The sequence below is a fragment of the Aegilops tauschii genome, chromosome 6 (genome assembly GCF_002575655.3).
Source record: "Aegilops tauschii subsp. strangulata cultivar AL8/78 chromosome 6, Aet v6.0, whole genome shotgun sequence".
Lineage (NCBI taxonomy): Eukaryota > Viridiplantae > Streptophyta > Magnoliopsida > Poales > Poaceae > Aegilops > Aegilops tauschii.
In genome coordinates, this window is record NC_053040.3 from 493203727 (window position 1) to 493275815 (window position 72089).

The 72089-nt window shown below is 44.5% G+C and overlaps 2 protein-coding genes across 2 annotated transcripts; one reads left to right on the forward strand and one right to left on the reverse strand.

Moving 5' to 3' along the window:
• The first annotated feature begins 292 nt into the window (after window positions 1–292).
• Window positions 293–2981, forward strand: LOC109767140 (G-type lectin S-receptor-like serine/threonine-protein kinase SD2-5). Its single transcript, XM_020325910.4, has one exon. It carries the CDS (start codon window positions 298–300, stop codon window positions 2788–2790), a length of 2493 nt encoding a protein of 830 aa, XP_020181499.1. The 5' UTR covers window positions 293–297; the 3' UTR covers window positions 2791–2981.
• An 11757-nt stretch (window positions 2982–14738) lies between these two features.
• On the reverse strand, window positions 14739–26400 carry LOC109767136 (uncharacterized). Its single transcript, XM_045230225.2, has 5 exons — window positions 25454–26400; window positions 22866–24907; window positions 20142–20201; window positions 19062–20016; window positions 14739–16971 (listed from the first exon to the last, which is right to left on the reverse strand). The coding sequence occupies exons 1-5, from the start codon at window positions 26395–26397 to the stop codon at window positions 15051–15053; spliced, it is 5922 nt and encodes a 1973-aa protein (XP_045086160.2). The 5' UTR covers window positions 26398–26400; the 3' UTR covers window positions 14739–15050.
• Between the last annotated feature and the right edge of the window lie 45689 nt (window positions 26401–72089).

Here is a 72089-nt window from a genome sequence, read left to right on the forward strand (position 1 = left end):
AAGATCGGTAGTTCGAACTTGTCAAAGTCAAACAAGGGGAGATCGGTAGACCACATGCGCAGCCGCGCGTTGGACGGAGCCAGACTATCCCACCTCCAAAAATCCCAGAGCAACTCCAAGTCCGGCCATCTCTCCTGCAATCACGTCTTCGCTGTCGGCTGTCAGGTGCGATGACCGTATCATCTTGTTTCTACTCGGCAAGCTTGGCTCCAGTTTCTTGCTGCGGCTTCATCCTCATCCTCGTGCTAACCGATTCTTCTTAATCAAATGCAGTTTCCGTTGAAGCGCGTACGTACCATGGGTCCTGCCGTTCTCTTCCTCCTCGTGCTTGCGGCTGTGGCACCGTTGCTCTCCGCGGTGAAGGCCTTGGACTATCATTCCATGGCCAAACGCTCTACGATTTGGATCAACAGCGACGATTTCTTCGACAACCGCAACTACAGCCGCAACATCCTAAGCATAGCACAACTCCAAGCTCACTCCGACTTCGAACTCTACGTTGCCGCAGGGTTCTATTGCGTCTCGTCCATGTTCCCGGGCGACAAGTTCGTCTTTGCGGTATCAATTGGTGATTTCACCAACACCATGGTCGGCATTTACAATCGGCAGATCGTCTGGTTCGCCAACAGGGCCCGCCCTGTCAGGGAGAATGCCACCCTTGAGTTCACCGCAGATGGAAACTTGGTCCTTCTTGATGCTGATGGTACCCACGTCTGGTCAAGCAACATCTCAGGCCGAGGTGTAGATGGCATGAAGATCACAGAGACCGGCAATCTGCTCTTGTTTGATCAGAAGAATTCAACAGTGTGGCAATCATTTGATTATCCTACTGACGCAATACTCGCTGGGCAGTCACTTGTCGAAGGTACGAGGCTCACTACAAATACATCTGCAACAAATATGTATATCATTGTACAACGAGATGGGTTATTTGCTTATGCTGAATCCACGCCACCACAACTCTACTTTCAGTACAACATGCAGATTCCAATAGCAAAGATAGGAAATTATCCAACAAAGGCTACATTAATGAACGGAAGCCTTAGCTTCATTTTGGGACAAGATTTTCTGAATGAAAGTATCAAATTACCAGTGGCTCAATCCACACTACAGTACATGAGATTAGATTCAGATGGACACCTTAGACTGTATGAATGGTCAAGATCTGCTGAGAGCTGGACAATGGTGTATGATATACTAGGGTCCATGGGTATGGATGCTTGTGATTACCCAACAGTTTGCGGGGAGTATGGCGTATGCAGAGGGGGGCAATGCACATGTCCACTTGAGAAAAATTCAAGCTCAAGCTACTTCAAGCTCCTGGATGAAGACAAGCCACACCTTGGTTGCACACCATTAACTCCTATCTCTTGTCAGGAAATACAACACCATCAGCTCTTGACCATTCCCAACATTTATTACAATGATCAAAACTACACAAACTTTCATGCAGTAACGTACAACGAAACAACCATGGATGCCTGTAAGGAAACCTGCTTGAAGAATTGCTCCTGCATGGCCGTTTTGTCCACAGGTCTAAAATGTGTGTGGGTGACGAAGATCTTCTCCTTGCATTCAATAGAACCTCAAAATGCTGGTTACAACTCCTCTGCTTACCTCAAGGTGCAACTTAGCCCCTCTAACGGAAACAGAGAGAAGGCACATCTTAGCCCCTCTAATGAATCCAAAAAGAAGGTGATTTTCGGTGCTACACTTGGAGCTGTTACTACTCTTGTGTTGCTTGTTATTGTTGTTGTTATTTATCTACGAAGGAGGAGAAAGTATGAAGAGAAAGATGAAGAATTTGATTTCGATCAATTGCCTGGAATGCCAACGAGGTTTTCTTTCGAAATGTTGAGAGAATGCACTGAAGGGTTCAGTAGGAAGCTCGGAGAAGGTGGGTTCGGATCGGTTTTTGAAGGCAAATTAGGTGAAGTCAGAGTTGCAGTAAAACGTTTGGAAGGTTCGACACAAGGAAAGAAAGAATTCTTGGCTGAGGTCGAGACCATTGGCACCATTGAACACATCAATCTTGTCAAGCTGATTGGCTTTTGTGCAGAGAAGTCTGAGCGGCTTCTGGTATATGAGTATGTGTCAAGAGGGTCGCTTGATAGGTGGATCTATTACGAACATGAAAATAACCCCCTTGACTGGTACACCCGGTGTAGGATCATTCTAGATATTGCCAAGGGCCTATGCTATCTTCATGAGGACTGTAGGCGGAAAATTGCCCATTTGGACATCAAACCACAAAATATTCTCTTGGATGACAACTTCAATGCCAAAGTGGCTGATTTCGGACTTTGTAAGTTAATAAATAGGGATCAAAGCAAGGTGGTGACCATGATGAGAGGAACACCTGGATATTTGGCACCTGAATGGTTGACATCGTCAATCACCGAAAAAGTCGATGTCTACAGCTTTGGAGTTGTTATAATGGAAATAATAAGTGGAAGAAAAAACATCGACGACTCTCAGCCTGAGGACAGTGTCCATCTCATAAATCTATTGAGAGAAAAAGAACAAACCAATCAGTTGATTGATTTGATCGACAAGCACAGTGATGAAATGGTCTCACACGAGGAGGAAATAATTCGAATGATGAAGCTTGCCGTGTGGTGCTTACAAAGTGATTGCGCCCGAAGGCCTTCCATGTCAACTGTGATCAAGGTATTGGAAGGCACAGAGCGCATAGAAACTTTTGATGCAAATTCAATCATGTTTGTTCAAGATAACCCATCCACATACTCAGCCCCATCCCGAGCATCCATCTTATCTGGCCCAAGGTGAAGGCTAATGGGCAGAAGGAATTTAGCCTGTATATTTCTGCTTTTGTATCATGTGTTATTTGTACTTTGGAAGTGTGTTTGGAATGGCATTCAAGACTCAAGAGAGAGTAGTATTTCTGAATTTTAAAGCTGAAGATACCTGGTGATGGTTTTCTGGATGTACGTACTCTGTAAGTTGCACCTTGCAATTTATTGATATGCAGTTAAGGCATATCTAGTTGTTTAAATAGTTATTCGGCACAAGCTTCATCATTGTTTAATTTCTAAGATAGTGAAAATACAATGTTCAGATCGATTCACAGGAGAGCAAATCAACACTGCCCAGAAACTAACTAAAGTAGTATATTAAGATTGTTTTGCAGAATCACAACTATATATACATCTGATTGTCGTTGAAGTGTTTCATACCTTCAAAGCTGAAAAGCCACTAGTGCCATTATTCTCTTCATGTCATATGTAAGCTGCAACTCGCAACTGTTTTCCAAGCTAGTGAAGAATACACCCCGTGGGGTTCCCATCCGTTGGCTCTGGTAGCTTCATTGTGATTCCAAATCGGCAATATTTTGTAGAGACCTGCCCCCTCCCTCGGTACATTATCCTCCCTGGCCTTACTTTGTTCGAGTCGCCAAGGCACGCGAGCGAACAACCGAATCCGAGCCCTAGTTTCCTCTCTAACGGAGAAGCCATGGGGCGCGACATGCTAATGGTCTTGTATACATACAAGGGGTTTATGTATGTTAAATAGTTAAACATATGTGAAATGTTGGACTAGCGCGAGCATGGGAATTATAGGCAGTTCATTCGTAGATAAAAATGATAAATGACTACATTTTAAAGAAAATAGCAAACTACGGTACTTTATTCATACCCTTACTGCTCGTTGTCGGAGATCAGGATGACCATCTCGTTGGAGCCACCAGTGTCGTGGTTGTTGGCAACCTAAGCCTGTGCCGTGTTGTGTTCCTATGCTGTGTTGCGGACGCGCGCGTGTTTCTCACCGGATTGGCATTGTCTCCTGTTGGTGCGTACGTATACGCATCAAGGCGGCCGGTTAAACGTGAGTTAACTTGGTACGTGGGACTTTGGTGTAATCATCCAGCAGCCTTCTACTATCCGCTCCATCCCATAATATAAGACTTTTTTGACAAGCTATGTTAGCTTGTAAAAGAACATAGGACAAGTCTATGCAGCGGCCGGCTGCTCCCTGACTATTCGGAGCGGCCGGCCTAAAAAAAAAGAATTTAGTCCTCTAATCTAATTTGGTCCCCTAATTAATACTCTTCTATAACAAAATTTCATTTCATATTCCAAAAAGAATCACGTAAACAGAAAAAAGGAAAGTGAATTATAAAACCATCCATGTGAATGCATTAATTCAAAATTCAAAATTTATGAAAAGTCATAACTTTTAAACCGCGCTCGGAATTAAGATCCGTTTTCACTGTTGGAACTCTCGCGGCGTGCTCTTCGAAATTAGATCCCATATGAATATGTTTCGATGAATTTTTTTGTGCAATTTTGACCCCGTTTGAGCAACTGACTAGCCGTCGATGTGCAACTACCTGAGAGGGATGTGCAACTTTTCTCATACACTGTACACGTGCAGTTTTCCTCTATCATACCTCCACCCCCAAACTGCCTCCTTCTAGTGAGATGTGCAACTTCATTTGTTGCCTAGGCCATGCAGTTTTCACTAGTGGCACCACCCCAACTATTCCCTAACAGTGAAATATGCAATTTCGTCTGCTGCCCCGGTGCCCTCGCCAACTGCATGCCTAGTAGTCGTCGCGCGTGTGCACCCCCACAATCGCGTTTGAGTGTTTTCACTGTTTGCTGCATCAGCCAACTATCTACCAGTGGATGTGCAACTTAGGATACTGCCACGGCCAACTGTCTAACAGTGATGTGCAACTTTTTCTTGTATCACATGGATGTGTAGTTTTCCTGCTACCACCTAGGCCAAACCACCCCTGCTAGTGAGATGTACAACTTTAGCGTCTTGTCTATATGCAACTTTTCACTATCCTCATGAATGTGGAGTTTTCACCATCAAACTATCCTGCCTGTGAGATGTGCAACTTCGTATGTTGGCACGGCCAACTGCCTGGCGGACTTGTGCAACTCCGTATATTGCTTTCGCCAACTGAAACTACATATCCACAACAAGGGAGGGGAAGGAGTTGCACATCGACTAATAAGTTGTTGGCGTGAACAACAGACTAAGTTGCACATAGCACTGGTAGGGGGGTGGGCAGGGTGTGCAAAGCATGAAAAACTACACATCCATGAGTAAGGATGAGGGTTGCACATCGACTACTAGGTTGTTGGCCGGGGCAGTAGACTAGTTGCACATTACGTTCTCATGGTTGGTAGGTTGCAACCTCATAGAAAATTGGATCATGCAGCTACAAAAACTAAGTTTGTAAAAAAGTTGCATCATTCAGTACTAAAGTTGCACCATATAGCACCAAAGTTGGCATCAATTTTTTTTCGTCAAAACATACTCACGGGGGATCTAGTTTCAAATATTTCGCCGCTAGGAATCCAGCGGTGAAGACGAATCTGAATTTGGATGCACGGTTTGAAAGATGTGACTTTTCAAAAATTTGAATACCCAAAATAAGCGCACATGCACACCCATCAGACAAGGAATCTCTTGCTCACGTGAATATGTCATTACTATCTACCACGTCATGCATAAAGATAAATTTTAGACCACAACACTGCATGCATGCATGTGTGAGAGCCCGGCCGCTCAGTTTCGCTAATTAGTGCGTATGCACTTCTTAGAATTGGGACGGATGAAGTAGCTTCTAAGTAGTGCTTGGTGTGTACTTTTTTGCTTGACTTTGATCCAAAAGTAACCCCTCTCGACAAAACAAAAGTGCATCATAGACCTCGTCGGAAGGTATATATCTCCAACAGCTTCACCCCCAGTCCTCACTCGTCCAATCGTGGTGCATGGCGGAGCAGGAGATTGCCCAATTTTTCAGCCGCAATGGAGGCCAAGAGCTTGTTGTCATCTCCGATCCCGTTACGGTAACTGCGTACAACAACTCCGTAAATTTCGTTCTTACAAGTTTTATTTCTACTATGTAATCCAGCTACAAGTCTTAGCTGCCATCGCCCACAATTTCATTCATTAGCTCTAATAAATTTGCTTGGTTAATTTGCAGCTGCTGCCCCACAAACTGGATCTTTTCAAATCTACGTCGGCACTGCATCTGCAATAATGGCAGCTTATGCACTGTTGCTTATGATCAGTGCAAGTTACATCCAAATAGTTGTGATCCCGGCTATTATAGTTGTTTTCATCGGTGCCTTCTGGGCCAAATTCCGAGTCAAGAAGGGAAGATCGCATCACCACAGAAACAATCCAACTACTAACAACCTGGGCAGTGGCAGTGGCAGCGGGCAAGCTCAGAGGCTGCTGCCAATGGTACTACTATCATACTGTTTGCAGCTAATCAAGCTCGCCCACGCACACGCGGCCAATGGATAACAAAGTGACAATTTCGTTCTCCCTCCTCTTCTTCAGTTCGGCGCTTGGCTCACTGGCAGTGATGATGGCCGCGCTGTCGATCAGAGCCAGTCGAGGTGTAGCGCAGGCGCGGCAACCGGTTCACAGGACCTTCGCCGTGGTTCTTGTGATAGCGGTGCACACCATGGCAACAGCATGGATAGAGGAAGACATGTTACTGGTTTGCATGTCGGAGCTTATTGCGGCGCTTGCGTGGTACACCATTAACTTTGATCACGCCGGATGTACCGTGCCCGTTGACAAAGTAACTTCACCTAGAGCCACAATCATCGTTCTCGCAGCAGCAGCGAGTCTGGTGGCATACATGTTTGCATATGAGAACGACAAGATGGTACTTGCTAATTACTGGTACACAAGAATCTTGTGCTCAGGTACCTTGTCAGGGTTTTCTATCCTGCTTCAGTGTGTGGATGATCCTTCAGTGGTGGCCGGAAAGCTCTGTTAGTGTGCTCCTTCAGTTGACGAGATTTATCGATAGTGCGATGGTGCCCATTGGGATCCTCGAGTTCTCAGCAGTGATTTCTTCGGTATATCAGCTATGCTTCTCTTCACTGGGTTCCTCTTGGACCAGTCAATATTTTAGATCTTCAAGTTTGCTACGTATTCAGTACTATATATCTTGTTCCCATGCATGTCCATCTTTCTTGTATGGCAGTCTCAAGACCAAGATCCACCATAATTGTACCGTTTTGCACTGTATTGATACTACTAATGATTTTATAACTGTACTACTATTGTATTGTGGTTACTGACCTGGATTGTTGATTCTAGATCAGACGGCTAAGATTTGTCCAAACTTAGAGACTGCAGCTAACAACCCTTTGCTCTGGCAAGTTAAGAGAATCTAATTAAAGGAAGGGAGGTCGACCATTAGAAGAAGTTGTATATGAAATGCTTTATGCTGTTTGGTTCGATGCGCTCCTCTGGTGTTCCTTTTAGTTTCTGTTGTAATTTTTCGCTCTGGTTTATATTTATTTCTTTCCTTTTCTTTTATTGTATATTTTTCTTTTTCATTTTTTTCCTTTTAAAATACACGATGAACAATTTACTTCACTTGTGAACATTTTTCTTATACACTATGAACATTTTTATTAAACATGATGAGCATTTTTTCCTACACGATGAACTTTTTAACATGGCAAACTTTTTCTAATACATGCTGCACAATTTAAAACAAATACAGAAAATATTATAAAAATACATATCTATTTTTTAATATTTTAAAATTCCAAGTATTTCAAAAAAACACACAAATGAAAACGATTAAATCAAAATAATCACTACAAAAGCGTCCATCGATACAGAATCCAGCCTAACATGGTACCGGGCCATCGGAGGTTTCCCGCATACTGACGCAAAAGCAATGTCTCAGGGTGGTCAATTATGGGCCGTAGCCCAGTAGAACATATTGTGCAACATTCCATGCGGTTTGGCAAGGTTCCGTTCGGTTATTTTCCTTTTCTCTGTTTTTCTGTATTTGTTTTTTCGTTTTCTTTTAGAGTTTTTTGGGGTTTTCCTTTTTTTATTTTTTATGTATGTTTCTTTCACTTTTCTTATTTTCCCTTTCTAATTTTTTAATATATGTATATATTTTTACAAATACATGCCAAAGATTTCTTTATGGAAACGTTTGCCTTCAACCGACAGATTTTAGGCTAGCGTCCGCCGCCTACATGTCCATCGGATTGGTTCTTCATCCAACGATAAGGAGTTAACCTCCAATTGCAACTCCACCCATGTTTCAGAAGGCAAGACTGCAATGAGGCCTTTGTTGCAAAACGGGCAGGGAGTTTGATCCTGCAGTGGTTAGCATTGGGGAGAGCTATGACAGCTGGATCTCGCAGTGGCGGCATCGCAGACCTACCGGGATGAGCGGGCGCAGACCCCCTGCGGTGATGGTGATGACCAAAGTCTCCGCTGGCAGTGGCCTCCTCGACTCAACTAGCTACAAATCCAGAAACTATCGCTGACATGGCTGACCTGCACCACCAGATTCTGCCGTCGGTCGAGGACCTCCACTGTGTCGCCGCCAGGAGCTTGCCGCCTCCACGCGCATCCCCTCGGTCCGTAGTCCGGGTGCGCCGCGACCCTGCGCTGACCTCCATTTGGACCGCCTTCAGCCTCATGCGTACAGCGGAATAATCATGTGCCCGCCACACTGTGCGGCCACGGGCCAAAGAGTTTCTGCAACAGCGGCCGAGTTGCAAACGGCGACAACAGTGATGCTGAGACATCATCTTTCATTGCAATCTTTTTTGCAACATCAACCTTATTGCAAAAGGATTCCTGAAACATTATCTATGTTGCAAAAAAGATGAATACGTTTTTTTTGCAACACAATCTCTGTTGCAAATTTTTTTGCAACTTAAGCTCTATTGCAGAGGATTTTATAACATTGTCTCTGTTGCAATGGTAAAAACGGGTTAGACCGTTGGATGACGTTAGATCTAACGGCCGGCGAGGTGACGGATCTTATAAAATGATCCATCGGCCGACGTGTAGCACTCCCTTTTTCTTATACATGTTAATTTTTTGGATTCATCTCAAAATGATTCATTTTTACCTATCGATCTTGTGCAAGCGTCCGTCGCCTACATGTCTGTTGGATGGGCTCCTAATCAGATGGTCGGGAGCCAAGCCCTCTGTGTCTACGTTCTTTAACTGGTCCATTGTTTCAGAAAGGGATTTTGCAACTAGCCCCTTACTGCAAACCGACCAAGGACTAGATCCCGCAACACAACCTATATTACAAAAAAATCCCGCAACATGACCTATGTTGCAAAACAATTCCGCAACACGAACCATGCTGCTAAAAAAACCCGCCAACAATATTAAAAAAATCCCCACAACATAACCTCTATTGGAAATGTCTCGGCAGCAATATATTTGTTGCAAAGAGAGGGGCGTTTGGCTAATGGATTGTGTCAGATCTGATGGCTCGCGAGGCGGCGGATCTTTTAATACAATCCATCGGTTGTGTTGCCTTGTCCGTACTCGCCTGGCACCTCCGCTGGCGACGCGCGTGGTCGACAAGCCAAGAACCTCCACCCACCGGTCGCGCGCCACCTTCGTCCTCCCTCGACCCCCCGCCAGCTTCCTCCTCCCTCGACCCCCGCCGCCAGGCGCGCTGCGGAGTCCTGCCTCTGGCCCCACGGCCACGTTGGCCTTGATCTCCGCCACCGAGCGCGCACAAGTCGGATCGCCTACACGTTGCATCGAAACGTGCACGCCAAGTGTTTGCGGTAATGCCTCTTCATCAGAAATGCAAAATTTCGTTTCGATGCGGCACCGTACCATTTGATTACTACCTCTTCGTCAGGTAGTAAGTGGTTGAAGCACTGTTTTTTCCTAGTGATCAATGGAGTTATTAGTGTCGTCTTGTCCAGTGTCCTAGTGATCCATCCTAGTCATGTTGCTGTATATAGGTAGCGTTCCAAGGATCCCCAGTTTGATTCATATCTCTATCTACTTTTATCAATCTTATTCTTGCTAGCTATCTGTCCGTCTGTATCAACTCTCTTGTGTTGGTTGCAGTCCATTTATGTTATCCATGCTATATTGAACTATCCACCATCCATGTACATATATACTAAGTTATCTGTCTATATGTTAGCCATCATCCATGTATATCTATCTATGCCATCACTACTGCAAAACTAAGTCGCATTTCTGATCAGTTAATTCTTTGTTGGCATGTAAAGTCTCAGTGGGTGTTTGGTCTCCTAATTAGTTTAGTCTGCTTCAGGCCATGTTTCTCTGCTTGCTTTCTGAGTTATAATTGTTTGCAGAATGTTTCGTCAGAGTCCTGGCTCTTTTCTTTTCTTACAAAAGAGCAAACAAATGTTGTTTTCTTGACAAGATTGAGTGCTTGGACTTTGAATTTTCTGGACCATCTTAATAGTTTTTGTAGGATTGTATCTATTTGCTCTACTGAAGTATCATGGTTTTATCAACTGAACCTGTACAGGTTACTAGTAGTTACCATGGTCTTGCATGATTTTTTTTTGTTTGCTACTCCCTCTGTAAAGAAATATAAGAGCATTTACAGAGGGAGTACTATTGAGATGCCGTTGCTGCCCATTCATTAACTGGGGTGATTCCTTTACTCAAATCTTCAATGTGTGTTTGGTATCTAATCAGTCCTTTGGTCTCTAAATAACAATAAAAATTCTCTGTTGAACCTCGCATGACTTTTTAGCCTATCTATACAAGTAACCTCTTGTACCAGTATCCAGGTCAAAATCTTAATTAGCTGTGAATATTGATATCTTTCTTTACGAAAAAGGGTTTCCCCCGCTTTATATTATAAAGCAACCAACAACGCAACATCCGAGAGCACCGATACAAACACACGCCAACACCACACTCAACACACACACCCAAGGCAAGATACAAAGGTGCTGGGCACCGAAACACCACCCCAACGACTACTAAGCACACTACAAATGAGCAAAGTTGAGCCGACGGAGACCACCACAAGTGCGATCCACCGAGGAGGGCGAGACGGCCAATGTCGGAGCGGGGACTCCAAAACGGTGCCTCCAAGAAGGGCACGACTACGGAAGCCGCCACCGTCCGATCCCGCGGATCAAGTTTTCACCCGGAGCAACACGAAGGGAGTAAGAGCACTGCGACGGTGCCTGCAAGGAGGAAACGACGACCGCGGTCGCCGCCGCTGCCGGCCAGTCCAAAGACTGGGTAGGTGATGTACCCCGTTGCTCCGACCCCTTCGATGCAACCCCGCTCCGGCAACCACCTGCATCCATGCCACCCGAGCGGCCATGTCTGCTCGCCCACACCCGAGGCGCGCAGTCTGCCCAGGACCAACACGTCTCCCACCGCCAGGGCCGCCGCCCTGCACCCAGACCACCCCGAGACCATCAAAGGAGATGGCTTTGGACAGCTCCACCAACCCCGACCACCGTCGGAACCGGCCGCGATCGTCCCACCTCAAGCATCGCCAGGAAAGCGACCAGAAAGCACCATGTCGGGGAAGGGGGAAGGGAAGGAGCGGCACACGGCCACGACCAGCACCCCCTGTGCCGGCGACGGGCGGCTCGACCACGTCGGAGCCCCCATACCTCCTACCGGCCTCCCCCCCCCCCCCCCCCCCCCCCCCCGAAGCACCTGCTTCGCCCCAACACGGGTACTAGCGCAAATCGGCGAGAGACCACCAACAGCCGCCCGTCCGCCGAAGAAGGAGGGTAGATCCGCTGCCCCCGTCGCCAAGGATGGACCCAAGGGAGGCCCGCCCCATGCCGCACGCCGTCGTCCAGATGCCGGGGAAGAGGAGCCTGGCAAGACTCCGGGACGCGCACACACCGCCGCCGCCGCGACCACGCCACCAGCACCGCCAGACGAACCACGGCAACACCGGTCGCCCGTGGCCCCTGTTGGCCTCAGCCCTCGCCGCCAGATGGACCACCGGCTGCAGATCCGGCCGGATCTGACCAGGCCGTCGCACGTGAAACCACCCGGAGAAGAAGCCCCCATCACCACCTTGGACCGCTTCACCAGCAGCCGTCGCGCCGCCACCAAGCCGCGCCACCTGGACTGCGCCACCACCCCCGCGCGTGCCCGCTGCCGCGCCGCTGAGCCCCGCCGTAGCCCAGCGCCTCCTGCGGCCAACCGTCCCGCGACGGCTAGGGGATCCGCGAGGAGGGGAAAGGAGCGGCCCCGCCGCTGCCTACGCCGACATTCGAATCGTCATTTTCCTCCTTTTTTCAGCGATGCATCTTGGTGATGCTGGCAGGGAGACGCTCTCTGCTGAAATAGTGATGAACCTTTGAGATTGCAGCCTCCATGAAATTGTGCCCTGATAGCTGAAGATAGATACAGCCTGATCATGAATACATGAGGCAACGAAACAGAGTGTGTCCGTTCCCAACATTGGCCAGGACAGAGTGTGTCCTCAAGCATCTGGAGAGTAGCTAGCTAGCAATAATCATCTGCTACTGAATATAAATTAATGACTGGTAACATCAAATTATAACAGCAGCAATACTATATAGCAATCTTATACTGAAGGAGAAAGCAAGTATATATAACATCATAGAAGTCGTCGAGAAAACGAGAAGATCTCATAAATTGTTTTAAGTTCAGGGTACTACAACTGAGCTTCCTTGATGCCTAGTTTGTGGAGGAACTCGCTCAAGGAAATAACTAACCAAGAACAAAAATGGCTTCATCCAGTTTTAACAATCTCTATCTGGAGGATGAAGCATGCTACAGCTACTTCAGGAGTAGCTGATTCTGTTCACGTATATCAACTGCCAGTACAGTGCTTGTAGTTAAACTGATTCCGACAGTGAAACTTTTGTACAAATGCTCGGTCTCCTCGGGATATAAAATCAAAACCTGGCGCAGCACTGCATTACTTCATGTACAGAATTATTCTCACCCTTCACTGAGTTCAGGGTGGTCCTTGTCACTCTGGAGTACATCTCCTAATGATTGTTAGTTACATCCAACACCAACAGCATCATCATCATCATCATCATGGAGAGAGAGTGTCTGAATCTGTCAGCCAGAACACAAATTTTCTTCATACTGTACTGAAGCGTCTGGGAAACATCAAGTTTCAACAGTGATATATAGGCATTAGCAAACATATACTCCCTCCGTCCCAAAATAAGTGTCTCAAGTTTAGTACAATTTTGTACTAAAGCTAGTACAAAGTTGAGACATTTATTTTGGGACGGAGGGAGTACCTAACTGTAAAACACCATAAGCATAGCTTTATACAAATCGTTGAGAAGACGAGAAGAGCCCTTGTCTAAATTCATTAATTTGGTAATTTTCCGTTCTTTTCCTTAAAATGGAGGAGAATTTCGTGTATCCAAAAGAATGTCTGAAACAATGGGGAAAGCTACAACTTCTTGTGAAGACATGTTGTACAGCATGTTGGTGTATGTATCCAAAAGAGAAAGAAATATATATATGGGCCGACGAGAATGTTGGTTTCTTTGAGTGGGGGTGTATGTGAGAGCCTGCCTTAATATGAAGGATAGACTACTCATATCAACGAGAAATTCCTTCTTTTCCGGGATCCCATTCACAAGAGACTCCAAAGTGGGGCAACGCCGGGAACTGATGGCTGTGGCTGGGGCGTTATAGGCAGGTGCTACTAATGCGTCAACATGAATGAATAATATCCCTCCGTCAGAAAATGCAACTAACCCAACACAAAATGTGTACATGGTGCAATTAGTAGGCCTTTTATCTTTCGCGCACTATGGAACATAAGGATAAAGCCTGTCAAGCAAAGAAGCAACGGCGGTACAGTACCCAGTTAAATAGCTGAATCGTGAACGAAATATTCTTGGCTGTTGAGATAGTCAGATTCCTCTGTGCTGAATGCAATATGGAGCGTTTCTAGCTTGGGCATGGATCGTGGTGCAAACATCAGGTCCATGGTCCACCATATCTTCAGACTTTGCTCGCTGTTACTTCTTTAAACTCGATCGGAATGAGCAGAGAAGGGAAGCCTACAAGGTTGGAGAGATCTTCCTGTCTGACTTCCTTCACCTCAAGGTGCAACTCTTCTTGGCTGGCATGGCATAATGAGATGGAGCTACATGGCGTCCTTTTCAGCTTAGCCAAAGAATTTTTCTTAAGGAAATAACTAATAATTCGAGGCTAAATTTATCAAGGCGGACCAACAAGGAAAGAAAATTATATATCCTAGTTTGTACAAGACCAGGTGTTAACTAGACGAACTGTTACCAGTAGAAGTAACTAATGTTGCATCGAAGTACTTTTAACCCCTTGGCTAGTGAATGAGTTTGATTTTAGCTTCTGTACTCTGTTTCTAGACGAAATGGTCAGTAGTGCCATTACAAAGTCGTACTAGCTTGTACGGCGCATTTTTTCCCTGACTACTACAACACTCGCTTATACTGACTACTACAACACTCGCTTATACTGAAATTTATCAGGTGGCGAGACTTTAATACAAATGTCTTGTCTCCTGTAGAGATCAAGATCTGACGCTGCATTCACTAAGTTTTAGATGGGTCCAAATCCACCAGCATATCCTTGCCAACATCTCCAAGATGTATCACTGAAAAATGAGGAAATAACATACAAGTGTCACAGTTCGCAAGCTAATTAGCTTTTTTTTCACAATGGCAGTAGCCCACTTGAAAACAGCAGCAGTTCCAGGGCACGGTTGAACCTTTCAGCTGCAGAGACAGACAACCTGATCATGTACATGAGGCAAGGAAACAGAAATTAAAGAATAGCCTTGTGGATCAATTAACAAGTTGTTACATCTCAAAGAGTTTCCCAGCAAGAAAACTGCTGCTTAAGCTACAAATGCCTTGCATTACCCAACGGACACGAAGTGGTCACAGTCAATGCAGAAAACGTTTTTCATGCTCAAGGATTCACAGCCATAGAAGATTGCCTTTAAACACGAACTCTGCGATTTTGTATCAGGTGACATGCTGTCCACATGTTGTCAACTAATTACTGGTCAAATGTAAGATATGCAAAGCATGGATGTCAAATATAAAACATTATCCAATGTATAATACAGTGTACTGGTGTATCATAAAAGAGAGAGAGAGGTTTCGAGCTAAAGACTTTGAAACTTGAGAATCGGCCGGCCAGATGACAAGCAGCAAAAATTAAAAAAAAAAAAAAAGATGACAAGAAGCAGCAGCTCCCCTGTTTCTGTTTCTTGGCTTGTTTAATCAAAGCTGGGCATTCGTGGCCGATCATGCCTGAAAGTGTAGACTAGGGTAATTGGGATGTGCACTGAATGCCCTCTCCATGGCAGTCTTCACGGCTTTAACAGTGTTATAGTCGCCACCTACTTTGACAGTATTGAGGCAGGGGAGGTTCTCGATTCCAAAGTCCAGACAGTCAGCTTCAACTGTGCGCAAACACTGAAGTACGAGTTTTTCTAGCTTGGGCATGGACCCTGCCCCAAACATCAGATCTGTCGGCTGAAGAAATGCATCATAAATAAAAATCCTCAAGAATTGGAACCCAACTTCACCACTGATTCTGAGCTTTTCGTTTGACTTTGTTACGTCAATCAGATGCAGAATGAGCAGACTGGGCAAGGCTCCAAGGATGCAGAGATCATCCTGCTTGACTACCAACACTTGAATGCGTAGATGTTGGAGGTTTCTGAGGCAGCTCACCCATGTCGGAACATGCGGGATGGCTGAATTCCTTGTAATAAGTTTCTCCAGGGTAGGCAGGCACAAAGGTTCCTGCAAGAGGCTGCTACCTTCACAAATAGTAAGGGATCGGATGTCTTGAATGCCTAGTTTACACAGGGAAGAGACAATAGCTTTGTTGCGTTCCTCCGCAACCACAGATTTATCTGTATCCTTAGTGTCAGATTCAAGGTCAAGTTCCAGATTCCTCAAATTCTTTAGTTGTCCAAGGCTCCAAAGGAAGTCACATGGCTGAATGGAGACACTCACCTCTTCCAACATCTCCAGTGCTTGCATCTTCGCAATCCCATCAGGAAATTTAACATTACAATCAACAAGTAGATTCGACAATTTTCTGAGATTAATAACAGATGCAGGTAATTCCTCTAAACAAGTGTGTCTTAGGTCCAGAATCTCTAAGCACCCTAAACGCCCAATTTGTTCCGGGAGCTTGCTTATTCTTGTACCTCGAAGGTTCAGGTACCTCAGGTGGAACAACCTCACAATAGTTTCAACATGACGATCTTCCAATTTGGAGCAATCCATTAAGTCAAGAACACGCACATGTCTGAACTCCTCCAAAGAAGGGATTTCCAATATACCTCTGACCATAGTAAGTGATCGAACACGGGACAACACAAGACCGGTTGTCAGTGCTGTTGAATTTCCTTCCTCGACACCTTGTAACCAGAGTCGACGAACGACTATGCTTTGGTTCCCAATTTTCAGAATGGGAACACCAAGTAAAGTAATGAAGTTCTCTTCTATGGACTTGGATATGATGAAATCAAGAATTGTGCCATGAACTCGACAACTCTTCACTGTGCCATATTGATTTATCTCCCCAGGTTGGATCAAACCCCTATTAAGAAGTTCATTAAAACACCTTTCTCCTAACTCATATGCCGTATATCTACCTTTTCTAATAATAAATCGTTCGGCAATCCATCTTCTTATAAGGCCCTCTTTCTCAATAGTATTATCTTCTAGATATATGCTCATATATAAGAGACAAGTTTTCAAATAAGGAGGCAGATCATAGTAACTAAGTGACAATATCTTCATCATTCCTTTGACGCTAGCATTCCTTTCAAGTGCACGGCCAATTGAATCTTTCACTTTATTCCATTGATCCTCTGTTTTTTCTGTGTTAGCCAACAAACCAGATATAGCAATGATCGCCAGAGGTAGTCCAGCACATTTTTTCAAAATTTCATCAGAAACATTTTTAAGGTATGAAGGACAATCTTCATCAGACTTGAATATTCTTCTGTGAAGTAACTGCCTTGAGTGCACCATATTGAGAGGACTTATATTATAAACATAGCCATTGAATAATGAGCATGAACGAGCCACATTTTTCATACGAGTAGTTGTGATTATTGAACTACTGGAAGTTGTAGTGGGGAATGCACGCTTAATAATATCCCATGTATCCACGTCCCATATATCGTCAACAACAACAAAGTACCTGTACATGGACAAATAAATATTAGCATAGCTTTAAAATTAAGAGTGTACTATGTACATAGATTAAGAATAACCGGAACACTTCAACATTGACAACAAGAAAAGGATAAATACAAGTACTAGAAGGGCATATGTTACAGTCTTGATTCATGTGTGGAAGGGGCGACGACCTTAGCAACAAAGAAAAAACCTAGGTGTGACCTAAAGATCCAGTGATTTAAAACGAAAACCGAGTAAATTAAAAATAATATATAGAATGAAGTCATCCCCACTTGTGCCAAGAGGACCTGGGTTCGAACCAGCCTCTCTGCAGTGCACTTTGCAAGGGTAAGACTAGGTTCCTATGAACTAGTGTGATATAATCCTTCCCAGACCCACCTTGTGTGGGAGTTTCTATGCACTAGGTGTCTGGGTCTGTCCTTTATAGAAAATGTACAATTTCCTTCCTGGACTATTGATCCGGGCATGCTTTCCACTTATAAAAATTAAGCTCACTTGACCTCGTAAAAATATATTTTTTTCGATTTTGGATGACTACACCGCCGGTGATTGATGGCCCTGTAGGGACACAATAGTGGCTGAGGCTAACGGATCTCATCAGAGCTGGTCTCATGAGAGCACTGCAGCATGCCGACGTTGGGTTGGTAGAGCAAGAGAGAAGAGGAAGAAGAGTGAATGGAGGACATTAAGTAATGGAGGACGTTGGGTTGGTGGATCTAGACTGAATGGGAGAAGAGTACAGCTTGTGAGGTAAAGTGCACCCAAAATTATAGTTAAGGACATTAAGGGAGCTAAGGAGAATTAGAAATAAGAAGTGAGCCAAGTTGTTAGTAATGTGAGAAAATACAAAATACGGAGGGATGGTTACGGGCCTCTACTCCTAACACAAACTTAAGCCATAGATTACTCAACAAACAGAGTAGTTTTTTTTTTCCTGAAAAGGAGCATGACCTCCGGCCTCTGTATCGAGCGATGCACACAACCATTTTATTAATTATTCACCAACACCTTACAAAGTAATATATCAATAAGTTTGAAGCCACCTTCCTGGCAACATTTGTCGCTATTCCTATCAACCAGATGAAGGAGGTTCACATGGTCGGGACTCGGGGCCTGCTGCCCAGACCTCACACCAAAGCCCAACGCCTAAGACTGTAGGCCTCAACAAAGCCGACCAACGGTGGGTCGGAGGCACAAACCAGTCTAGGGGACTCTTAGCGCACACTGCATGCACACGCTACAGAGGCTGCCGCCACCATCTTCCACCGATCCATCTTCAAAAAAGGTACCGACGCATTGACCTTGTTAGGCCTCCCGTCAACGCTGCCATGACCGCAGACAACGGCACCTCCCTATGCGCGTCCAACCTGACTCCACGTCATTGATGCGTCACATGGAACGCCGCTTCACTGCAGAAACGTTCCAATGGTCCCTCGAGTGGAAGCACACCTCCAAGAATGTCGCCCCCCAAGGGGGGAATGACACAAGAGCGCTGCCATCATCCGATCGACTGATCAAGAGTTTCCCCCGGAGATAGCACGAAGTGTTGGGAGCTTCACCTCGATGATGCCTTCAAGAAGGAAATGGCATGCCCCCCCCCCCCCCCCCCCGAGACCGCGATAGGGAGATTACCTCCATCGCCGCTGTCGCATGGATGAAATTTGCCCGGCGCAGAACACCCATGGCGGCAGAGGGGGGAGGTGGGAGGTGGTACCGACGGCTAGGGTTTGGGTCCTCTCGTGTTGCCCACGCGGGGGTAGCTATGTCTTGATGGTCGTAGAATATCGAAAGAGAATGACATTAATCATGACTCATGAGCAAAGGCTCCTAGGAGTCTAGGACAGGTTGTTCTTTGTACTCTCTCTACTTGTTTAAAACATCAACATGGTCTTTATTACAAACATTCGACCATTACCTTTTTTCTGAAGACATTACCTTTTCTAACAGGATGTTGGGGAAAATATGAACATAGGATCTCATGGAACTTTTCAACAAATTCCGCTATAGTCTTCCTATGACATGTCTAAATAAATTTTTTATGAATTTGACTTGCAAGTAAAAGTGAAAAGAATAAATAAAGATATCATGTACCTTTTGTCGGCTAAAAAATCAGTGATCTTGCTGATGAGTTGTGGTATACTTCCCACTTCCGTGTCACCGTCATATTTCTTGGCCACTAATTCAGTGAGGATGGTTCTGAAGATATTTATCATGTCTGGATTTCGTGACACTGATATGAAAGCGTGACACTCGTATTGTCCTTTAAGATCTTGATACACTTGTTTTGCAAGAGAAGTTTTTCCCATACCTCCGGATCCAACAATGGAGACTATGTTCGGTTGTTGCTGTTGCACTGGTGCACGGACATCCTCTCCCAACGTTAACAGTTCGATTATCTCAAATTTTGGCTCATCAATTCCAACCAGTTTTGATGCATGCTCGAACATAGCAAGAACTCTAGGGTCAACGGTTGCATTCATGGTCTTGGAGAAGGCCTCACGACTCTTGTACCTTGCATTCCTCTTACCCACCTCGATGATCTGTTTCTTCAGATCCTGGATCTCATCGCCAATGCGACGTCGAGCCTTCATCTTTCCCAACTTCCCTAGGGAGTTCTTGATCCTCTCAATGAAGCCATCAGGCTTTTCATCATTGTCACGGATGCTTTGCATGAAATCGTCGATGGCATCCTCCATGTCGTATGACAGGTCCCGCACCTTATTCATCCAATCTATATCTTGCGAATCAGGATCGTCCACTTCTGACATCTTCAGGAGGAAAGTCTCCATGGCAGCAAGCTCGTGAGTGAGGGACCTGATCTCCCTGCGCACGCCCTTGAAACGCTTGTACTCATCGCCGAGAAGGGTGGCTAGCTTCTCCCGGACAGGCTTCAGAGACCCCGTCGCCGCACTCACCAAAGCTGACTCCATGACTTCACGGTTGTGGAAAGCTAGCTCAGAGCTCGCTGATGTAAGTTTGTGCGGATGAATTCTTGGAGACATGTCATCACAGATGGAACGGACCCTCCCTGCCACAGCCTTATACTCTGCACAATTGCAACAATTCGTGATTAATTGGTTAATGTTGCATCCAGTTATTCTAACTAAACTAGTATTAATTCAGTTGCTTTCAAAGATATCGTAACCTCAGATGCTAAGCAACCGATCTTACCTTCTGGGCCTTCCTGTGAAGATTGGGAGTCCATTTTAGCATCTTTGTAAATAGCAGATTCTGCAGGTAAGAAGACCAACCAATACATTTATCAGAAATGTAAAACCTGTATCCCCCCAGAAATAAAGTTTGCTTTCAACTTTCAGAAGTTCATGGGAACAAATGTCATAATTAGCATTTTGCAGTGCCGAAGACGCTAGAAGATTCTTTACAACGACATCTCAAGAATTAGACACACCTGTGATTGCAAGTTCACAAACGTTACTGTTTTATTTTGTTATTTGTGGAATGGTAAGTCCAGCAGCCCCCTATCATTACCCTCTAATCCTCTATAGCGATTGCAAATCGTTTGGCTAACCATGTGCATAATGTGGCAAATAATTCACGCCCTTATCTACCACACAATAGCTTACACTATGTAATGCAGCATAAATACATAATATATTCCTACAGAAAATATCCCTCTTGATGCAAATTGTATGCATCCTCTTCATGCTCCATTTTGAAGCTAATAAAATCCACTCTTCATCCTAAAAACATTCCTACAGAAACCTGAATACTCAATATTCGTAGGCAGATTTTAAGATGGTCCCAACTAGTTTGGACCGTTCATTACTTTTGACCCAAGGGTCAAGACCGAACATGGTGACCTATTATCTCCCACGAGGTAATAGGTCACCCATGAGTGGTAATAGATTATACTTCCTTCGTCCCAAAAAAGTTTGTCTTAGATTTGTCTAGATATTGATGTATCTAACACTAAAACGTGTCTAGTACCTACATACATCCGTATCTAGACAAATTTAAGACAAGATTTTCGGAACGGAGGTAATATTTGGTAAGTTTCATAAAAGGAATTTTTTTAAAAAAAATTACAACTCCCTTCGATTGGAAAAAGTGTCACAGCTTTGAACTAAGGTTAGTTAAAAAAAATTGGGTAGGAGGAAGTGCCGCATATAGAGCGTCCGAGGAAAAGGAAATTATTGCATTCCTAATTTATGTGTTTACAAAGCCATTAAATGCCGTGGTTTACATGGAAATATTATGACGCCACAGATTAACGTGATATGAGATTAAATTGGAATGCTTTTATTCTTTCCATAATATACTAATGGTTTAAATATGAACACTTCTATGATTAAGTACAAGGATGAACTTCATCATAAAACAAACAAGACATGTCACCATAGTGGTTAGCATGTTTCATCCAATTTATCAAATTGTGAGTTTGAACCATGGTGTTATATTTTCATTATATTTTATTTGCTTTGTAATTTCCCTCTTTTTTATTTGAGATGATTTCAACCTAAATTGTTTTCAGAAGTCAAATATATTTTGAAGATTAATCTACTTACTTTCGGATTAGGTGGACGTGACAACACTAGTCAAACTGCTAGATGGTCTAATGGCATTTCATCTGGTTTTGAGACAGTGCATAAAATACGACAATGTGTTGTTATGAAAATTTAAAACTTTTGAAATAATAACATTGGCTCTATTTTTTCAAAATTGATTCAACTATATCTCATTAATTATTCAGCATTGGCTACATTTAGAAAAAACACATGACACGGTCTCTTAAATTGGAGTTCGATGGTTTGGTTCAATTAGGAAAATATTAAATGCAAGTTTTTTTTATTAAAAACAATATTGGACCATATATCCGATCGGGAAAAAACGAACTACTCTTGATCGTCTTTAAGCTAAGGATTGTTTCGTGATCAAATTGGTAAAAACCGGTTAAGCCGCATGATTTATAGTGAACCAGTAGGTTTAGTGTCCACTCCACAAATATTCGTCAATAATTTTATTTACATGTGGGAAACATAGGCGTGTAAAGGGAAAAAAACACGATATACTCTCTCTGTTCCTTTATACAAGGTGTATTTGTTTTTTAATAAAATTTCAGAATGTAAGGTGCATTTCTTCTAATTCCTCATAATTCCGTTGTTAGCCCTACAGAAAAAAGGAAAGTATCTCTCCCATGATTGTATGTATCTCTCCTTATAGCAAAAGAAGCAAACTATATTTCCTTCGATTGCATGCATCTCTTAGTTTTATGGACTAACTGATTTACTTTCTACTAACTAACAAATTTTCCAAGGGTAATTTTGTCCTAACATGTCTATAATTTGTGACTTGTTCACCGTGCCAAAAATAATACTCCCTCCGTCCGGAAATACTTGTCTGGAAAATGGATGTATCTAGACGTATTTTAATTCTAGATACATCTAATTTTATCCATTTGTACGACAAGTATTTCCGGACGGAGGGAGTACAGCTTAGAAGGAGTACTTAGGTTTCCGCATACATATCCACTCTTGCTTTTCCTATTTGACGAGAGATTTGGGAAAACCAGATGGATTGTTTCCTCATCTCCGCAAGGTAAGAGGTACTGCAGCCTTCACACATGCTAATTACTTGCCCCCTATTTAATAAAATCAGCGGTTCAGATCTATTCTTACCTCTTACCTCTCTCTAAGGTAAGAGGGACCATACATTTACCCCACTCCAACCTACTCTTTGACCATCGAATATATAAAAAAAAAACTCTTTGACCATCGCATCCCTTGGCCAAGCACTATACACGCAAATGTAGTTGTGAATGATACACTCGTAGTCCTTGATCAATAAACTGAGACAAAGAACTATTGGCCTTTACACTCATTCAATTTATTTATTTATTGAAAAGAGAAGGCTTACGTATGAATCAATTAATCTTACCTTCTTGAATGCTTTCATGTGTAGATAAGGACTCCACAGCTTCTATGATTTCCGCTTCCTCCACCATATGATGCTTGTCAGATATTTGAACTTGTGGTGGCGGACTCTTTGCGGATCTTATGACAACCTCCCAAATCCCTGCGCGACCGAAGGTGATCTCAACATGGAGATTTTTGAGAGAAGAGAGATACTTGATGCCATAATCACCACACACAGGATCTCTCTGTCCCTGCACGTAGCACAGAAGCCCAAGCCTGGCTAGCTTCGGCAGAGCCTCTGGTTCGATAACCAACCCTGTCCATTTATTCAAGCATATGAGTGTAAATTTCGTCAGACAATGGAACAAACCGGGTTGAACGACTATCCTTTGTTCCGGGGCTGCAACCTGTGATGATAAGCTGAGAACTACCAGGGCTGGCAGGGACCCCAAAACATTCATCATTTCGTCTTGCACTTGATAAACGCTGATCTCGAGGAAATCTAGGTTGACAAGTGAGATTATCCTCTCTGGAATTCTGGGGAAATAATATCCTCCGGTCAAATAGAGTTTCTGAAGAAGCTGAGGATGAGGCGACCAAGAATCCAAGAAACTGAGAGCAGAACCATCTCTGCTTTCGATTGTTAGAGATTGGAGCTTGGATAGTTCCTTGAGCGATGAGAGCAGATTGTCCTCGTACCCTTTGATATCACCGCACGCATCAGAAATGGACCAAATTAGTTGAACAGTCCTCAGTTTTGTCAACTGTCCCACACCCAACAGTGAATTTGTTGAGTTGGTGGTTTTGACTTGAATCCCTGAAAGCTCCTCCAGAGACCGCATGTCACCCAGTCCCTCTGGCAATTCAACATTACAGACAAGTAAATATACCAGACGCCATAAATGAAGAATGCTTCTTGGCAGCTTTCTGATGGAAGTCTTGGTAAGATCAAGAGTCTCAAGAAACTGCAGTTCCCCTATTTGTTCAGGAAGCTCAACAACTCCACTCATTTGGAGTCGCAAATACTTCAACTGATAAAAGCATCCTATAGTTCCCAGATATTTTTTCCCTGGATCACCCCGAACATCCAAATCAAACACCCGCAGAACTTGACTGTTTGAAAAAATCGGTGCATCTTTAGCGGACCCAAAAATTGTGAGTGATCGGACAGGCGAGGAAGTTATGGTTGATGGCACAACAAAATGCTGTTGACCATGGTAGTTGAGAGATAACCGTCGGACCTTGTCTGTTGTGCCCAATTCATGATCCTGGCCATCAGACAATGTGACAAAATTTTCTTCAGCAGAGATGGATACGATTAGACCAAGGATCAAACTATGTACTTGGCAGGCATCAGCTCGACCATCATACTGGATTCCCACTGGTTGTATCATCCCCCTGTTAATAAGTTCATTAAAATAGCACTGCCCTACTTCTTCTAAGTTATCATGTTCACTTCTCACGCTGATGAACCCTTCAGCTATCCATCTTCTTATTAAATGATCTCTGCCGATGACGTAGCCTTCCGGATATATGCTTAGATACAGTAAGCATGTCTTCAAATGCTGGGGAAGGTCATTGTAGCAAATGTACAGTATATTTTTCACTCCTAGCAAACTGTCATAACTGTGGACCTGGCTCTGCTCAAGTGCTAAACCTTCTCTTCTGTGGGGTCGCACAAGTGCTAAACCAATAGAACCTTGTATCATTTTCCAATGATCTTCTGAACTTGACTTAGTGGCCAGCAAACTAGCTACGGTAAGGATCACGATTGGCCACCCACCACATGTTCTCGATATTTCACTGGAAACTTCTTTTAACCAAGAAGGAAACTGCCACTTTTCAAGGCCAAATGTTCTCTCGATGAATAATCTTCTTCCTTCTAGTTCTGGAAGACATTTCACTTGATATATTGAGTCTCCAGTAGTTGAGCAACAAGACTTGGCTATGTTATCAATGCATGTCGTCATCAATATTCGACTGCCGTGATTGTTTCCTGGCAAAGCACATCTGATCAATCTCCAGGCTCGTGTGCTCCACACACCATCGAGCACGACAAAGTACCTACCATCAGTTTGAATCAACATTTAATCAACACTAACTATAGAGAAGCATTGCGTAACACATATTCAGATAAAGACTATTTTCCACAACCTACATATCCGAATGTATAAGAGGAAATTCTCTATCTATATGAATATGATGTGGTTGAACTTGAACCTGAGTGCACCCATTTCTTGCACTGAGATCCATGCATACACATTTTTCCTTTTTTGTTTCCCCAAGTATTAAACTTCAAATTTTGCAGGTCCACAATATATTACAACTAAATATGTGATTTAAATTCTGGTTTCTTTTGTGTCCCCCCCTCTGTTCATAATTATAAAATGTTTTAGAGAATTGGCACACAAGTATCTAAAATGGCTTATATTTGTTTACAAAGGGAGTAATAGATAATTAATGCTAATTTTTTGTGCAACTATCTCCAAAAGTAGCATGAATCGATGTGATGTAGCAAGAATAATAGCGAAGGAAAATGCTCAGAATGCAGTAGTAACATAATACTCTGGACTAAAACAGAGTAATGGCACACCGAGAGATGCGGAGTACCTCTTGCCCTTTAGTATTTGTATGAGCTTATGCGTGAATCGCTCCTCTTGGCACGCCTCTACGCTGGCACCATCTTGTGCACCGAGCTGTGATCGAAATGCTTGGAGAATCTCCTGAATGCCTGTCTTTGGGGACATTGACACAAAAGCGCAGCACTCAAATCGGCCTCGAATATTGCGATAAACCTCCCTGACAAGTGTAGTCTTTCCTATACCTTCAGGACCCAGAACAGAAACCACCTTCAATTGTTGCATGTCATCCATGAGCAGCGCCGTGAGATCGTGGCTGGGGCCATCGATACCAACAAGTCCGTCTCCCCCGGCATAGAGTGCCGAGAAATAAGCATCTATGGGCACAGATGGACACCTGGAACTGGAAGTACGAGTACCAGAAGAGGATGCCTCACTCTGGATCTGGATCTGATGCCCTGAACAACCGGGCACGTCTTCTTTTGGGGGGGAGCTGGGATCCATGGCGATCTTGAACCTCCTGTGCCGCTCAATCACTTCGGTCATACGAGCCTTAAGCTCCTCGACCTTGTTGACCATGTCACGATCTAACCTTGGCTGCTTGGGGCGGCTGCTGAACCTCCTTAGCTTCTTGAGACGCCCAGCAGTCTTGGGCATAACCCCGGCCGTGTCATCAGACAGAGACAGACCGGCGCTGTGCCTGAAGAGGTCGACGAAGTCTTGCGTGTCGTAGGCGATCTCCCTCGCTTGCTTCGCCCACCTCTTCTTCAGCAGCGTGTCCTCTTCCACCATGTGCGACATCTTCACGGTGTGGAGGGAGGACACCATCTCCTGTATGCTCCTCAATTTCTCCTCGAAGAACTCCATCTCCCTTTTTGGGCGGCCTTCGGGCAAGCGCGCACACAAGATGGTAAGCTCGGCGAGGAGCGGGCCAATCACACCCATGGAAGCGCTTACCACAGCGCCCTCCATCATCTCCCTCCTCCTCCTCCTCCTCCTCCCCCCCCCCCCTCTCTCTCTCTCTCTCTCTCTCCTCTTTCTAGATCTTTCCTCTCTCTCTTCTCTCTCTCTCTCTCTCTCTCTCCCTCCTCTTTCTAGATCTTTGCTTCTCCTCTCTCCCTACAGGTTCTCCGGACAAAGGAGCAGACAAGCAAGTCGGGTCAAATGGGTCCCTTGTGTCCTCCGCAACGTAGTATTATATGAACCACTCACTGGAGAAGATGCGCTGCATTTATTAAGGTCCTAGTGTCCATCTCAACATTATTTCTTACCTGCCACTTCTCAAAAGGAGTAATTTAAGAATTAGGAGCAATCAAGTGGGAGTGTATGCTCTGAGCTAAAATGCTTTAAGAGCATCTACAACGCCCGCATCCACCGGTCCACATCAGCGTACCTCAGACTCCATCCATTTCAAAATATAGTGAGTCCGCGCTTTCCGATGTCTAATTTTAACCATCAATTCAATCAATGACACCGACTGCGATGGGAGAAAAAAAATTATATAATTAAAAACTTCTTTTGAATACGAATTCACTAGCACAACTTTTGCTCCCGTCACAGTTGGTCTCGTCAGTTAAATTTATGGTTAAAGTTGAAGCACGGAAATAGAGGAAGCACTATATTTTAGAACGAAGGGAGTATCTCGCATCCTATATATCAATACTACGCATGAAACGTGAGCTACTATACGTGATCAAACAACGCATAACAAAATCGACATAAAACGGACAACCAAATGCACATAAACGAACTGTATATCTGAAATATCATCAGAGTTCATCAACTAAGTTCTTAACTTCAATGACTAAAAAACAATAATAAACATAGGAGCTTCTTCACCACTTCCTCGCCGGGCCTTTTCCCTCTTGGCCGCTGGCGTAACTGTGGGCGTCCGTGCCTGGTGGAGGATCTTGGTCATCGTCGGAGCATTGTAGCATGTGCGAATACAATTCTAGCATGATAAATGTTTATTATTCATGCTAGAATTGTATTAACCGGAAACTTAGTACATGTGTGAATACATAGACAAAACAGAATGTCCCTAGTATGCCTCTACTTGACTAGCCCGTTAATCAAAGATGGTTAAGTTTCCTAACCATAGACATGTGTTGTCATTTGATGAACGGGATCATATCATTGGGAGAATGATGTGATGGACAAGACCTATCCGATAGCTTAGCATGTTGATCGTTCAGTTTTATTGCTATTGCTTTCTTCATGACTTATACATGTTCCTCTGACTATGAGATTATGCAACTCCCGAATACCGGAGGAACACCTTGTGTGCTATATATCAAACGTCACAACGTAACTGGGTGATTATAAAGATGCTCTACAGGTGTCTCCGATGGTGTTTGTTGAGTTGGCATAGATCGAGATTAGGATTTGTCACTCTGTGTATCAAAGAGCTATCTCTAGGCCCTCTCGGTAATGCACATCACTATAAGCCTTGCAAGCAGTGTGACTAATGAGTTAGTTGCGGGATGATGCATTACAGAACGAGTAAAGAGACTTGCCAGTAACGAGATTGAACTAGGTATGAGGATACCAACGATCGAATCTCGGGCAAGTAACATACCGATGACAAAGGGAATAACGTATGCTGTTATGCGGTTTGACCGATAAAGATCTTCGTAGAATATGTAGGAACCATTATGAGCATCCAGGTTCCGCTATTGGTTATTGACCGGAGATGTGTCTCGGTCATGTCTACATAGTTCTTGAACCCGTAGGGTCCGCACGCTTAACGTTCGATGATGATTTGTATTATGAGTTATGTGATTTGATGACTGAAGTTTGTTCGGAGTCCCGGATGAGATTATGGACATGACGAGGAGTCGCAAAATGGTCGAGAGGTAAAGATTGATATATTGGAAGGTAGTATTCGGACACCGGAAGGGTTCTGGAGTGTATAGGGTACATACCGGAATACCGGCGGGGTTACCGGAACCTACCTGGGAAAGATATGGGCCTTATGAGCCATAGGAGGGAGGCTAACCAGCCCACAAGGGGCTGGTGCGCCCCCCACAAGGGAGGAGGCCGAATTGGACTTGGGAAGGGGGCGCCACCTGCTACCTCATGAGCACTGCGTTGGTTTTCCCTTGAAGAGGAAATGGTGATGCAGTAAAGTAGCGTAAGTATTTCCTCAGTTTTTGAGAAACAAGGTATCAATCCAGTAGGAGACCATGCTCAAGTCCCACGTACCTACACAAACAAATAAGAACCTTGCAACCAACGCGATAAAGGGGTTGTCAATCCCTTCACGTGAAGGAAATATGCCCTAGAGGCAATAATAAAGTATTATATATTTCCTTATATCATGATACATGTTTATTATTCATGCTAGAATTGTATTAACTGGAAACATAATACATGTGTGAATACATAGACAAATAGAGTGTCACTAGTATGCCTCTACTTGACTAGCTCGTTAATCAAAGATGGTTATGTTTCCTAGCCATAGACATGAGTTGTCATTTGATTAACGGGATCACCTCATTAGGATAATGATGTGATTGACATGACCCATTACGTTAGCTTAGCACCCGATCGTTTAGTATGTTGCTATTGCTTTCTTCATGACTTATACATGTTCCTATGACTATGAGATTATGCAACTCCCGTTTACCGGAGGAACACTTTGTGTGCTAGCAAACGTCACAACGTAACTGGGTGATTATAAAGGTGCTCTACAGGTGTCTCCAAAGGTACTTGTTGGGTTGGCGTATTTCAAGATTAGGATTTGTCACTCCGATTGTCGGAGAGGTATCTCCGGGCCCACTCGGTAATGCACATCACTATAAGCCTTGCAAGCATTGTGACTAATAAGTTAGTTGCGGGATGATGTGTTACGGAACGAGTAAAGAGACTTGCCGGTAACGAGATTGAACTAGGTATCGAGATACCGACGATCGAATCTCGGGCAAGTAACATACCGATGACAAAGGGAACAACGTATGTTGTTATGCGGTCTGACCGATAAAGATCTTCGTAGAATATGTGGGAGCCAATATGGGCATCCAGGTCCCGCTATTGGTTATTGACCGGAGAGGTGTCTCGGTCATGTCTACATAGTTCTCGAACCCAAAGGGTCCGCATGCTTAAAGTTACGATGACAGTTATATTATGAGTTTATATGTTTTGATGTACCGAAGGTTGTTCGGAGTCCCGGATGTGATCACGGACATGACGAGGAGTCTCGAAATGGTCGATACATAAATATTGATATATTGGACGACTATATTCGGACACCGGAAGTGTTCCGGAGAAGTTTCGGATTAAACCGGAGTGCCGCAGGGTTACCGGAACCCCCCGGGGAAGTATTGGGCCTTGGTGGGCCTTGAGGGGAGAGAGAGGGCAGCAGCCAGGAGGTGGCGCGCCCCCTCCCAAGGGGAGTCCTAGTTGGACTAGGAGAGGGGGGCGCAACCCCCTTCCCTCTCCCTCTCCCTCTCTTTCCTTCCCCCCTTCTTTCCTAGTAGGACTAGGAAAGGGGAGTCCTACTCCTACTAGGAGGAGGACTCCCCCTCTCTCCTTGGCGCGCCTAGGGCAGCCGGCCTCCCCCTTGCTCCTTTATATACGGGGGCAGGGGGCACCTAAGGACACACTTGATATACGATATTTTAGCCGTGTGCGGTGCCCTCCTCCACCAGATTACACCTCGATAATACCGTCGCGGAGCTTAGGCGAAGCCCTGCGTCGGTGGAACATCATCATCGTCACTACGCCATCGTGCTGACGAAACTCTCCCTCAACACTCGGCTGGATCGGAGTTCGAGGGACGTCATCGAGCTGAACGTGTGTAGAACTTGGAGGTGCCGTACGTTCGGTACTTGATCGGTCGGATCGTGAAGACGTACGACTACATCAACCGCGTTGTGATAACGCTTCCGCTGTCGGTCTACGAGGGTACGTGGACAACACTCTCCCCTCTCGTTGCTATGCATCACCATGATCTTGTGTGTGCGTAGGAATTTTTTTGAAATTACTACGTTCCCCAACAGTGGTATCAGAGCCAGGTTTTATGCGTTGATGCTATGCACGAGTAGAACACAAGTGAGTTGTGGGCGATATAAGTCATACTGCTTACCAGCATGTCATACTTTGGTTCAGCGGTATTGTGAGATGAAGCGGCCCGGACCGACATTACGCGTACGCTTACGCGAGACTGGTTTCACCGTTGCGAGCACTCGTTGCTTAAAGGTGACCGGCGGGTGTCTGTCTCTCTCACTTTAGTTGAACCGAGTGTGGCTATGCCCGGTCCTTGCGAAGGTTAAAACAGCACCAACTTGACAAACTATCGTTGTGGTTTTGATGCGTAGGTAAGAACGGTTCTTGCTAAGCCCGTAGCAGCCACGTAAAACATGCAACAACAAAGTAGAGGACGTCTAACTTGTTTTTGCAGGGCATGTTGTGATGTGATATGGTCAAGACATGATGTGATATAATGTGTTGTATGAGATGATCATGTTTTGTAACCGAGTTATCGGCAACTGGCAGGAGCCATATGGTTGTCGCTTTATTGTATGAGATACAATCGCCATGTAATAGTTTTACTTTATCACTAAGCGGTAGCGATAGTCGTAAAAGCAATAAGTTCGCGAGACGACAACGATACTACGATGGAGATCAAGGTGTCGAGCCGGTGACGATGGTGATCATGACGGTGCTTCGGAGATGGAGATCACGAGCACGGTGCTTCGGAGATGGAGATCACAAGCACAAGATGATGTTGGCCATATCATATCACTTATATTGATTGCATGTGATGTTAATCCTTTATGCATCTTATCTTGCTTTGATTGACGGTAGCATTATAAGATGATCTCTCACTAAAATTTCAAGATAAAAGTGTTCTCCCTGAGTATGCACCGTTGCAAAAGTTCTTCGTGCTGAGACACCACGTGTTAATCGGGTGTGATAGGCTCTACGTTCAAATACAACGGGTGCAAAACAGTTGCACATGCGGAATACTCAGGTTAAACTTGACGAGCCTAGCATATACAGATATGGCCTCGGAACACAGAGACCGAAAGGTCGAGCGTGAATCATATAGTAGATATGATCAACATAGTGATGTTCACCATTGAAACTACTCCATCTCACGTGTTAATCGGACATGGTTTAGTTGCTTTGGATCACGTAATCACTTAGATGATTAGAGGGATGTCTATATAAGTGGGAGTTCTTAAGTAATATAATTAATTGAACTTAAATTTATCATGAACTTAGTACCTGATAGTATCTTGCTTGTCTATGTTAATTGTAGATAAATGGCCCGTGCTGTTGTTCCATTGAATTTTAATGCGTTCCTTGAGAAAGCTAAGTTGAAAGATGATGGTAGCAATTACACGGACTGGGTCCGTAACTTGAGGATTATCCTCATTGTTGCACAGAAGAATTACGTCGTGGAAGCACCGCTAGGTGCCAGGCCTCCTGCAAGAGCTACGCCAGAAGTTATGAACGTCTGGCAGAGCAAAGCTGATGACTACTCAATAGTTCAGTGTGCCATGCTTTACGGCTTAGAACCGGGACTTCAACGACGTTTTGAACGTCATGGAGCATATGAGATGTTCCAGGAGTTGAAGTTAATATTTCAAGCAAATGCCCGGATTGAGAGATATGAAGTCTCCAATAAGTTCTATAGCTGCAAGATGGAAGAGAATAGTTCTGTCAGTGAGCATATACTCAGAATGTCTGGGTATAATAATCACTTGATTCAACTGGGAGTTGAACTTCCGGATGATTGCATCATTGACATAATTCTTCAATCACTGCCACCAAGCTACAAGAGCTTCGTGATGAACTATAACATGCAAGGGATGGATAAGACAATTCCCGAGCTCTTCGCAATGCTAAAGGCAGCGGAAGTAGAAATCAAGAAGGAGCATCAAGTGTTGATGGTCAGTAAAACCACTAGTTTCAAGAAAAAGGGCAAAGGGAAGAAGAAAGGGAACTTCAAGAAGAACAGTAAGCAAGTTGCTGTTCAGGAGAAGAAATCCAAGTCTGGACCTAAGCCTGAAACTGAGTGCTTCTACTGTAAGCAGACTGGCCACTGGAAGCGGAACTGCCCCAAGTATTTGGCGGATAAGAAGGATGGCAAGGTTAACAAAGGTATATGTGATAGACATGTTATTGATGTGTACCTTACTAATACTCGCAGTAGCACCTGGGTATTTGATACTGGTTCTGTTGCTAATATTTGCAACTCGAAGCAGGGGCTACGGATTAAGCGAAGATTGGCTAAGGATGAGGTGACGATGCGCGTGGGAAATGGTTCCAAAGTCGATGTGATCGCCGTCGGCACGCTACCTCTACATCTACCTTCGGGATTAGTTTTAGACCTAAATAATTGTTATTTGGTGCCAGCGTTGAGCATGAACATTATATCTGGATCTTGTTTAATGCGAGACGGTTATTCATTTAAATCAGAGAATAATGGTTGTTCTATTTATATGAATAATATCTTTTATGGTCATGCACCCTTGAAGAGTGGTCTATTTTTAATGAATCTCGATAGTAGTGATACACATATTCATAATGTCGAAGCCAAAAGATGCAGAGTTAATAATGACAGTGCAACTTATCGGTGTAAAGCGCATGAAGAAACTCCATACTGATGGAATTTTGGAATCACTTGATTTTGAATCACTTGGTACTTGCGAACCGTGCCTCATGGGCAAGATGACCAAAACACCGTTCTCCGGAACTATGGAGAGAGCAACAGATTTGTTGGAAATCATACATACAGATGTATGTGGTCCGATGAATATTGAGGCTCGTGGCGGATATCGTTATTTTCTCACCTTCACAGATGATTTGAGCAGATATGGGTATATCTACTTAATGAAACATAAGTCTGAAACATTTGAAAAGTTCAAAGAATTTCAGAGTGAAGTTGAAAATCATCGTAACAAGAAAATAAAATTCCTACGATCTGATCGTGGAGGAGAATATTTGAGTTACGAGTTTGGCCTACATTTGAAACAATGCGGAATAGTTTCGCAACTCACGCCACCCGGAACACCACATCGTAATGGTGTGTCCGAACGTTGTAATCGTACTTTATTAGATATGGTGCGATCTATGATGTCTCTTACTAATTTACCGCTATTGTTTTGGGGTTATGCTTTAGAGACTGCTGCATTCACTCTAAATAGGACACCATCGAAATCCGTTGAAACGACGCCTTATGAACTATGGTTTGGCAAGAAACCAAAGTTGTCGTATCTTAAAGTTTGGGGTTGCGATGCTTATGTGAAGAAACTTCAACCTGATAAGCTCGAACCTAAATCAGAGAAATGTGTCTTCATAGGATACCCAAAAGAGACTGCTGGGTATACCTTCTATCACAGATCCGAAGGCAAGATATTCGTTGCTAGGAATGGATCCTTTCTAGAGAAGGAGTTTCTCTCGAAAGATGTGAGTGGGAGGAAAGTAGAACTTGATGAGGTACCTGTACCTGCTCCCTTATTGGAAAGTAGATCATCGCAGAAATCAGTTTCTGCGAAACCTACACCAAGTAGTGAGGAAGTTAATGATAATGATCATGAAACTTCAGATCAAGTTATTACTGAACCTCGTAGGTCAACTAGATCATGATCCACACCAGAGTGGTACGGTAATCCTGTTCTGGAGGTCATGTTACTAGACCATGGCGAACCTACGAACTATGAAGAAGCGATGGTGAGCCCAGATTCCGCAAAATGGCTTGAAGCCATGAAATCCGAGATGGGATCCATGTATGAGAACAAAGTATGGACTTTGGTTGACTTGCCCGATGGTCGGCAAGCCATTGAAAATAAATGGATCTTCAAGAAGAAGACTGACGCTGATGGTAATGTTACTGTCTATAAAGCTCGACTTGTTGCGAAAGGTTTTCGACAAGTTCAAGGGATTGACTACGATGAGACCTTCTCACCCGTAGCGATGCTTAAGTCTGTCCGAATCATGTTAGCAATTGCCGCATTTTATGATTATGAAATTTGGCAAATGGATGTCAAAACTGCATTCCTGAATGGGTTTCTGGAAGAAGAGTTGTATATGATGCAACCGGAAGGTTTTGTCGATCCAAAGGGAGCTAACAAAGTGTGCAAGCTCCAGCGATCCATTTATGGACTGGTGCAAGCCTCTCGGAGTTGGAATAAACGCTTTGATAGTGTGATCAAAGCATTTGGTTTTATACAGACTTTTGGAGAAGCCTGTATTTACAAGAAAGTGAGTGGGAGCTCGATAGCATTTCTGATATTATATGTGGATGACATATTACTGATTGGAAATGATATAGAATTTCTGGATAGCATAAAGGGATACTTGAATAAGAGTTTTTCAATGAAAGACCTCGGAGAAGCTGCATATATATTAGGCATTAAGATCTATAGAGATAGATCAAGACGCTTAATTGGACTTTCACAAAGCACATACCTTGACAAAGTTTTGAAGAAGTTTAAAATGGATCAAGCAAAGAAAGGGTTCTTGCCTGTACTACAAGGTGTGAGATTGAGTAAGACTCAATGCCCGACCACTTCAGAAGATAGAGAGAAGATGAAAGATGTTCCCTATGCTTCAGCCATAGGCTCTATCATGTATGCAATGCTGTGTACCAGACCTGATGTGTCCTTTGCTATAAGTTTAGAAGGGAGGTACCAAAGTAATCCAGGAGTGGATCACTGGACAACGGTCAAGAACATCCTGAAATACCTGAAAAGGACTAAGGATATGTTTCTCGTTTATGGAGGTGACAAAGAGCTCATCGTAAGGGGTTACGTTGATGCAAGCTTTGACACTGGTCCGGACGATTCGAAATCGCAAACCGGATACGTATTTACATTGAACGGTGGAGTTGTCAGTTGGTGCAGTTCTAAGCAAAGTGTCGCGGCGGGATCTACGTGTGAAGCGGAATACATAGCTGCTTCGGAAGCAGCGTATGAAGGAGTCTGGATGAAGGAGTTCATATCCGATCTAGGTGTTATACCTAGTACATCGGGACCAATGAAAATCTTTTGTGACAATACTGGTGCAATTGCCTTAGCAAAGGAATCCAGATTTCACAAGAGAACCAAGCACATCAGAAGACGTTTCAATTCCATCTGGGATTTAGTCCAGGTGGGAGACATAGAAATTTTCAAGATACATACGGATCTGAATGTTGCAGACCCGTTGACTAAGCCTCTTCCACGAGCAAAACATGATCAGCACCAAGACTCCATGGGTGTAAGAATCATTACGATGTAATCTAGATTATTGACTCTAGTGCAAGTGGGAGACTGAAGGAAATATGCCCTAGAGGCAATAATAAAGTATTATATATTTCCTTATATCATGATAAATGTTTATTATTCATGCTAGAATTGTATTAACCGGAAACATAATACATGTGTGAATACATAGACAAACAGAGTGTCACTAGTATGCCTCTACTTGACTAGCTCGTTAATCAAAGATGGTTATGTTTCCTAGCCATAGACATGAGTTGTCATTTGATTAACGGGATCACCTCATTAGGAGAATGACGTGATTGACATGGCCCATTACGTTAGCTTAGCACCCGATCGTTTAGTATGTTGCTATTGCTTTCTTCATGACTTATACATGTTCCTATGACTATGAGATTATGCAACTCCCGTTTACTGGAGGAACACTTTGTGTGCTACCAAACGTCACAACGTAACTGGGTGATTATAAAGGTGCTCTACAGGTGTCTCCAAAGGTACTTGTTGGGTTGGCGTATTTCGAGATTAGGATTTGTCACTCCGATTGTCGGAGAGGTATCTCTGGGCCCACTCGGTAATGCACATCACTATAAGCCTTGCAAGCATTGTGACTAATGAGTTAGTTGCGGGATGATGTATTACGGAACGAGTAAAGAGACTTGCCGGTAACGAGATTGAACTAGGTATCGAGATACCGACGATCGAATCTCGGGCAAGTAACATACCGATGACAAAGGGAACAACGTATGTTGTTATGCGGTCTGACCGATAAAGATCTTCGTAGAATATGTGGGAGCCAATATGGGCATCCAGGTCCCGCTATTGGTTATTGACCGGAGAGGTGTCTCGGTCATGTCTACATAGTTCTCGAACCCAATTACACCTCGATAATACCGCCACGGAGCTTAGGCGAAGCCCTGCGTCGGTGGAACATCATCATCGTCACCACGCCGTCGTGCTGACGAAACTCTCCCTCAACACTCAGCTGGATCGGAGTTCGAGGGACGTCATCGAGCTGAATGTGTGTAGAACTTGGAGGTGCCGTACGTTCGGTACTTGATCGGTCGGATCATGAAGACGTACGACTACATCAACCGCGTTGTGATAACGCTTCCGCTGTCGGTCTACGAGGGTACATGGACAACACTCTCCCCTCTCGTTGCTATGCATCACCATGATCTTGCGTGTGCGTAGGAATTTTTTTGAAATTACTACGTTCCCCAACATCACGGCCACTTGCAAAAGTGAGATCTGATAGAGATGATAAGATAATATTTTTGGTATTTTTATTATAAAAACTAAAAGTAAAGAAAGCAAAATAAACGGTGATAGAAATAATGGGAGATTAATATGATAGAGAATAGACCCGGGGGCCATAGGTTTCACTAGTGGCTTCACTGAAGAGCATAAGTATTATGGTGGGTGAACAAATTACTGTCGAGCAATTGATAGAATTGAGCATAGTTATGAGAATATCTAGGCATGATCATGTATATAGGCATCACGTCCGTGACAAGTAGACCGACTCCTGCCTGCATCTACTACTATTACTCCACACTTCGACCGCTATCCAGCATGCATCTAGAGTATTAAGTTCATAAGAATAGAGTAACGCATTAGGCAAGATGACATGATGTAGAGGGATAAACTCAAGCAATATGATATAAACCCCATCTTTTTATCCTTGATGGCAACAATACAATACGTGTCGTTTCCCCTTCTGTCACTAGGATCGAGCACCGCATGATTGAACCCAAAGCTAAGCACTTCTCCCATTGCAAGAAAGATCAATCTAGTAGGCCAAACCAAACTGATAATTCAAAGAGACTTGCACAGATAACAAATTATACATCAAAGAATTCAGAGGAGATTCAAATATTGTTCATAGATAATCTTGATCATAAAACCACAATTCATCTGATCTTGACAAACACACCACAAAAGAATATTACATCGAATAGATCTCCAAGAGAATCGAGGAGAACTTTGTATTGAGATCCAAAGAGAGAGAAGAAGCCATCTAGCTAATAACTATGGACCCGAAGGTCTGAGGTAAACTACTCACACATCATTGGAGAGGCTATGGTGTTGATGTAGAAGCCCTCCATGATCAATGCCCCCTCCAGTGGAGCGCCGGAAAAGGCCCCAAGATGGGATCTCATGGGTACAGAGAGTTGCGGCGGTGGAAATAGGGTTTCGTCCTCTGTTCTGATGTTTCCAGGGTATATGAGTATATATAGGCGAAAGAAGTCGGTCAGGAGAGCCACGAGGGGCCCACGAGGGTGGGGGCGCGCCCAGGGGGGCAGGCGCGCCTCCCTGCCTCGTGGCCTCCTTGTTGATTGCTTGACGTCCACTCCAAGTCCTCTGGATCACGTTTGTTCCAAAAATCACGTTCCCGAAGGTTTCATTCCGTTTGGACTCCGTTTGATATCCCTTTCCTGCGAAACACTGAAATAGGCAAAAAACAGCAATTTGGGCTGGGCCTCCGGTTAATAGGTTAGTCCCAAAATAATATAAAAGTGTATAATAAAGCCCATTGAACATCCAAAACAGATAATATAATAGCATGGAACAATAAAAAATTATAGATACGTTGGAGACGTATCACCACCCCCTTTCCTTCTCCTACTCCCTCTCCTCCCCCTTTCCCCCTCCGGTAGAAGGAAAAAAGGGTGGCCGGCCTCCTCCTCCCCTCCTTTATATATGGGGGCAGGGGCGCCCTAAAGGCACAACAGACAATCTCTTAGCCGTGTGCGGTGCCCCCTTCAACAGTTCAACACCTCGGTCATATTGTCGTAGTGCTTAGGAGAAGCCCTGCGCCGGTAACTTCATCATCCCCATCGCCACGCCATCGTGCTGACGGAACTCTCCCTCGTCCTCAACTGGATCAAGAGCTCGAGGGACGTCATCGAGCGGAACGTGTGCTGAACACGGAGGTGCCGTACGTTCGGTACTTGGATCGGTTGGATCGTGAAGACGTTAGACTACATCAACCGTGTTACTAAACGCTTCCGCTTTCGGTCTACGAGGGTACGTGGACACACTCTCCCGTCTCGTTGCTATGCATCTCCTAGATAGATCTTTCGTGATCGTAGGAATTTTTTTGAAATACTGCGTTCCCCAACAGTGGCATCCGAGCCAGGTCTATGCGTAGATGTTATATGCACAAGTAGAACACAAAGAGTTGTGGGCGATAATAGTCATACTGCTTACTAGCAACGTCTTACTTTGATTCGGCGGTATTGTTGGATGAAGCGGCCCGGATCGGACCATTCACACACAGGTGGCTAGCGGGTGTCTGTTTCTCTAACTTTACACTACTAGGGAAAAGCTTATACACAGACGCTTACTAGCAGCGCGGGTTTATACCCCTCGCTACTGCTACTTACTAGTAGCGCAGGTTTTTAACCCTCGCTACTACTAAGTTGATAGTAGTAGCGCTGGTTTTTAACCCTCACTACTACTAAGCGGTCTCTACCGTGCCCCCTGGGACATGCCATAGTAGTAGCGCGGGTTTTTAACCCTCGCTACTACTAAGTTGACAGTAGTAGCGCCGGTTTTTAACCCTCGCTACTACTAAGCGGTCTCTACCGTGCCCCCGTGACATGCCATAGTAGTAGCGAGGGTTATAAACCCGCGTACTACTAAGTTGATAGTAGTAGCGCGCGTTCTTACCCTTTGCTACTACTAAGCGGTCTCAACCGTGCCCCTCCGGGACATGCCATAGGAGTAGCGAGGGGTAAAAACCCGCGCTACTACTAAGTACTGGGTTTTTTAACAGCCGTAAAATCCCCATCTCCTCGTCCAAATCACTCCTCACCCTTGTCCCTCTTCCGTGACGTATCCCTCAAATCCGGTGACCTCCTCTTCCATCGTAGCCCCTCCTCCTTCCTCCTCCTCCTCCTCCTCCTCCGCTCATGGAAGGAGAGGAAGATCCAGCAGAGCGCCGTCCATGACGATGGCCATATCTCTGATGGATGCAACCCATGGTTTGAGACACGAACCGGGACTAAATGGTGCGATACCCTTTAGTCCCGGTTCGTATCTCAAACCGGGACTAAAGATTAGACATTTAGTCCCGGTTTGAGACACGAACCGGGACTAAAGGGTCCGATGCCCTTTAGTCCCGGTTCGTGTCTCAAACCGGAACTAAAGGTCCCATTTTCAAACTCTACCCCCCTGGTGGATCGCCTTTTCAGTTTTGTAAAAAGCAAAAGAAAATGATAAAAACTTCAAAAATTAAAATCCTTCAAGATGTAGTTATGTTACTACATCTACTAGTTCGGAAAATTTAAAAACTTAAATTTGGACATGTTTTGCAAAAAGTGTAGGGAAAATGTAAAACGGCTATAACTTTTGCATACGATGTCAGAAAAAAGTATAATATATCAAAATGTTCAGCACAAAAATCCGCATCCGATTTTGACGGCCTACGACCTGTTTGCAAAATTCTAGAATCCTCAAATTCTAAAAGGAAAAAAGTTATGCTCAAATTTCAGTTTGTTTTGAATTTTTGTTAAATCTGGTCAAAATATGGTCAAACTACTTATTCAAGAAGTATTAGTGTTACTAAATAATTATTCAAGAATATTAGTGTTACTAAATAATTATTCCAGTTTTTTTGAATTTTGGTCAAATCTGGTCAAACTGTGGTCAAACAATGGTCAAACTACTTATTCAAGAAATATTAGTGTTGCTAAATAATTATTGTTTTTTAGAACAATAGTTTCAAACTCAAACTGTGAAATGTGTGACTTCATGCTCAAGCTAAACTCCTGAGAGTTAATAGGATTGACATCTTACTATTGTCTGGAAAACAACAAGTGCAGACTTGGAAACGAGGGAGAATAGAACCCGGAAGTTAAGCGTGCTCAGGCTGGGGTAGTGAGAGGATGGGTGACCGTTCGAGAAGTTAGATGATTTGAAATGATGAGGGGTGCTTAGAGATTAGAGATTAAATTGAGCAGCGATGAGGGGTGATTAGAGATTAGAGGTTAAAATAATTCAGAAATTTGAAAATTCGGGAAAAAAATTCAATTTTTTTTCACGCTACCACTAGTTAGTAGTAGCGCGGGTGGTATCCATGCTACTACTAACGGACATAGTAGTAGCGCGGGTGGCACCCGCGCTACTACTACCTATTAGCTGTAGCGTCGTATCAGTAGCGCGGTCACCCGCGCTACTAATATACCTAAAACCCGCGCTACTGCTAGGCTTTTCCCTAGTAGTGTTAGGTGAATCGAGTTTGACTATGCCCGGTCCTTGTTGAAGGTTAAAACAACACACTTGATGAAAAATCGTTGTGGTTTTGATGCGTAGGTAAGAACGGTTCTTGCCAGAAGCCCGTAGCAGCCACGTAAAACTTGCAACAACAAAGTAGAGGATGCCTAACTTGTTTTTGCAGGGCATGTTGTGATGTGATATGGTCAAGACGTGATGAGATATAAATTGTTGTATGAGATGATCATGTTTTGTTAAAGTTATCGGCAACTGGCAGGAGCCTTATGGTTGTCTCTTTATTGCATAAGATGCAAGCGCCATATAATTGCTTTACTTTATCGCTATGCGATAGCAATAGTTGCAAAAGCAATAGTTGGCGAGACGACCAAGTGACCACACGTTGATAAAGATCAAGATGATAGAGATCATGGTGTCATGCCGGTGACGATGGAGATCATGACGGTACTTTGGAGATGGAGATCAAAGGCACAAAATGATGATGGCCATATCATGTCACATATTTTGATTGCATGTGATGTTTATCTTTTATGCATCTTGTAAGGGCATATTTATCCCTAAGGTGTTTTGGTGATTGATGGCAATGCTTTTGCGGACTAATCGTGTGCCTTGAGTTTCTCAGACATTTCATTGCTAGGCACAAGACGGTTTGGTGCCCCTCGAAGACTATTGAAGACGGCGTTTTTCTATGTTTCTTTTTGGTGGATTTGAGTCGTAGGAAAGCCGTACTATTAAGAGGGGGTCCGCTTCGGAAAGGTTCGCGTGGAACCATCACGTAGACGTTTTCTTCCTCTGCACCACCTTTCCCCTTGTGCTTTGGAGCATCCTCCGTTTTCCTCATTTCTATGCAAAGAGAAGGATTCCTAAGTGTTGCTGTTCTGGGGCATGCGGTAGTACTGCTCTAAGGAGCGGTAGTACCGCAAGCCCATGCGGTAGTACCGTAGGTGCCCGCGGTAGTACCGCTCCTATGGAGCTGTACTACCGTGGCCTCAGACCATACTTAGCTGCTCGTGCAGCTGTAGGGGCGGATGTAATTTTTTACATCCGCGCCTTACGCGGTAGTACCGCCCTATGCGCGCGGTAGTACCGTGAGTCCTCGTCTCGCACAGCTACACGAGCGGAAGTAGGGGCGGATTACATCCGCTCCCTGCACGGTAGTACCGCATGCCATGTGCGGTAGTACCGTGTCGGATTTTTGCATCGATTGATTTTCAGCGGAAGTTGGCACGGATGTATTTTTATTCATCCGCGCCCTTCCCAGGCTAGGAAAATCCTGCCTTGCGGTAGTACCGTAAGGGGGAGCGGTAGTACCGCGCCTGCGACAGTACCGCCCTCAGCTTCTACGCTTCAGGCCTGTCCTAGTTCCTGCCGTAGCAGCGGTAGTACCGCAGTCGGTCGCGGTAGTACCGTGAGGCCTCGCGGTAGTACCACTTGTCAGGGGCGGTAGTACCGCAGGTCGCGAGCTGGTTAAGTGGATAACGGTTGGATTTGGTTCTCCATTATATAAGGGGTGTCTTCTTCCTCTAGGTGACCACCTCTTCCAACCCTAAGCTCCATTGTTGCTCCAAGCTCCATTTTCGCCCGATCTCTCTCCCTAGCCAATCAAACTTGTTGATTTGCTCGGGATTGGTTGAGAAGGCCCTGATCTACACTTCCACCAAGAGACATTTGATTCCCCCCACTAATCCCTTGCGGATCTTGTTACTCTTGGGTGTTTGAGCACCCTAGATGGTTGAGGTCACCGCGGAGCCATAGTCCATTGTGGTGAAGCTTCGTGGTGTCATTGGGAGCCTCCAATTAAGTTGTGGAGATTGCCCCAACCTTGTTTGTAAAGGTTCGTTCGCCGCCTCCAAGGGCACCAATAGTGGAATCACGGCATCTCGCATTGTGTGAGGGCGTGAGGAGAATACGGTGGCCCTAGTGGCTTCTTGGGGAGCATTGTGCCTCCACACCGCTCCAACGGAGACGTACTTCCCCTCAAAGGGAAGGAACTTCGATAACACATCCTCGTCTTCACCGGCTCCACTCTTGGTTATCTCGTGCCTTTACTTGTGCAAGCTTATTTGTGTTATATCTCTTGCTTGCTTGTGTGCTTGTTGTTGTTGCATCACATAGGTTGCTCACCTAGTTGCATATCTAGACAACCTACTTTGATGCAAAGTTTAAATTGGTAAAGAAAAGCTAAAAATTGTTAGTTGCCTATTCACCCCCTCTAGTCAACTATATCGATCCTTTCAATTGGTATCAGAGCCTCATCTCTTTTTTAAGGACTTTGCCGTCCGAAGAGTATGGTGACACCGTAGATGGTGCGGAGGAGCACTCTGGTGTGAATCCATTCTCGTCTACGGCCGATGGGGGAACCGCGGTCTCTCGTGAGGAATTCAATGTGGCCTTGGACACATTGAAGACCTCCATGACGACCGAGGTCGAAAGCATGTTTAATAAATTCTTAGAAGGGCTTAAACTTTCCACCGCACCGTTGAAAGTGGGTGATCCCGCTAACAAGGTGACGGATGCTACCTCCGACAAGGGGGAAGCAACTAGCGAGAAAGCTCCTTCTTCTAGTGGTAAAAATGGCACCGGCATCTTTGCCCATGTGGAACCTCCACTTATCTATGGTGGACCGCTTCCTTCCACTTATTTGAATCATGCCGGCCCGACCCCTAAGATTGAGAAGAATGTGGAATTTGATTCTTGGGTCTATCGCTTTAAGCGTCATTTAAATCATGTGAACACTAACCTTTGGAGAATCATTGAAGAAGGTTTCTATCTGCATGACCGAAGCAAATTCACTCCTAGAGAAGCCGTGGATAATCAATTCAATGATAATTCTCTCTTCATCATCCAAGAAGCAATCCCACCCGAAGATCTTCCTCATCTCTGGCCCTACTCCATGGCCAAAGATGCTTGGCACCAAGTTGTTTCCCTCTACCGGGGAAGCGCAAGCATTCAACGCTCCAACTATGAAGTGGTGCAAGATGAAGCCGATGAGTTTGCAATGAAAGAAGATGAAGAACCTCGTGAGCTTTATCGGAGGGTAACCAAACTCGCGGTCTCACTCCGAGATCATGGAAGTAAGGACGTTCCCCAACAATTGAAAGGTTATGCATTGGAGAAGTGAGGGTCGACCTTGAACACTTGTGTTCATGCTCATGGAAACAATGTAGAATTTTTCATGGAAGTTTCTCAAAAATAATTATCCCTTTTATATATCGATTGTATTATAAAAATAATGTGCCAAGTTTTGGTTTTAGAATGTTTAAATTGCTTTTTCGGTGTGTGCAGCAGAAAAACTAGAAACTTTTTCTGTAGTAATTGAATATTTTTTTTTACTGGAGCGTGATAAAATATTGAAATTTTTACACAGTACTGCTATGCAAATTGTTCAGATTGTTCTAATTATTTAGAATTTTTGAAGTTATAGAAGTATACGAAAGCTCCAGATTGCTACAAACTGTCCTGTTTCTGACAGATTCTGTTTTCGATGTGTTGTTCACTTATTTTGATGAGTCTATGGGTTGTATCAGGGGTATGAACCATGGTGAAGCTGGAATACAGTAAATATAATGCTAATATGAAATTGAATGATTTTACAATAGTACCTAAAGGTATTGATTTGCTTTATTATACTAATGGATCTCACAATGTTTTTTTGTTAAGTTTTGTGTGGATGAAGTGTTCGAAGATCGAGGAGTTATCGAAATGAGAAGAATAAGGAGAGGCAAGAGTTCAAGCTTGGGGATGCCCAAGGCACCCCAAGTAAATATTTCAAGGATACTCAAGCATCTAAGCTTGGGGATGCCCCGGTTGACATCCCATCTTTATTCCTCAACAATTATCGGTATACCTCGGTTTTTGTTTTGTTCACAAGATATGTGTCTTTTGAGTTTATTTTTCCTTTCTTTTTCGTTTTTGCACCATGCTAGTATGAGATAGTCCTTCATTGATTTATAGAATGATTCATGTGCTTCACTTAAATCTTTTGAGTATGGCTTTATAGAATGCTCTTTGTGCTTCACTTAAATCTTTTGAGCATGGCTTTATAGAATGCTTCGTGTACTTCACTTATATATTTTGAACTTGGATGTTGGTAAATCTATATTAATTGTAGAATGCCCCATGAACTTCACTTATATCTTTTGGAGTATGAATAAGACTATCATCGGAATTGGGCTTGGAAAAGTATCATTATAATATCATGCCTAGCTAAAAAGGCATTAAAGAAAAGCTCTTGTTGGGAGACAACCCAATAATTATCCTTACTGTTTTTGTGTGTTCACATGATTAAGCTACTGTATTAATCATGTTTTATAGCTTTTGTCTCAATAAAGTGCCAAGTAAGACCTTTGGTATGACTTACGGTGATAATTGATTTGATCTTACTGAAAAACAGAAACTTGTGCGCCCATTAAATAATTTTCATTTTTAACAGAAGCGCGATAAAATACTGATTCTTTTTGCACAAGATTAATATACAAATTTCCTAGGTTGTCATAATTTTTTAGAATTTGTGGTGTAACAGAAGTATGGTTGTTGTCCAAATCATTACATGCTGTTCTGTTTTTGACATATTCTGTTTTCAATGCATAGTTTGCTTGTTTTCTAGTTTCTACAGCTTATATTGCTCAATATAAATTATAGAAATGATATGGTACAGTAGGCATTGTGTGAGAACAATTGTGAATCTTATATTGACAGTACCAAAGTGAATGGTTTACTCTTTATGATACTAACCCATCTCACGAAGTTCCGTTAAGTTTTGTGTGATTCAAGTTTTCAAGTTTTGGGTGAGATATCGATATGAGGAGAATAAGGAGTGGAAAGACCCTAATCTTGGGGATGCCCAAGGCACCCCAAGGTAATAATCAAGGAAGACTTGAAGGAAATGTGCCCTAGAGGCAATAATAAAGTTGTTATTTATATTTCCTTATATCATGACAAATGTTTATTATTCATGCTAGAATTGTGTTAGCCGGAAACTTGATGCATGTGTGGATACATAGACAAAACATAGTGTCCCTAGTAAGCCTCTACTAGACTAGCTCGTTAATCAAAGATGGTTAAGTTTTCTAACCATAGACATGTGTTGTCATTTGATGAACAGGATCACATAATTAGGAGAATGATGTGATGGAAAAGACCCATCCTTTAGCTTAGCATAATGATCGATAAGTTTTCTTGCTATTGCTTTCTTCATGTCATATAGATATTCCTTTGACTATGAGATTATGCAACTCCCGGATACCGGAGGAATACCTTGTGTGCTATCAAACGTCACAACGTAACTGGGTGATTATAAAGATGCTCTACAGGTATCTCTGAAGGTGTTTGTTGGTTGCCATAGATCGAGATTAGGATTTGTCACTCCGAGTATCGGAGAGGTATCCCTGGGCCCTCTCGGTAATGCACATTATAATAAGCCTTGCAAGCAATGTGACTAATGAGTTAGTTGCGGGATGATGCATTATGGAACGAGTAAAGAGACTTGCCGGTAACGAGATTGAACTAGGTATGAAGATACCGACGATCGATTCTCGGGCAAGTAACATACCGATGACAAAGGGAATAACATATGTTTACATTATGGTTTGACCGATAAAGATCTTCGTTGAATATGTAGGAACCAATATGAGCATCCAGGTTCCGCTGTTGATTATTGACCGGAGAGGTGTCTCGGTCATGTCTACATAGTTCTTGAACCCATAGGGTCCGCACGCTTAACGTTCGATGACGATTTTGTATTATACGAGTTATGTGATTTGGTGACCGAATATTGTTTGGAGTCTCGGATGAGATCACGAACATGACGAGGAGTCTCGAAATGGTCAAGAGGTAAAGATTCATATATATAGGACGATAGTATTCGGACACCGGAAGTGTTCTGTGGGTACCGGGTATGTATCGGGGCACCACAAGGGGTTCCGGGCACCCCCGACATACTATAAGGGCCTAATGGGCAAACAGAGGGACAGACCAGCCCCTAAGGGTTGGTGCGCCCCCATAGGCCGAATAAGAGGAGAAGGAAAGGAAGGGAAGGGAGAAGGAAAGGGGAGGATTCGGTCTCCCCCTTTCCTTCCCTCCCCCCTTTGTTGGGGAACGTAGCAGAAATTCAAAATTTTCTACGCATCACCAAGATCAATCTATGGAGTAATCTAGCAACGAGGGGGAAGGAGTGCATCTACATACCCTTGTAGATCGCGAGCGGAAGCGTTCAAGAGAACGGGGTTGATGGAGTCGTACTCGTCGTGATCCAAATCACCGATGATCCTAGCGTCGAACGGACGGCACCTCCGCGTTCAACACACGTACGGAGCAGCGACGTCTCCTCCTTCTTGATCCAGCAAGGGGGGAGGAGAGGTTGATGGGGATCCAGCAGCACGACGGCGTGGTAGTGGAAGTAGCGGGATCCCGGCAGGGCTTCGCCAAGCGCAAGCGGGGAGGAAGAGGTGTCACGGGAGGGAGAGGGAGGCGCCAGGGCTTGGATTGCTGCTGCCCTCCCTCCCCCCCACTATATATAGGGCCAAGGGAGAGGGGGGGGGGCGCAGCCTTGGCCCTTCCTCCAAGGAAGGGTGCGGCCAGGGAGGAGTCCATCCTCCCCAAGGCACCTCGGAGGTGCCTTCCCCCTTTAGGACTCTCCCTTTATCTTATCTCTTGGCGCATGGGCCTCTTGGGGCTGGTTCCCTTGGCCCATATAGGCCAAGGCGCACCCCCCACAGCCCATGAGCCCCCCCGGGGCTGGTGGACCCCTTGGTGGACCCCCGGACCCCTTTCGGCACTCCCGGTACAATACCGATAAAGTGCGAAACTTTTTCGGCGACCAAAATAAGACTTCCCATATATAAATGTTTACCTCCGGACCATTCCGGAACTCCTCGTGATGTACGGGATCTCATCCGGGACTCCGAACAACTTTCGGGTTACCGCATACTAATATCTCTACAACCCTAGCGTCACCGAACCTTAAGTGTGTAGACCCTACGGGTTCGGGAGACACGCAGACATGACCGAGACGACTCTCCGGTCAATAACCAACAGCGGGATCTGGATACCCATGTTGGCTCCCACATGCTCCTCGATGATCTCATCGGATGAACCACGATGTCGAGGATTCAATCAATCCCGTATACAATTCCCTTTGTCTATCCGTATGTTACTTGCCCGAGATTCGATCGTCGGTATCCCGATACCTTGTTCAATCTCGTTGCCGGCAAGTCTCTTTACTCGTTCCGTAACTCACATCATCCCGTGATCAACTCCTTGGTCACATTGTGCACATTATGATGATGTCCTACCGAGTGGGCCCAGAGATACCTCTCCGTTTACACGGAGTGACAAATCCCAGTCTCGATTCGTGCCAACCCAACAGACACTTTCGGAGATACCTGTAGTGCACCTTTATAGCCACCCAGTTACGTTGTGACGTTTGGTACACCCAAAGCATTCCTACGGTATCCGGGAGTTGCACAATCTCATGGTCTAAGGAAATGATACTTGACATTAGAAAAGCTCTGTGCAAACGAACTACACGATCTTGTGCTAGGCTTAGGATTAGGTCTTGTCCATCACATCATTCTCCTAATGATGTGATCCCGTTATCAACGACATCCAATGTCCATGGTCAGGAAACCGTAACAATCTATTGATCAACGAGCTAGTCAACTAGAGGCTTACTAGGGACATGGTGTTGTCTATGTATCCACACATGAATCTGAGTTTCCTATCAATACAATTCTAGCATGGATAATAAACGATTATCATGAACAAGGAAATATAATAATAACCTATTTATTATTGCCTCTAGGGCATATTTCCAATAGTCTCCCACTTGCACTAGAGTCAATAATCTAGTCCACATCACCATGTGATTAACACTCATAGGTCACATCAGCATGTGACCAATATCCAAAGAGTTTACTAGAGTCACCAATCTAGTTCACATCACTATGTGATTAACACTCAATGAGTTCTGGTTTGATCATGTTATGCTTGTGAGAGAGGTTATTAGTCGACGGGTCTGAACCTTTCAGATCCGTGTGTGCTTTACGAATGTCTATGTCATCTTGTGGATGCTACCACGCGCTATTTGGAGCCATTTCAAATAACTGCTCTACTATACGAATCCGGTTTACTACTCAGAGTTATCCGGATTAGTGTCAAAGTTCGCACCGACGTAACCCTTTACGACGAACTCCTTTTCACCTCCATAATCGAGAAAATTCCTTAGTCCACTAGATACTAAGGATAAGTTCGACCGCTGTCATGTGATCCATTCCCGGATCACTATTGTACCCCTTGACCAACTCATGGCAAGGCACACTTCATGTGCGGTACACAGCATAGCATACTGTAGAGCCTACGTCTAAAGCATAGGGGACGACCTTCGTCCTTTCTCTCTCTTTTGCTGTGGTCATGTCTTGAGTCTTACTCAATACTCACACCTTGTAACACAACCAAGAACTCCTTCTTTGCTGATCTATTTTGAACTCTTTCAAAATCATGTCAAGGTGTGCGTTCTTTGAAAGTATCATCGGGCGTCTTGATCTATCTCTATAGATCTTGATGCCCAATATGTAAGCAGCTTTTATCCAGGTCTTCCTTTGAAAAACTCCTTTCAAACAACCCTTTATGCTTTCCAGAAAAATTACATCATTTCGGATCAACAATATGTCATTCACATATACTTATCATAAATGTTGTAGCGCTCCCACTCACTTTATTGTAAATATAAGTTTCTAACAAACTTTGTATAAACCCAAAAACTTTGATCACTCCATCAAAGCGTATATTCTGACTCCGAGATGCTTGCTCTAGTCCATGGAAGGATCGCTGGAGCTAGCATACCTTTTAGCATCCTTAGGATCGACAAAACCTTTCTGATTGTATCACATACAACCTTTCCTTACGAAAACTGGTAAGGAAACTTGTTTTGACATCCATCTGCCAGATTTCATAAATGCAGCTAATGCTAACATGATTCCGACGGACTTAAGCATCGCTACGGATGAGAAAATCTCATCGTAGTCAACTCCTTGAACTTGTGGAAATACTCTTTGCCACAAGTCGAGCTTCATAGACGATAACATTACCGTCCACATCCGTCTTCTTCTTAAAGATCCATTTATCTCGGATTTCATGGCTTCTAACCATTTGTCGGAATATGGGCCCACCATCGCTTCTCCACAGCTCATAGGTTCATCGTTGTCCAACAACATGACTCCCAAGACAGGATTACGCATTACTCTGAAGTAGTACGCATCCTCGTCGTCCTACGAGGTTTGGTAGTGACTTGATCCGAAGTTTCATGATCACTATCATAAGCTTCCACTTCAATTGGTGTAGGTGCCACAGGAACAACTTCCTGTGCCCTGCTACACACTAGTTGAAGTGACGGTTTAATAACCCTATCAAGTCTCCACCATCCTCCCACTCAATTCTTTCGAGAGAAACTTTTCCTCGAGAAAGGACTCGTTTCTAGAAGTAATTACTTTTGCTTCCAGATCTGAAATAGGAGGTATACCCAACTGTTTTGGGTTTTCTATGAAGATACATTTATCCGCTTTGGGTTCGAGCTTATCAGCTTGAAACTCTTTCACATAAGCTTCGCAGCCCCAAACTTTTAAGAAACGACAACTTAGGTTTCTCTAAACGGTGTCGTCTCAACGGAATTGCGTGGTGCCCCTTTTAAAGTGAATGCGGTTATCTCTAATGCCTAACCCATAAACGATAGTGGTAATTCGATAAGAGACATCATGGAATGCACCATATCCAATAAGGTGTAGTTATGATGTTCGGACACACCATCATACTGTGGTGTTCCAGGCGGTATTAATTGTGAAACACTTTCCACAATGTCTTAGTTGTGTGCCAAACTCATAACTCAGATACTCATCTCTATGATCGTATCACAGACATTTTATCCTCTTGTCACGACGATCTTCAACTTCACTCTGAAATTACTTGAACCTTTCAATAATTCAGACTTGTGTTTCATCAAGTAAATACACTCAGCATCTACTCAAATCATCTGTGAAGTAAGAACATAACGATATCCACTGCATGCCTCAGCACTCATTTGGACTGCATACATCAAAATGTATTACTTCCAATAAGTTGCTCTCTTGTTCCATCTTACTAAAAACGAGGCCTTTCAGTCATCTTGCCCATGTGGTATGATTTGCATGTCTCAAGTGATTCAAAATCAAGTGAGTCCAAACGATCCATCTGCATGGAGTTTCTTCATGCATATATACCAATAGACATGGTTCGCATGTCTCAATCTTTTCAAAAACAACTGAGTCCAAAGATCCATCTACATGGAGCTTCTTCATGCGTTCTATACCAATATGACTCAAATGGCAGTGCCACAATTATGTGGAACTATCATTACTATTTTATATCTTTTGGCACGAACATGTGTATCACTACGATCGAGATTCATTTTAGGTGCAAGACCATTGAAGGTATTATTCAAATAAACAGAGTAACCATTATTCTCCTTAAATGAATAACCGTATTGCGATAAACATAATCCAATCATGCTCAACGCAAACACCAAATCTCGATAGTAGAGGGAGCATGCGATGCTTGATCACATCAACCTTGGAAACACTTCCAACACATATCGTCATCTCACCTTTAGCTAGTCTCCGTTTATTCCGCAGCTTTTATTTCGAGTTACTAACACTTAGCAACCGAACCGGCATCTAATACCCTGGTGCTGCTAGGAGTACTAGTAAAGTACACATTCATATAATGTATATCCAATATACTTCTGTCGACCTTGCCTGCCTTCTCATCTACCAAGTATCTAGGGTAGTTCCGCTTCAGTGACCGTTCCCTTCATTACAGAAGCACTTAGTCTCGGGTTTGGGTTCAACCTTGGGTTTCCTCACTAGAGCAGCAACTGATTTGCCGTTTCATGAAGTATCCCTTCTTGCCCTTTCCCTTCTAGAAACTAGTGGTTTTACTAACCATCAACAATTGATGCTCCTTCTTGATTTCTACTTTCGCGGTGTCAAACATCGCGAGTTGCTCAAGGATCATCATCTATCCCTGATATTCTATAGTTCATCACGAAGCTCTAATAGCTTGGTGGCAGTGACTTATGGAGAACCATCACTATCTTATCTGGAAGATTAACTCCCACTCGATTCAAGTGATTGTAGTACTCAGACAATTTGAGCACATGCTCAACGATTGAGCTTTTCTCCCTTAGTTTGCAGGCTTAAGAAACTTATCAGAGGTCTCATACCTCTTGACGTGGGCACTAGTCCGAAATCCCAATTTCAGTCTTCGGAACATCTCATATGTTCTGCGACGTTTCAAAAACGTCTCTGGTGCCACAATTCTAAACAGTTAGCATTACGCACTGAACTATCACGTAGTCATCAAAACGTGTATGTCAGATGTTTCGTAACATCTACAGACGACGCTGAGGCCAGCACACCGAGCGGTGCATTAAGGGCATAAGCCTTCTGTGCAGCAATGAGGACAATCCTTAGTTTACGGACCCAGTCCGCATAATTTCTACTACCAACTTTCAACTAAATTTTCTCTAGGAACATATCTTACCAGTAGAACCAAAGCGCAAGCTATGACATAATTTGCAAAGACCTTTTTGACTATGTTCATGATAATGAAGTTCATCTGATTATGAACTCCCACTCAGATAGACATCCCTCTAGTCATCTAAGTGATACATGATCCAAGTCAAACTAGGCCGTGTCCGATCATCACGTGAGACGGACTAGTCATCATCGGTGAACATCTCCATGTTGATCGCATCTACTATACGACTCATGTTCGACCTTTCGGTCTCTTGTGTTCCGAGGCCATGTCTGTACATGCTAGGCTCGTCAAGTCAACCTAAGTGTTTCGCATGTGTTCCGAGGCCATGTCTGTACATGCTAGGATCGTCAACACCCGTTGTATTCGAACGTTAGAATCTATCACACCCGATCATCACGTGGTGCTTCGAAACAACGAACCTTCGCAACGGTGCACAGTTAGGGGGAACACGTCTCTTGAAATTTTAGTGAGGGATCATCTTACTTACTACCGTCGTTCTAAGCAAATAAGATGCATAACATGATAAACATCACATGCAATCAAATAGTGACATGATATGGCCAATATCATTTTGCTCCTTTGATCTCCATCTTCGGGGCACCATGATCATCTTTGTCACCGGCATGACACCATGATCTCCATCATCATGATCTCCATCATTGTGTCTTCATGAAGTTGTCACGCCAACGATTACTTCTACTTCTATGGCTAACGCGCTTAGCAATAAAGTAAAGTAATTTACATGGCGTTATTCAATGACACGCAGGTCATACAAAAAATAAAGACAACTCCTATGGCTCCTGCCGGTTGTCATACTCATCGACATGCAAGTCGTGATTCCTATTACAAGAATATGATCAATCTCATACATCACATATATCATTCATCACATCTTCTGGCCATATCACATCACATAGCACATGCTGCAAAAACAAGTTAGACGTCCTCTAATTGTTGTTGCAAGTTTTTACGTGGCTTGTATAGGTTTCTAGCAAGAACGTTTCTTACCTACGTAAAACCACAACGTGATATGCCAATTTCTATTTACCCTTCATAAGGACCCTTTTCATCGAATCCGTTCCGACTAAAGTAGGAGAGACAGACACCCGCTAGCCACCTTATGCAACTAGTGCATGTCAGTCGGTGGAACCTATCTCACGTAAGCGTACGTGTAAGGTCGGTCCGGGCCGCTTCATCCCACAATGCAGAAATTCAAAATTTTCTACGCATCACCAAGATCAATCTATGGAGTAATCTAGCAACGAGGTGGAAGGAGTGCATCTACATACCCTTGTAGATCGCGAGCGGAAGCGTTCAAGAGAACGGGGTTGATGGAGTCGTACTCGTCGTGATCCAAATCACCGATGATCCTAGCGCCGAACGAACAGCACCTCCGCGTTCAACACACGTACGGAGCAGCGACATCTCCTCGTTCTTGATCCAGCAAGGGGGGAGGAGAGGTTGATGGAGATCCAGCAGCACGACGGCGTGGTAGTGGAAGTAGCGGGATCCCGGCAGGGCTTCGCCAAGCGCAAGCGGGGAGGAAGAGGTGTCACGGGAGGGAGAGGGAGGTGCCAGGGCTTGGATGGCTGCTGCCCTCCCTCCCCCCACTATATATAGGGCCAAGGGAGAGGGGGGGGGGCACAGCCTTGGCCCTTCCTCCAAGGAAGGGTGCGGCCAGGGAGGAGTCCATCCTCCCCAAGGCACCTCGGAGGTGCCTTCCCCCTTTAGGACTCTCCCTTTATCTTATCTCTTGGCGCATGGGCCTCTTGGGGCTGGTTCCCTTGGCCCATATAGGCCAAGGCGCACCCCCCACAGCCCATGAGCCCCCCCGGGGCTGGTGGACCCCTTGGTGGACCCCCGGACCCCTTTCAGCACTCCCGGTACAATACCGATAAAGTGCGAAACTTTTCCGGCGACCAAAATAAGACTTCCCATATATAAATCTTTACCTCCGGACCATTCCGGAACTCCTCGTGACGTCCGGGATCTCATCCGGGACTCCGAACAACTTTCGGGTTACCGCATACTAATATCTCTACAACCCTAGCGTCACCGAACCTTAAGTGTGTAGACCCTACGGGTTCGGGAGACACGCAGACATGACCGAGACGACTCTCCGGTCAATAACCAACAGCGGGATCTGGATACCCATGTTGGCTCCCACATGCTCCTCGATGATCTCATCGGATGAACCACGATGTCGAGGATTCAATCAATCTCGTATACAATTCCCTTTGTCTATCGGTATGTTACTTGCCCGAGATTCGATCGTCGGTATCCCGATACCTTGTTCAATCTCGTTGCCGGCAAGTCTCTTTACTCATTCCGTAACTCACATCATCCCGTGATCAACTCCTTGGTCACATTGTGCACATTATGATGATGTCCTACCGAGTGGGCCCAGAGATACCTCTCCGTTTACACGGAGTGACAAATCCCAGTCTCGATTCGTGCCAACCCAACAGACACTTTCGGAGATACCTGTAGTGCACCTTTATAGCCACCCAGTTACGTTGTGACGTTTGGTACACCCAAAGCATTCCTACGGTATCCGGGAGTTGCACAATCTCATGGTCTAAGGAAATGATACTTGACATTAGAAAAGCTCTGAGCAAACGAACTACACGATCTTGTGCTAGGCTTAGGATTGGGTCTTGTCCATAACGTCATTCTCCTAATGATGTGATCCCGTTATCAACGACATCCAATGTCCATGGTCAGGAAACCGTAACCATCTATTGATCAACGAGCTAGTCAACTAGAGGCTTACTAGGGACATGGTGTTGTCTATGTATCCACACATGTATCTGAGTTTCCTATCAATACAATTCTAGCATGGATAATAAACGATTATCATGAACAAGGAAATATAATAATAACCTATTTATTATTGCCTCTAGGGCATATTTCCAACACCCTTCTCTTTCCTTCCCCCTCTGATGAATATGGAAGGGGGGAGGCCGACTTGGAGGAGGCACCCAAGTTGGATCCCTCCTACTTGGGGCGCCCCTTGCTGCTTCCCTCCCTCTCCCACCTGTCGTGGAATTGTCACGGCAGATGTCCTAGTATGAGGACTTAGTCGTGAGGCCAACGCATCTATGTGGTAGCTTGAGAGGGGTTGAGCAGAATCGAGAGACGCAACACAAGACAAGGGTTTAGACAGCTTCGGGCCCTGAGAAACATCATCCAGTAATAGCCCTACATGCTGTTTGTGGCTAGGTCTCATTATCATCATGAGGGAGTCGCCGGTATACCGGCTCTTTGTGTCTAGCCCTAGAGATTGTTTCTTCTTGCCTCTCCCTCTTTGGGGAGCCCTGCCCCTCCTTATATAAGTTGAAGGGGCGGGTTACATGTGGAGTCCTATTAGGATTAGGACTAGTCTACCTTCTAATACAAACCGGATACAAGTCCTGGTCTTAACTACTTATAAGGTAAATATTCCTCATGCCTTTCCTCTTAAACCGGCCCACCATTACCATAAACCGGCCTTCTAGGCCTTGGGCCTTGTCATCCGTCTGATCCGCCTGCCGGGTCACCAGTGAATCATAATGAACAGGCGGGTTGCTTGTAAACCGCCAGGTCAGGGCGGGTCGCCGGTGAATCCCCAAGTATCAGCCGGGTCTAAGTAAACCGCCAAGTCCGGCCGGGTTATATCCTGGACATTAGCCCCCAGTTTAATTTGGATTTATCCATGTTAAAATGATCCTGTAAAACAAACAGAAGAACAATTTTGATAGATTATGCTCCGGGTTAAGAATTCTTGTAAGCCGGCATCTGATCATCCTTAAGTCCTTGTTATTTCCTTCTTCTAGAAAATCCGGGTCATTAGACCAGCTTCATAATCAATTTGCTTGTAGAAGAAATATTGCAAATAAAGAATCCATCTAAATCGGCCTTCAAAGCTCTAATTTGACATAAATATTGGTCTTCAAATATTCAACTGATATTCAGTCGGCTTGAAGATGCAGAACTTGCCGGTTTATGATTACTACCATTTTCGGGTTATAAAAATTGATAATTCCGGGTCATGATTGCTGCCAACGCCGGTTCATGATTGTTCCCAACGCTGGTTCATGATTGTTACCAATGCCGGTACATGATTTGATGATGCCGGGTTATGATTGGTGCAGACACGGGGTCATAATGATTGGTGACGCCAGGTTAATTTGGTTTGCTCAAAACTGAGACTTCGAAAATATTTCTCCTTATATCCGTATTACATGTAGCCCCCAAGTCTTGAGCAGAACAAAGTGATGACTTAAGACTTACTCAATATAAATACTGCCACTTTGAAGAAATCCATGTTGTTCATGTCAGTCACTACTAAAAACTGAATACTCCATATATGTAGCCCCCAAGTGCCGGGTTGTCATGCTTGCAGCAACCTGGGACTTGTAATTGCCTGATGCTCAAAAAACTTCAACCAGTGTAGCCCCCATTGGCCGGGTCATTATGAAATAATGAGCAGGGACTTTGTAAATATGATCATGTAAATTTGAGCAATAACGTGTAGCCCCCAAGGGCCGCCTCAGTAAGATAATATTGAGCTGGTACTTTATATATACTTCATTGAAAATAACATCATATGATGTAACCCCCATCATGGTGCTTGAATCCACGTCCACAAGGTTAAGAGCTTTGTGCTTTACCAACTGAGCAATAAACCTTTCAATAATATATGAAAATTTGAGTACCTTGAATTGTTTGACAGGAGCAATTGGTAGCCCCCAAGGGCCGGCTCATTATAATGTGATGAGTCGGGTCTTCAATAAGGTGAGCAAACAATGACTTTGCATTAGCCCCCAAGTGTCATGGTGCATGCTTGCAGCGACATGAGACTTGCATATTTGATGTAATCTCAACTTGAAATAATGTAGCCCCCAAGTGCCGGGTCGTAAGTCTGCAGCAACTTGGGACTATTCCTTCAATTGTAGAATAAATCATATCCATTGATAATACGATAGCCATTGCGCTAAAGCGACTTTGAAAACCTTAATCATAATACTGGTTATTGATAACCATAATAAAAATCCAGCCATGTTGGCTATTAAAGATTTGAACAATATACCCAATGATTTATAAGCGCATGATTCCAATGGCGCAATCCAAATAGACACTGGCGACTTATAGTCCAAAGCCAGGCCGGGTTAACAAACACCGGATAATTTCTCATCATACACTGGCGACTTATCGTCTTAAAGCCAGGCCGGGTTAATAAACACCGGTGATTTATAATTATGCTTTATTCAACCTGTTTCTGCATACAGCAAGTTTAAAGTGTCCTGTCGGTTTACCGCCGAATGGGTCATAATGCCCAACATATAACCTGGGTTGATAACCAAGGCTGCACTTAAAAATAATCAAATATGAAATATATCATACCTGTGACATTAAATCACATCACTGGTTGGCCAACTTTATTGTAGTAAAAGGTGATAACCCCAATCTTGAGTACTGATAACTCCTTCCATATTGCGCCGATTTATGATAAAACCGTACCGGATTGTGATAAACACCGGATTAACCATATATAATACTGGCGACTTGTAGTCAAAACCAGACCGGGTTGATAATCTTCGGATTATGACTGATCATATACTGACAACTTATAGTTGACAACCTAACCGGGTTGATAAACACCAGTTTGGAAACATCACAAATCTTATCAAAAGAAAGATAAACTTAGCAAAAGGCAAATAAAACCGCTGTAGTCGAGGCTTTTCACGGGCTGCCAGGCCCTAAATTCGACAGCAAAGAATCCCCAAGCAACATTGTGAGCTGTGCTCAGTGGGTGCCTATGTTTGAGCTGTTGTTTTACAACACTCTCTTTGGCCCCGGATTGATGTGGTTTTGAGCCGATCAAGAGGTGTGACTATGGTCCGGATACGACCAAGCCCCCAAGTGATGCTGTGGCATTGCGCCGATCAAGAGGTGTAGCTATGGTTCGGGTACGACCAAGGCCCCAAGTGATGCTGTGGCATTACGCCGATCAAGAGGTGTAGCTATGGTTCGGATACGACCAAGCCCCCAAGTGATGCTGTGGCATTGCGCCGATCAAGAGGTGTAGCTATGGTTCGGGTACAACCAAGGCCCCAAGTGATGCTGTGGCATTACGCCGATCAAGAGGTGTAGCTATGGTTCGGATATGACCAAGCCCCCAAGTGATGCTGTGGCATTGCGCCGATCAAGAGGTGTAGCTATGGTTCGGATACGACCAAGCCCCCAAGTGATGCTGTGGCATTGCGCCAATCAAGAGGTGTAGCTATGGTTCGGATACGACCAAGCCCCCAAGTGATGCTGTGGCATTGCGCTGATCAAGAGGTGTAGCTATGGTTCGGATACGACCAAGCCCCCAAGTGATGCTGTGGCATTGCGCCGATCAAGAGGTGTAGCTATGGTTCGGATACGACCAAGCCCCCAAGTGATCAATAATATGATAAGCCAATAAGGCAGGATACCCATGTTTGAACCGCGCATCATGGCAGCAGGTCCTCTTCGGCAACCTTTAACTTTTTGCAAGAGATAAATTCTTCTTGAACCGGGATTTTAAACCGGATATTGAGAGCTTCAAAGCATTGTGGGAGACATCTTTCTCTTGAACCGGACTTTAAACCGGAATCTTCATTTTCAGCCGGAAATTTTCTGACGGCATTTAAACTCGAACTTGCGAGAGATTAATTCTTTTTGAACCAGAAATTCTTAAACCGGTTTTGAGAGCTTCAGAGCTTTGTGGGAAAACAGATTTCCCTTGAACTGGATTGTAAACCGGATATTTGGGAGCTTCAGCGAGACTGACTTCCCTTTAGCCGGATTTTAAACCGGAATCCTTTCTGATGACCCGGAACTTCTTCATTGAGCCGGGTTTTTGTAACTGTCATATATTTTCTAAGCCGGAAATTTTCTGACGGCCTTTAAATTTTCAACCATATGGTAGTAGCCTCCGGGACCGGGTTATCTTTCCCTCCAACGTCCTGGGGTTCTTGACTTCACTGAAAACCGACAACATTTGCTGAGTCATATTACTGTAGCCCCGAGTCTCAAGGTGACTCGAGGAGTTGACTTGAGATTCTCCATATTTGACCGTGATATAAACCGGCACAACTCGTATATCATTGGTGTTGATAGCACGATGTGAATCTACAGAAGGTTGAGGTGACTACAGCGGGTTATAAATGATCCTGTACGAGCCATGTAAGCAACTCGGCCAATGGTTCCTTCCAACTGGCAATTTGAAGTTAACCAAACTGTAGTGGCGGTGACTTGTGCGCCTGCCCATTGGACCATCCAGTGCAGATGGCGGCTTATAGTATATGATAATCTGCCTCCATTTTGTTGAAAGAAAAACCGGGCTACCCAAGCTGTGACTTGCTCAAACAGCTCATGCAGACAGGTGCGGCCCGGTATGTTGATGTAGACCAGGCCGCGAGAGATGGATAGCAAAGACGACCGCGACTTTAGAGGCGGCACAGACAGGTGAGTCAGCCGCGGCGTTGTAAACCGGCGCAGGTGGGAGAATCAGCCACGGGGGCGGACGGGTGAGTTGTCTGCGGTGTTGTAAACCGGGTCACAGGGACGGCGACGTGCACACGTTCGTTCTCTGGGTAGTATGGCACGGACGAAACACCAGGCAGAAACGTTGCCAGCGCGCGCTCTATACCCGTTGTATAACGCCTCATTTGTAGTAAACAATTATCCTGCATCAAAAAAGATCACAAGCCAAAGTAATTGTTCTCTGACAAAAATAATATATGCTAATAAGAATAGATTAGATGGATATCACCTGATGCATTAGGATGACATATAGATTGATCCGCTGGATGTCCGTTCACCTTTTATTTTTATTTTTGCACTCCCATGCGTTGGAACAGATCAAACCAGAGAGATGGCGGGTCTGCGTGTGTCTCTCGGCCAGCGTGTGCAAGCTTTGTCCTGTTCATCAATTAGTACTACTTGTATTTGCACCTCCTGGCGGTTTTCTTTTTGCTTTCTTCTCTTCACGTTGTTGGCTTCTGAATCCATCCAACCTTGAACCTTGTGCCAAGGAATTATACTTTATAGTGGCTTTATTTTTGGACTTGTAGCTGCGAGAATCCGGCGTGACCGCATGGATGGAAGGAGCTTGCACTCGTATTTGATCTGGTGTAACTGCTGCAGCCCTGGAACATGTGCTCGAGCAGCGGCTCAAGATGGCTCAGAGCGGAGGTTGAAGCAGGCATGGCCGCAGCAGTAGCCCAGTACACTGTCGAGGGGCGGCTCATAGGCGGCCCACGGCCGGGGTGGCTCGAAGTGGATGTGATCCAGAAGCTGGGTCGCGTCGGCAGCTCGGGAAGCTCGGAACAGAGGCCAGGCATGACCCGGTAGGGGTGACTCCAGTCGATTCAGAGCAGCGGCGGAACGAAGCAGGTCCCTGCACGGCGATTTGTAAGGTTGAAAGCGGACGGAGCACCGGCGAGCCTGCAGCGGCGGCTCAAGGCGGCGGAGGCAAAGCGCAGCGCAAGAGGCCGGGCGGCTCGAAGCGGAAGCCGGCCACGCGCGACTGTGTCGATGAAGGCGGCTTAAAGGGCGAGTGAGGCCATCAGGGGCGGCTTGGCGCAGCGGTTCAAGGCACAGCGACGGAGGATGCACGAGCCGGCCGGTGCACCAGAGACAGCGAGCGCGCAGGAGGCGGCGTCTCCACGGGGCCCGGTGGCTCAACAACAGCTCAGAGCTGGAGGTGACGGCGGCGACTTGGCCATAGTCGAGCCGGAGGCGCGATCGGCGCATTGGAGACGCGTTCGCGAGGCTGCTCGAGGCTACGCCGGTCGGTTGACGAGGCGGAGGCAGGCAGAGGCACGCTCGGTGCCACGGCAAAACGTAGCAGGGGCAGGTAGCAGCTCGCGACAGCGGCGATCCTGCTGTCCATCCAATCAGTCACGAGCTCTTAAACAACCATGTACTGACGTTTCTGGATGACTTTGCTCATGTTTTCGTAAATGATTAGTCCATGGTAGTCACTTTTTCGGCTTTTTCCTCATGTGTGCTAGATCACTGCCTATTTTTGAATTTTAACGGCGAAGATTGGTTTCCCTGTTGAAACAACATCGGTGCAACGGCTGGGCGACGCAGCCATGGGCTGCTCGGAGGCTCCGCAATAGCGATGTGCTATGGCACGGAGGCGGTCGGTTTGAGAATAGAGGCCGGGGCGGCCTGACACGGCCGTGGGGCAGGGGCGCCGTCGGTTCGGCCGCGGAAGCGAGCCGGCGAATGTGGCTCAGCAACAGAGGCACGCCGGCAAGGTACAGTCGCGGTCGGGGACGTGATGACGGGGCGGCGACTTATGGCTCGGGGCGAACTGCGGTAGAAAACCGGCTCAACTTGGTGCGGCATGAAGCTGCGCAAAACAGAGGCGAGGTGGGATCGCAACGAAGAGCGGCTGGGACTAGCCGGAGGAGAAGGGCGTCGAGGCAACCGGCGGCGACTCAGGCCGGATCCCAGGCGGACGCGCGGTCGACGAGTCTGAGTCCGACTCAATCTGAAGTCCAATCCAGTGCTTCTCTGGATCCCTCTTCTTTGGTATTCACGTGCTAAACCCCTATAGTAATTTTTCCTTTCTTAATTCTTGAATTAACTTCCTGGTAGATTCCTTGTACGATCCAGCTTCATGTGACGGTCTCAGCGACTTCTGTACACGGCGGCGGCGACTCAATGAATCAGACAAAAACAACCGCAATTTGACGATTTTGATCCGTATCGAAGAAACCCCTCTACCCTTAGCTTCTGGCGGCGGGGCAACGAAAAGTGACCCGGCCATAACAGATCACCTGGTTACGTGTGATAGTGCAAACAGACGCAATTTGGCTCTTCTTCATCTGAAAATCACGAACTTTCTCGAAACCCTAATTAAGATCCCTCCAAGAATTCAACACCACCGTGCGCAGGCCCCACGGTGGGCGCCAATTGTCGTGGAATTGTCACTGCAGATGTCCTAGTATGAGGACTTAGTCGTGAGGCCAACGCATCTATGTGGTAGCTTGAGAGGGGTTGAGCGGAATCGAGAGACGCAACACAAGACAAGGGTTTAGATAGCTTCGGGCCCCGGGAAACATCATCCGGTAATAGCCCTACATGCTGTTTGTGGCTAGGTCTCATTATCATCATGTGGGAGTCGCCGGTAAACCGGCTCTTTGTGTCTAGCCCTAGAGATTGTTTCTTCTTGCCTCTCCCTCTTTGGGGAGCCCTGCCCCTCCTTATATAAGTTTAAGGGGCGGTTTACATGTGGAGTGCCATTAGGATTAGGACTAGTCTACCTTCTAATACAAACCGGATACAAGTCCTGGTCTTAACTCCTTATAAGGTAAATATTCCTCATGCCTTTCCTCTTAAACCGGCCCACCATTACCATAAACTGGCCTTCTAGGCCTTGGGCCTTGTCATCCGTCTGATCCGCCCACCGGGTCACCAGTGAATCATAAGGACCAGGCAGGTTGCTTGTAAACCACCAGGTCAGGGCGGGTCGCCGGTGAATCGCCAAGTATCAGCCGGGTCTCAAGTAAACCGCCAAGTCCGCCCGGGTTATACTTCCGGCGGGTTTACGCCGCGGGGTATATCCCCGACACCACCTATATAAATTTGGGGGGGGGGCACCGCAAGAACACACAACATTGATTCCTAGCCATGTGCGGCGCCCCCCTCCACAGTTCACGCCTCCGGTCATATTGTCGTAGTGCTTAGGCGAAGCCCTGCGCGGTTCACTTCACCATCACCGTCACCACGCCGTCGTGCTGACGAAACTCACCCTCGACACTTTGCTGGATCAAGAGTTCGAGGGACGTCATCGAGCTGAACGTGTGCAGAACTCGGAGGTGTCGTACGTTCGGTGCTTGATCGGTCAGAACGAGAAGAAGTTTGACTACATCAACCGCGTTGTCAAATGCTTCCACTTTCGGTTTACGAGGGTACGTGGACACAATCCCCCTTCTCGTTGCTATGCATCTCCTAGATAGATCTTGCGTGAGTGTAGGAATTTTTTTTGAAATTGCATGCTACGTTCCCCAACAAGACTCAAGTGCCTAAGCTTGGGGATTCCCCGGAAGGCATCCCCTCTTTCGTCTTCAAAATCATCGGTATACCTTACTCGGAGCTATATTTTTATTCGTCACATGATATGTGTTTTTTTGGAGCGTATTTTCATTTTACTTGCTATTTTAATAAAATCACTGGATCTTAAATCTTGAAAGAGAGAGTGAGTCCCCCATGGCTAGTTAATTATTTGGCTAACTCATTGTTCTTCACTTATATCTTTTTGGAGTAGTTTGTCATTTACTCACGGGCTTCACTTATATCCTATGAGTAAATGGTTGAATGAATTGAATATCATAAATCTAAAATTATATATGTTTCATATGCTTATCCCATGGGGAGTAATGACTTCACATATAAGAAGTATAGGTGGTAAAATTCATTGAAAGTTAGCAAACATAACATTTGGTCACTTGAACAATTCATGAAAGAATATTAAAGAGAGATTTCACATATAAATATACTATCTTGGACTTCTTCTATGATCGTGAGCCCCATTATTTATTTTCAAACTTGAGCAAATTAGTTGAAGTTGGACAAGGAAGACAATGTAATGAGTTATGTTTGGGTATATTTCTGTAGAAGTTATATTGTTATGGATCCTCTAACATGTGGTGCTTGCTTAGGAACTTTTGCTAGCCAAAATTTTGTACTAAGTAGAGATACTACTTGTGCATCCAAAACCCTTAAACCCCGTTTCATGCCATGAGTGTCCACCATATCTACCTATAGATTGAGTAAGCACTAGTAGAAAAAGGGTGATATGGTCAGCTCATTAGTCCCGGTTTGTATTTGAGCCGGCACTAATGTGACCATTAATGCCGGTTCCAATGGCTAGGCGGGCCGCTCTCATTAGTACCGGTTCGTGCCACGAACCGGTACTAAAGAGAGTGGTGGCAGGATGTTGTCAGCCTGGGGCCCCTCCAGCACCTTTAGTACAGGTTCGTGGCATGATGTCTACTACGCAACCTTCTTCTTGTAGACGTTGTTGGGCCTCCAAGTGCAGAGGTTTGTAGGACAGTAGCAAATTTCCCTCAAGTGGATGACCTATGGTTTATCAATCCGTGGGAGGCGTAGAATGAAGATGGTCTCTCTTAAGCAACCCTGCAACCAAATAACAAAGAGTCTCTTGTGTCCCCAACACACCCAATACAATAGTAAATTCTATAGGTGCACTAGTTCGGCGAAGAGATGGTGATACAAGTGCAATATTGATGGTAGATAAAGGTATTTGTAATCTGAATTTATACAAACAGCAAGGTAACAAGCGATAAAAGTGAGCGTAAACGGTATTGCAATGCTAGGAAAGAAGGCCTAGGGTTCATACTTTCACTAGTGCAAGTTCTCTCAACAATAATAACATAGTTGGATCATATAACTATCCCTCAACATGCAACAAAGAGTCACTTCAAAGTCACTAATAGCAGAGAACAAATGAAGAGATTATTGTAGGGTACGAAACCACCTCAAAGTTATTCTTTCGGATCGATCTATCATAGAGTTCATACTAGAATAACACCTTAAGACACAAATCAACCAAAACCCTAATGTCACCTAGATACTCCAATGTCACCGCAAGTATCCGTGGGTATGATTATACGATATGCATCAAACAATCTTAGATTCATCTATTCAACCAACACATAGAACTTCAAAGAGTACCCCAAAGTTTATACCGGAGAGTCAAGACGAAAACGTGTGCCAACCCCTATGCATAAGTTCACGAGCGGAACCCGCAAGTTGATCACCAAAACATACATCAAGTGGATCACGTGAATATCCCATTGTCACCACAGATAAGCACATGCAAGACATACATCAAGTGTTCTCAAATCCTTAAAGACTCAATCCAATAAGATAACTTCCAAGGAAAAACTCAATCCATCACAAGAGAGTAGAGGGGGGAGAAACATCATAAGATCCAACTATAATAGCAAAGCTCGCGGTACATCAAGATCGTACCATCTCAAGAACATGAGAGAGAGATGAAACACATAGCTACTGGTACATACCCTCAGCCCCGAGGGTGAACTACTCCCTCCTCGTCATGGAGAGCGCCGGGATAATGGAGATGGCCACCGGTGAGGGATCCCCCTCCGGCAGGGTGCCGGAACGGGTCTAGATTGGTTTTCGGTGGACTCAGAGGCTTGCAGCGGCGAAACTCCCGATCTATTGTGCTCCTCGATGTTTTTAGGGTATATGGACATAATAGGCAAAAGAAGTCGGTCAGGGGAACCACGAGGGGCCCACGAGGGTGGGGGCGCGCCCAGGGGGGTAGGGCACGCCTCCCAGCTTCGTGGCTTCCTCGAAGCTTCCCTGACGTCTACTCCAAGTCTCCTGGATTGCTTCCGTTCCAAAATTAACTCCCCCGAAGGTTTCATTCTGTTTGGACTCTGTTTGATATTCCTTTTCTTCGAAACACTAAAATAGGCAAGAAAACAACAATTTGGGCTGGGCCTCCGGTTAATAGGTTAGTCCCAAACATAATATAAAAGTGTTTACTAAAGCCCATAAACATCCAAAACAAATAATATAATAGCATGAATACTTCATAAATTATAGATACGTTGGAGACGTATCAGCATCCCCAAGCTTAATTCCTGCTCGTCCTCGAGTAGGTAAATGATAAAAGAAATAATTTATGAAGTGTGAATGCTAGCAGGTGCACAAGTTTGATCAATGATAATTTCAATCACCTTTTCTAGCATCATTATATGTCATAACAGTAGCTCATATCGTAAAGCTTCTCATGATCAAGTAACAAGCTATTCACATGTTAAAGTATAGATCATAAAATTTCTTGAAAACTAACAAACCGTGTTATTAGTCATCAAACAATTACAATTCATCTTATTTTCAGGAAGGGTCTATGTCAGAGCTTTGATTCAGCAAACTTCACATACTCAACTATCATTTAATCTTTCACAATTGCTAACACTCACATGATATTTATGGGTTCAAAGTTTTAATTAGACACAGAGAAAGATAGGGGCTTATAGATTCCCCTCCCAACCTTTTACCTCAAGGGTAATATCAACAATAATAGTTCATGATGCCTTACATCCAACTGGATATATATATCAGGATCTTTCCAACACAATGTGCTTGCCAAAGGATAAAATGTAAAAAGGAAAGGTGAAGATCACCATGACTCTTACATAAGGCATAAGACAAGAATAAAAGATAGGCCCTTCGCAGAGGGAAGTAGAGGTTGTCATGAGCTTTTAAGGTTGGATGCACAAAATCTTAATGCAAAAGAACGTCACTTTATATTGCCCCTTGTGATAGAGAGCTTTATTATGCAGTCTGTCGCTTTTATTTCTTACCTATCACAAGTTCGTATAAAGCTTATTTTCTTCGCACTAATAGATCATACATATTTAGAGAGCAATTTTTATTGCATGCTCCGATGACAGCTTACTTGAAGGATCTTACTCAATCCATAGGTAGGTATGGTGGACTCTCATGGCAAAACTGGGTTTAAGGGTATTTGGAAGCACAAGTAGTATCTCTACTTGGTGCAAAGAATTGGCTAGCATGAGGGAGAAAGGCAAGCTTAACATGTTGGATGATCCATGACAATATACTTTATTTCAGATATAAGAACCATAACCCATTACGTTGTCTTCCTTGTCCAACATCAACCTTTTAGCATGTGATATCTTAATGAGTGCTCACAATTACAAAAGATGTCCAAGATAGTATATTTGTATGTGAGATCTCTCTTCCTTCAATATTCTTTCATGAATTGTTCAAGTGAACAATACAATGTTTGCTTACCTTCAATAAATTTACCACCTCTACTTATTATATGTGAAGTCATTACTCCCCATGGGATAAGCATATGAAACATATATAATTTCAGATTTATGATATTCAAATCATTCAACTATTTACTCATAGGATATAAGTGAAGCATACGAGTAAATGACAAACTACTCCAAAAAAATATAAGTGAAGATCAATGAGTAGTTAAATAATTATGTAGCTTTGTGAAGACTCTCTCTCATTTAATAATTTCAGATCTTGATATTTTGTTCAAACAGCAAGAAAAACAAAATAAAATGACATTCTAAGAATATCAAACATCATTTGAAGAAGCAAAAACTTAGGATCAACCGATACTAACCGATAGTTGTCGAAGAAGAAAGGTGGGATGCCAACCGGGGCATCCCCAAGCTTAGACGCTTGAGACTTCTTGAAATATTATCTTGGGATGCCTTGGGCATCCCCAAGCTTGAGCTTTTGTGTCTCCTTAATTCCTCTCATATCACGGTCTTCCTAAATCTCAAAAGCTTCATCCACACAAAACTCAACAAGGACTCGTGAGATAAGTTAGTATAAACCAATACAAAAACCTTATCATACTATACTGTAGCAAATCACTAAAATTATTATTCAACATTGCATACTAAATGCCTCTGCATATTTAATAGTCCTATCCTCAAATAGAATCATTAAACAAGCAACCATATGCAAACAACGCAAACATAACAGCAATCTGCCTAAACAGGACAGTATGTAAAGAATGCAGCAAGATCCATACTTCCCTAGCTCCAAAAATTATGAAAGAAAATTCCCACTGTAGTAAATTTATCAGAGTTTATTATGCAAAAGGTTTCAACATTTTATCACATTCTGACTTTTCTAGGGAATGTTTGCAACAGCGGTAAACTTTCTGTTTTCAAACAGCAACATGTAGACTTGTAAAATAAGCATAGTAAAGGCTATCAGTGCCACTTTTATTGAAATAAAAGATGCAAAAAATTGTTCTAAATAACAGCAAGCAAATACTAACAAAATAAATTGATACTCCAAGCAAAACACATATCATGTGGTGAATAAAAATATAGCTCCAAGTAAAGTTACCGATGAACGAAGACGAAAGAGGGGATGCCTTCCGGGGCATCCCCAAGCTTAGGCTCTTGGTTGTCCTTGAATATTGCCTTGGGGTGCCCTGGGCATCCCCAAGCTTAGGCTCTTGCCACTCCTCATTCCATAGTCCATCGAGTCTTTACCCAAAACTTGAAAACTTCACAACACAAAACTCAACAGAAAACTCGTAAGCTCCGTTAGTATAAGGAAATAAAACCACCACTTAGGTACTGTTGTGAACTCATTCTAAATTAATATTGGTGTTATATCTACTGTATTACAACTTCTCTATGGTTCATATCCTCCGATACTACTGATAGATTCATCAAAATAAGCAAACAACACAATGAAAACAGAATCTGTCTAAAACAGAACAGTCTGTAGTAATCTGTATCAAACGTATACTTCTGTAACTCCAAAAATTCTGATAAAACATGAAATCCTAGGTAATTTGTTTGTTGATCTTATGAAAAAGGAATCAGTATTTTATCACGTTCTGGTGATTTTTAACAATTCTGGGACTGAGCGCAAAGTTTCTGTTTTTACAGCAAGATCAAATTAACTATCACCGTAGGTTATCGTATAGGTCTTACTTGGCACAAACACTAATTGAAACATAAAACCACACCTAACCAGAGGCTAGATGAATTATTTACTACTAAACAGGAGCAAAAAGCAAAGAACTAAAATAAAATTGGGTTGCCTCCCAACAAGCGCTAACGTTTAACGCCCCTAGCTAGGCATGATGATTTCAATGATGCTCACATAAAAGATAAGAATTGAAACATAAAGAGAGCATCAGGAAGAAAATGACTAGCACATTTAAGTCTAACCCACTTCCTATGCATAGGGATTTTGTGAGCAAACAACTTATGAGAACAATAATCAACTAGCATAGGAGGGCGAAGGCAAAACAAGGACAACTTCAAGATTTTCAACACATAGAGATGAAACTTGATATTATTGCAATTCCTACAAGCATATATTCCTCTCTCATAGTAATTTTCAGTAGCATCATGAATGAATTCAACAATATAACCATCACATAAAGTATTATTTTCATGATGCACAAGCATAGAAATTTTACTACTCTCCACATAAGCAAATTTCTTCTCATGAATAGTAGTGGGAGAAAACTCAACAATATAACTATCATGTGAAGCATAATCCAATTGAAAATTAAAATCATGATGACAAGTTTCATGGTTATCTTTATTCCTTATAGCATACATGTCATCACAATAATCATCATAAATAGGAGGCATGCTTTCATCATAATAAATTTGCTCATCAAAACTTGGGGGACTAAGCATATCATCTTGATCATACATAGCATCCCCAAGCTTGTGGCTTTGCATATCATTAGCATCATGGGTATTCAAAGAATTCATACTAACAAAATTGCAATCATGCTCATCATTCAAATATTTTATGCCAATCATTCTATGTAATTCTTCTTCTAGTATTTGAGGGCAATTTTCCTTCCCATCATTTTCACGAAAGACATTAAAAAGATGAAGCATATAAACTAAACTAGTGATAAAACAAGAAACTAAAAGACTCTATTGCAAGATCTAAAGATATACCTTCAAGCACTCGCCTCCCCGGCAACGGCGCCAGAAACTGCTTGATGTCTACTACGCAGCCTTCTTCTTGTAGACGTTGTTGGGCCTCCAAGTGTAGAGGTTTGTAGGATAGTAGAAAATTTCCCTTAAGTGGATGACCTAAGGTTTATCAATCCGTGGGAGGCGTAGGATGAAGATGGTCTCTCTTAAGCAACCCTGCAACCAAATAGCAAAGAGTCTCTTGTGTCCCCAACACACCCAATACAATAGTAAATTGTATAGGTGCACTAGTTTGGCGAAGAGATGGTGATACAAGTGCAATATGGATGGTAGATAAAGGTATTTGTAATCTTAATTTATAAAAACAGCAAGGTAACAAGCGATAAAAGTGAGCGTAAACGGTATTGCAATGCTAGGAAATAAGGCCTAGGGTTCATACTTTCACTAGTGCAAGTTCTCTCAACAATAATAACATAGTTGGATCATATAACTATCCCTCAACATGCAACAAAGAGTCACTCCAAAGTCACTAATATCGGAGAACAAACGAAAAGATTATTGTAGGGTATGAAACCACCTCAAAGTTATTCTTTCGGATTGATCTATCAGAGTTTGTACTAGAACAACACCTTAAGACACAAATCAACCAAAACCCTAATGTCACCTAGATACTCCAATGTCACCTCAAGTATCCATGGGTATGATTATACGATATGCATCAAACAATCTCAGATTCATCTATTCAACCAACACATATAACTTCAAAGAGTTCCCCAAAGTTTCTACCGGAGAGTCAAGACAAAAACGTGTGCCAACCCCTATGCATAAGTTCACGAGCGGAACCCGCAAGTTGATCACCAAAACATACATCAAGTGGATCACGTGAATATCCCATTGTCACCACAGATAAGCACATGCAAGACATACAACAAGTGTTCTCAAATCCTTAAAGACTCAATCTAATAAGATAACTTCAAAAGGAAAACTCAATCCATCACAAGAGAGTAGAGGGGTGGGGGGACATCATAAGATCCAACTATGATAGCAAAGCTCGCGGTACATCAAGATCGTACCATCTCAAGAACATGAGAGACAGAGATCAAACACATAGCTACTGGTACATACCCTCAACCCCGAGGGTGAACTACTCCCTCCTCGTCATGGAGAGCGCCGGATGGAGATGCCCACCGGTGAGGGACCCCCCCTCCGGCAGGGTGCCGGAACGGGTCTAGATTGGTTTTCGGTGGACTCAGAGGCTTGCGGCGGCGGAACTCCCACTACTGGAATCAGCTAATTTGCCATCTGCCAGCTCTTTGCCGTCCGCTAGCTGACGGCAAAGAAGCTCTTTGCCATCAGCTACACATAAACAGACGGCAAAGAAAAGGCTGACGGCAAAGAAGCTCTTTGCCATCTGCCAGCTCTTTGCCGTCTGCCAGCGGACGGCAAAGAATCTTTGCCGTCTGCCAGCGGACGGCAAAGATTCTTTGCCGTCCGCCGGCGGACGGCAAAGAGTGTGGTGGCCCCCACCCCCCGCTCGTTTGAAAAATCCTAACGGCCCACCTCTTTGCCGTCCGCTAGCGGACGGCAAAGAGGCAGAAAGGCGGACGGCAAAGGCTGGCGGACGGCAAAGAGGGCACTTGCCTAACGGCAGGTACCCCCCGCCCGTTACTCACTTCGTCCTCGCCTCGCCCTTCTCCTCCCACCCCGCCGCCGCCGCCGCCGCCCCGTCGCCCCCGCCGCCCCGTCGCCCCGCCGCCCCGGCTCCCCGCCGCCCCCCCCGCCCCGGCCCCCCGCCGCCCCGCGCCCCACCGCCGCCACGGCCCCCCCGCCGCCTCCTCCACTGCCCCGCCCCGGCCCCCCGCCCCCCATCCCCCCGCCGCCCCGGCCCCTCGCCAGCCGGGCCCCCGACGCCCCGCCTCCTCCACCGCCCCGCCCCGGCCCCCCGCCGGCCGGGCCCCCGCCGCCCCGCCTCCTCCACCGCCCCGCCCGGGCCCTCCGTCGCCGGCCCCGCCCCGGCCCTCCGTCGCCGGCCCCGCCCCGGCCCTCCCCCACAGTGAGCCCCTCCTCCCTTTTTTTTTTTTCTGTTTTTTTGTTTTTTTTTTTTTTCTGTTTTTTTGTTTTTTTCTGTTTAAGTTTAGGTTTAATTAGTTTA

Coding starts and splice junctions, on each gene's coding strand:
- LOC109767140 (XM_020325910.4), top strand. CDS start 298: ATGGGTCCTGCCGTTCTCTTCCTCCTCGTGCTTGCGGCTGTGGCACCG.
- LOC109767136 (XM_045230225.2), bottom strand. CDS start 26,397: ATGATGGAGGGCGCTGTGGTAAGCGCTTCCATGGGTGTGATTGGCCCG. Junction 20,017..20,141: donor TTCACAGGAAGGCCCAGAAG/GTAAGATCGGTT, acceptor GCAATTGTGCAG/AGTATAAGGCTGTGGCAGGG. Junction 16,972..19,061: donor GATTTTTTAGCCGACAAAAG/GTACATGATATC, acceptor GTCCATGTACAG/GTACTTTGTTGTTGTTGACG.